At 41.7% G+C, this 72,089-nt stretch overlaps 2 protein-coding genes and 1 non-coding gene across 3 annotated transcripts; all 3 read left to right on the top strand.

The window, feature by feature from the left end:
• The first annotated feature begins 22,933 nt into the window (after positions 1-22,933).
• scn4ab (sodium channel, voltage-gated, type IV, alpha, b) lies at positions 22,934-57,730 on the top strand. Its single transcript, XM_024011897.3, has 26 exons — positions 22,934-23,098; positions 28,925-29,111; positions 29,329-29,466; positions 29,796-29,914; positions 32,019-32,108; positions 32,249-32,377; positions 34,110-34,201; positions 34,586-34,870; positions 38,101-38,164; positions 38,348-38,489; positions 38,701-38,886; positions 40,163-40,256; positions 40,682-40,920; positions 41,126-41,299; positions 44,586-44,942; positions 45,746-46,207; positions 49,452-49,569; positions 50,136-50,290; positions 50,387-50,560; positions 50,735-50,857; positions 51,131-51,412; positions 51,676-51,729; positions 51,831-51,968; positions 52,117-52,221; positions 52,577-52,847; positions 52,980-57,730. The coding sequence occupies exons 1-26, from the start codon at positions 23,001-23,003 to the stop codon at positions 54,248-54,250; spliced, it is 5,547 nt and encodes a 1,848-aa protein (XP_023867665.1). The 5' UTR covers positions 22,934-23,000; the 3' UTR covers positions 54,251-57,730.
• On the top strand, positions 47,142-47,196 carry LOC111982189 (U7 small nuclear RNA). Its single transcript, XR_002879700.1, has one exon. It is a non-coding gene; the product is annotated as a U7 small nuclear RNA (small nuclear RNA).
• Positions 57,731-66,706: 8,976 nt separating the features above from the next.
• gh1 (growth hormone 1) lies at positions 66,707-70,850 on the top strand. Its single transcript, XM_024010963.2, has 6 exons — positions 66,707-66,764; positions 67,220-67,359; positions 67,496-67,612; positions 68,334-68,489; positions 69,534-69,680; positions 70,303-70,850. Exons 1-6 carry the CDS (start codon positions 66,755-66,757, stop codon positions 70,363-70,365), a joined length of 633 nt encoding a protein of 210 aa, XP_023866731.2. The 5' UTR covers positions 66,707-66,754; the 3' UTR covers positions 70,366-70,850.
• Positions 70,851-72,089: the final 1,239 nt, after the last annotated feature.

The raw sequence follows: 72,089 nt of genomic DNA, 5'->3' as shown, positions 1-72,089 counted from the left end.
GTGTAACAACACCTGCACAGGATCGGTACATCCGAACATCACACCTGCAGGACAGGTACAGGATGGCAACAACAACTGCCCGAGTTACACCAGGAACACAATCCCTCCATCAGTGCTCAGACTTTAGGCCTGTTGTACGGCAGGTCCTCACCAGACATCACCAGCAACAAAGTCGCATATGGGAACAAACCCACCGTCACTGGACCAGACAGGACTGGAAAAAAGTGCTCTTCACTGACGAGTTGCGGTTTTGTCTCACCAGGGTGATGGTCGGATTTGTGTTTATCGTCGAAGGAATGAGCGTTACACCGAGGCCTGTACTCTGGAGCGGGATTGATTTGGAGGTGGAGGGTCCATCATGGTCTGGAGCGGTGTGTCACAGCATCATCGGAATGAGCTTGTTGTCATTGCAGGCAATCTCAACGCTGTGCGTTACAGGGAAGACATTCTCCTCCCTCGTGTGGTACCCTTCCTGCAGGCTCATCCTGACATGACCCTGCAGCATGACAATGCTACCAGCCATACTGCTCATTCTGTGCGTTATTTCCTGCAAGACAGGAATGTCAGTGTTCTGCCATGGTCAGCGAAGAGCCCGGATCTCAATCCCATTGAGTACGTCTGGGACCTGTTGGATCGGAGGGCTAGGGCTAGGGCCATTCCCCCCAGAAATGTCGGGGAACTTGCAGGGGCCTTGGTGGAAGAGTGGGGTAACATCTCACAGCAAGAACGGGCAAATCTGGTGCAGTCCATGAGGAGGAGATGCACTGCAGTACTTAATGCAGCTGGTGGCCACACCAGATACTGACTGTTACTTTTGATTTTGACCCCCCCTTTGTTCAGGGACACATTATTCCATTTATGTTAATAACATGTCTGTGGAACGTGTTCAGTTTATGTCTCAGTTGTTGAATCTTATGTTCATACAAAAATTAAAGCATGTTAATTTTGCTGAAAATAAACGCAGTTGACAGTGAGAGGACGTTTCTTTTTTTTGCTGAGTTTACATGGGCCTGTATCCAACACGATGCCAGACGTTACTCTTCGGAACATGATGCCTGCAGCAGCTTAGTGCAACCAGAGAGAGGCAGAGAGTCAGCAGACCCACACACCCACCCACACACCCACACACCCACGCAGTCTGTCTTTTCAGGAGCAAGTGTCAATGCAGGAACGCTCCAGGCCTTCTGAGAATATGTGTGCTCACTATGTTACAGAGACAGAGACAGAGTGAGAAACAGAGAATTACATTACAAGACACTGAGATCCAGAGAACATTTGACCTTCTAAGACTTTCAGTTGGAAGAGAAAACAAGATGAGGCATCCTGTTTTGATTATATGCATGATACATGGGTCATAAATGGGTTATACATGTTATCCAAGTGAATGAATTAATTCAGTCCATTTACAATGCACTCTATTCTCTCATTTTACTTTTCTCATTCCTGTTTTTATCCACCACAAGAAAAATGATAATGGGATGAATACTGGCACAGTACTGACACAGTACAGATTAGGGTAAATATGAACGGTCATGACCCATTACTAAATGGAATAAAAATGTGTAATTGCCGTTTATAYATTTGGGCTGCTTTCTTTCATAAGGTTCTTTGTTCTGTCTTGATCTTTTTGTGAGAGACTGGATATGTTCTCACTGGAATGTTGGTAGATTATATTACTGGAGTTGTACTGACCAAGGGAATCGTTGTTGATTATTGACAAACCAGAAGGATTTATGAAGGATCCATGGACTTACAGTTCCATGTTGACTACTTTCTAGAACCGCGTTTTTATTTAAGCCAAAGAACAGATCCACAAATAGACTCCTTATAAATTAACTCTCTCCAAATAGATATTGTGTTTAGATTTGTGGTTTAGGATGATTGTGTCCTATTTTTGGGATCGCTTGGTGAACATGGCTATGTTACAATGTGACTTTGTCTTGTTGTGAGATTAAATACTATGTTTGGATAGAAAAAGACTGCGTCTTCAAACTACTCATTTACCATGATACCTGTAGCTATTTTGAAAAACATGCCTGTGCAATTCTCAAAAAAAGGACCTGTTTAATTAATCAAGACTTTGATGACTGTCGCGTAGAGTAGGCCAGAAGTCTAAACTGAAAAGCCTAGCCTCTATCAAATAAACGATGGCAGAGACGCAAAAGTACTTCTGTGCAAGGGTGTTAATTTCCATTTTTTATTTATTTATATTTTTTATTTAACCTTAATTTAACTAGGCAAGTCAGTTAAGAACAAATTCTTATTTACAATGACAGCCTACCAAAAGGCAAAAGGCCTCCTGCGGGGACGGGGGCCTGGGATTAAAATAAATAAATAAATACAATATAAATACAGGACCAAACACACATCACAACAAGAGAGACAACACACCACTACATAAAGAGACACATAAGACAACAACATAGCAAGGCAGCAACACATGACAACACAGCATGGTAGCAACACAACAACATGGTAGCAGCACAAAACATGGAACAAACATTAATGGGCACGGACAACAGCACAAAGGTCAAGAAGGTAGGGACAACAATACATCACATAAAGCAGCCACAACTGTCAGTAGGAGTATCCATGATTGAGTCTTTGAATGAAGAKATTGGGGATAAAACTGTCCAGCTTGAGTGTTTGTTGCAGCTCGTTCCAGTCGCTAGCTGCAGAGAACTKAATAGAGGAGCAACCCAGGGATGTGTGTGCTTTGGGGATCTTTAACAGAATGTGACTGGCAGAACGGGTGTTGTATGTGGAGGATGAGGGCTGCAGTAGATGTCTCAGATAGGGGGGAGTGAGGCCTAACAGGGTTTTATAAATAAACATCGACCAGTGGGTCTTGCGACGGGTTTACTGAGATGACCAGTTAACAGAGGAGTATAGAGTGCAGTGATGTGTCCTTTATGGTGCATCGGTGGCAAATTTGATGGCTGAATGGTGAAGAACGTCTAGCCGCTCGAGAGCACCCTTACCTGCCGATCTATAAATTATGTCTCAGTAATCTAGCATGGGTAGGATGGTCATCTGAATCAGGGTTAGTTTGGCACCTCCCGTCAGAACGTCCCAAGCACTTTAATTAATTAAGCAATTACCAACGCCGCTTCCCATTCATTTCAATTGAAGGAAAGCGGTGAGAAGCGGAGAGGGCRGGGGACCTTTGGGCGGTGTGAAGGTGGCGTGGGAAACGATGAAAAATATAAACTTTTCCCAACTTTATGCAAATCACCAGCGGCGACCGCTGGGCGAAGACCAATCATACCGAGTGGTTCCCATGATGAATTTGACACTATGAGACCCAAGGCTGGAGACTTTCTTCAGCAAAGATGGCTGACAAAAATACTAGGATGGAAGCAAATGTAAGTGATTATAACGTCATAACGAATCATGCAAACAAAATGTACAGTTGACAGAAATATGTTAGTTAATGTAGAGACAAACGATTATGCATMTTTTTTTATCATAAAGTTGATTTACGAAAATTGCGATTTATCAAGCTAGCTGACAAGTTAACATTARCGTATACTCACGTAAACYCGTACATCGCATTGGACCGTACAATTGCCCTTATTTTAGCGCACCAAAAATGTAATACTTCCAGATCAACTGTAATGTCAATACCATTGTAAAGCACAAATTTCTCCCCTTTCCAACAAAATCAATTACATGACCTAAAMACTGCCCGTTTCTGCATAATTCAAGCAGGMAATGAGCCCCGTCGGGTCTTTTTAAAAATGGCGGGTGGGGAAGTGAAACTAATGCGTGATAGTGAGAAGGACAGATGTCGTGTGGGAAAATTGCTTTTTTTCACTCGATCTGTCCAACTTATCACCTTATCACCTCTAAAATGTAAATAAAACACTATAAAGAGTTTATATAATGTGTCATTACATACCTATTTGAAGGTTTGTGTTGAATTTGAATCGGGTTTTTAGGGCGGTGCTAAAGTGATCTTAGAAGTAAACAGCGGCTTTGAGAATGATGATCGCGTGCAATGATGACGAAAAAAATGACTAGGTATCCCCCCCTTCCCCCGTCACTGTCCATTTCTTGTTTTTAAACGATGAGAGAAGTGCTACACCTGGTGGAAAGAGATTGTAAGACAGAAATAGTTGCTTTATGCGTGCTGTATGTTACGACATGACACGTCAAGATGTAACAAAGGGTCAGTTTTTTCAACTTTTCTCCAATACTATAAAGCCATTACCATGTCGATCAACGCTTGAATAGAAACCTAGTTCACACCCCCGATTTTGAAGTCAACACAGTCGCTACAGTCCCATTAGTTTTCTTTGTAGCCTCGTTAGGCACATTTGTACGGTTAGGCACATTTGTACGGAATGGGGTGAGTTTACGTTAGCTAGCTGGTTAGCTTTATGGGTGTTGTGACATGAGTATGAAATTGTAATTCTGGTTGTTTAATGTTTTAGGGACTTCAACAACCAGAAAACCATGCTGCTGTCTTGTGAAACATTGTATGTAAAGAATCTAGCTAGCTAAACCATTTACTGTAAATTGAATGTACAATTTTGTAAGCTTGCCTTGCTGATATTTGCCATGCAATGCAGATAGATGAAATAATGTAGCTAGTTAGCTATGTTCTTGCTTATTGTACAGTGGAGGATAAAAATACCTATATGCCTATGGATGTGTAGCGAGCAATCTAGCCGATCTGTGTATGGACCCAAACGTTTGGTATACATATTAGTTCAGAACCTAGCTATGAACCTCAGCTATCATAGCCAGTTGTATCAACTTCAAAACAGTCTGAATGACATTAATGAAGCCTATGGATTGAGTAGAATATAATATAACTTTGTGCCAAGGATGCAAGTCGTATATAGATGTAGTTATTACCATRCATGAGATCCCCACATTGTAGCCTGTACATTTAATATATCCACTGATCATGTACTCTACCTTGGCAAATAAAGGTGCAGCTCAGGTATGAATGTCTTTGAGATTATTTTTCAGTCATATCCAATACCAGGAGTATCAAATTCCAGTCTTTGAATGATGCTGTGTCTGCATGTGCAGTATGTAATACAATTATACACTTCAACAGTGTTTACCAATCTTGGTCCGGGGACATCAATGGTTACACATTGTAACTAATAGAATAGAAACAGGATTTAAATAGGAGCAGGGAAGGCAGCATATGATTAATGAATCTCAGGGAAACCSAAATATTCTCTCAGTTCATCACACCGACACAGTGAAGACTTTTAGGCCTACACTATGTGGATCYGCTTTCAAAGTTATACATGCCTTCTCAAAATGAATAGCAGTTTACGAAATCTCGGTAATATTTGTGTAATTTAGGATGCAGTGACTGACTGCATGTACTATTTTATATAGGTTGGAGTGCAGGTAGCCTATATGCATGCATGTGTAGTGTATAAGAGTATATTACCTCAAGTGCCAGGCACTCAAATTTCCATTAAATATATATAACAACATGTTAAATGTTATAAAAAATAGCTTTAGAAAGAATACCACTTGAAAATTGGCATTGACAATCTATCTAGGCCACTCTAGAGAAAAACAGGCCAGTGAGAGTGGTAGGCAGCAGCATATTCAACACCTGTATTGTTTTTTAAGGATGTTTAAATGACGACCTGTCGATAGCCATATAAATAGATAGTCTTGAATGTTCTCGTGCATCCCACAACGTTTTGGAACAGTGCGCGAAAATACTCCTCAAGTAATGACTGCGTTACTATGTTATTATTCCTGTATTAAATGTTGTTGTCATGTCCTCAATTGTCATGGATAGGCTAATGTTTATCACTAAAGCGTGAGAAACGAGCCGCTGTCAAAGTGTGAAAAGTTTGGACTACTGCAAGGGATGATCCTACCTGAGAGGACTCTCTCAGGTTTCAATCAAGACACCCATGCGTCAGCAACAGCTGCCCTGCAGCGTGGACGGTCTCTGAGAAGGAGGAAAGGTCATCAGCGAAGGCTTGAAAGAGGACTTGCCACGGGGTTACTTGGCTTTTGTGGAAATATATTTTTTACAGGACAAGGTAAACTAGCTTGGGTAAACAGAAACACAGAGTTGTATGTAATCTTTTAGCACTGCGGTGGTCTTTTGCTGAGGGTCCACTGAGCGGGTCGTTTGCTGGGAGGAAAAGTGTTGTTTAACTTTTTGAAGTCAGTCTGTCAGTTGAGGCTTTGAACTTCACATAATCTTCGTGCTRTGTTTACAGTGTGGTGCGATCATGACAACATGGCCAGTGGCTTTACAAGATTGAATTTATTCTTGCCAAGTAAATAATTGAATCACTGACATCTTGAAGTTATTTTTATAGCCTAKCTATAGAAACAAGTGTCGTGCATYGGCTATTGCCGGATTCATACGTAGCCTAGCCTACACCTGTCTCACCCAAGTAGGCTACAGTCGATTCGTTTACTAGTCTTGTGATCCAGTTCTCTGATATCATGACTGAAATTATGTATATTAAATATGTATATTATTAAGCTTCCTAAAGACGTTCATAGGTCATTCATTTTGTTTTAACCTCAGACCGGAGGAGAAGGAGACGTGTCCGCCTCTATGTGTGTGCGTCTGTCTGTCCGTCCGTCCGTTCGTCTGTCTGTCTGTCTGTCTGTGTTCTCAGATTTAAAGGGAGAGGAGCGCACTAAAAGCACAGTACTGTACACTGTATCTCATCTCACTGGAGGATCTCACTGTGTGTGTTTGTGTGATTGGAAGGGAATTCCCTTTGGTGATGATATCCTGACAACCTGTATTGTATCTATCTCCATCTTACTAGTGCTATTTGCATCAGGGGAAATGCCTCTCAGCTGGCTTTGGCTGCCAGGCAWTCTGTGGTATGGTTTTGTGTTGGGGCCCACCGTGCTGACGTGCTGGTGCATCATGTTGGTGTCAGATGGAGGCACATATTMGACTGTGTTTGTGTGTGAGTGCTGTGCAGTACTTCTGTTACAGGCAGAAGATGTGTGTGGTGGTTTGAGTGATTTTGACAGCAATAGCTTAGAGCARTGGTTCCCAAACTTTTTATAGTCCCGTACCCCTTCAAACATTCAACCTCCACCTGCGTACCCCCTCTAGCAACAGGGTCAGCGCACTCTCAAATGTTGTTTTTTTGCCATCATTGTAAGCCTGCCACACACACACTATACGATACATTTATTAAACATAAGAATTRGTGCATTTTTGTGACAAAGAGCTCTTATAGGACCAGGAGAGAGTCTCAGTCTTAAATCATCTTTCACACACAGTCTGTGCCTGTATTTAGTTTTCATGCTAGTGAGTGCCCGAGAATCCACTCTCACATAGGTACGTGGTTGCAAAGGGCTTCAGTGTCTTAACAGTGCGATTTGCCAAGGCAGGATACTCTGGCAGTGGCTTTTGATTAAATAAAATGTTCACAGAACTGCTTTTTGCAATTCCGATGAGGCTCTYGTGTTCAGATATCGGTAAGTGGACTGGAGGCAGGGCATGAAAGGGAAAACGAATCCAGTTGTTTGTGTCATCCGTTTCGGGAAAGTACCTGCTTAATTGTGCACCCAACTCACTCAGGTGCTTCGCTATATCACATTTGACATTGTCTGTAAGCTTGAGTTCATTTGCACACAAAAAAATCATACAATGATGGAAAGACCTGTGTGTTGTCCTTGTTAATGCAGACAGAGAAGAGCTCCAACTTCTTAATCATAGCCTAAATTTTGTCCCGCAAATTGAATATAGTTGCGGAGAGTCCCTGTAATCCTATATTCAGATCATTCAGGTGAGGAAAAACATCACTCAATTAAAAAAAATGTGTCAATACTTTGCCCTTTGATAACCAGCGTTACATGGTCGCTGCCCATATCATTGCATAGTGCAGAAAATACACGAGAGTTYAGGGGCCTCGCTTTAACAAAGATAACCATTTTCACTGTTGTGTCCAAAACGTCTTTCAATTTGTCAGGCATTCCCTTGGCAGCAAGAGCCTCTCGGTTGATGCTGCAGTCTACCCAAATGGCGTCGGGAGCAACTTCTTGCACGCGCGTTACCACTCCACTATGTCTCCCTGTCATGGCTTTTGCACCATCAGTGCAGATACCAACATGAGCAGCAGCTACGTTTGGCTATATATGGACCGTTAGTGGAATTCCCGCTAGAGAGTAACGGTTAATGTGATTGGATGTTAATTATTTGACTAGGCTACCTGTATTTGGCATTGTGTTGTTATTTTGCTGAACACTAGATGGTTTAATTTAATTTTTGGCAGTGAAAAGAGGCTACTCAGGCGAGAAAAAAAACTCACCCAAATGTATAGCCCCGTTGGAAAATATACATGGACTGTTTGAAAATGTGAATCATATTTTTATTTAGCGTACCCCCGATGGCATTGCGTACCCCAGTTTGGGAATTACCTGGCTTAGAGGGATAACAGCAAGTGAAATTGAGAGTGATTCTTCGCCAGTGAAACAGGTTTGAAGAGTTACAGGTGAAAGTTAAGTGTATGGGGCTAGTCTCCGTGTGTGTGTGTGTGTGTGTGTGTGTGTGTGTGTGTGTGTGTGTGTGTGTGTGTGGTGTGTGTGTGTGTGTGTGTGTGTGTGTGTGTGTGTGTGTGTGTGTGTGTGTGTGTGTGTGTGTGTGTGTGTGTGTGTGTGTGTGTGTGTGTGTGTGTGTGTGTGTGTGTGTGTGTGTGTGTGTGCGTGTGCTCAGCGTGTGTGTGTGTGTGTCTGTCTGACAGTTATTCAAAGATGAAAATACACAAAATGTTTGCGTGCGGTATGAGTGAGTATGACAGTGTCAGAAGGTGGAATGGGTGAGTAAGATCTTCTCAGAAGTCTCTGGTGCTTGGCAGGATGCCCCCACAAACATGCGATGGAGAGGAGGAGCTGTTGCGGGGGGGGCCTAGATGGCACCTGCACCTGTCTCCCCCAGCTTGGCTCCTGTCTCACCTGCCCCTCTAGACCCAGTTGTCTTATTTACAGAGATGATGGCTTCATTTCCAGCCGCAAGGGGGGGGGTTAAGAGATGCTGCATGCATGTGTTTAAGCTTGGACCGCTGCTCCGCCAGCCCTCTATACCAAACCATGCAAATCGGAACCGCTGGCATCCAAGACAGACGAAGGCATGTCTCCGGGGGCCTTGCGCCGCTCCCCGAGTGCCCTCATTGGACATGTAGATCAGGTTGTAACTTTTTCTCTGTGTTATTAACTGTCAGCACTATCCCCTCCGTTGAAGTCACATTGCTGGTGGAGAGGCCTCGGTCCTTGTCCTACGGCCTTGACTCCCATGTTGTGCCGTCCGCCCGTTCGCCTTCCCTCGAGGGGACGATGTTGGCAAAAACACGTTGTTCAGTCATTTGGCCGCTCTTGTATGGCGGTCACTGGCGGAGACAAGAGGATCCTTTGTGAATTTATGTAGTTTTTGGTCAATTTGTAAGGGGAAACTATTTGGCACTTGTAGAGTCAAGGAGAGCCAACACACAAATATAAATGGACAATGTTCTCAGTGTTAGAAGGGGTACATTTTGTTCTCTGGTGATCGTGGCCCGTGTGTGACATTTAAAGAAGGCCATCTGACTTGTGCTGGGAAGGGATATTTGGGTGTTGGGGATAGCCTGGTGTGTTTCTACGGTTCCTGTAGCTGTTGGTCTCTGTTGTGGGGTGAAGGAGAAAAGATACTTAAGCAATTCACGCTTTCATGCCAATACAAACCAATACTGTGCTGGATTGATTCTATTTTCTTTCACATCGTCCTTTCCAGTATGGTTCCAGCAATTATGGTCGATCCGTGACCAGGCTGGTGCAGTACAGCTCGGTTTGGCTTGGTCTGGCTCAGCTCAGTCGTGGGTACAGGGTGTGTCCCCTGGGTGGAGGATGATGGTCAGAGGGGGTCATGGGAGAGGCAGGCGGGCGCCATGCAGAGTGGCAGACACCTCATGTACACTTGGACCCAGAGGGTGTGAGAGAAAGAAAAAGGGGAATCTGAGAATTGCTTTACCAACTGAGGACGAGGTCTAAACCTCACACCTACTGTACTGTGTACCTGGTTATGAATGGCTCTTACTTCAATATCATCTGCACTACACACACATCATGGAGCTACTTTGCATACTCAACCACGTGCTATTCTCATTATTCTTTTTGATATGTGTATGTTCTGTTTATGACTGTGATACCTGTTTGAGGTTTATGTTATTACACATTTTTACAGGCTTTAGATTTGCTGGAACCAGGCTGGAAAGGCAAATGTGAAAATATAATATCTGAGCCAGCACAGAGCAGTTCAGGTCGTACAATACAGTACAGTAAAACATCGTTGAAGAGGCCAGAGGGAACTTAAAATCCCTGGTGAGCAAGGGTTTGAGAACGGTACGCAGCTGCCTTCGTGTCCTCTGGAGCTGGTTGTTCAGCTACAGCTCGTCTAGATGAACACATTCTGTTAGGTGAGGAGGCTGAGTGGGCTTGACTCAGAGACGGGCAGCCCTATACGCTCACTACGCAAGTTGCGTAGGGCCACGCAAATTACGCAATTGCCCTGCCTCATCCTCGTGTCAAAGCGGGTGTAAATTTTTTCAACTTCGATGAGAGGATGAAGCGGAACTGTCCTTCTGGTCACGAAAAGAGAAAGAAAAACACCATGAGTGAATTGCGGGAACAGCAATCAGAAACTTGTGTTCTCTCCTCTACAAGTTTGATGTCAGCAAATAACAGTAACGTTAAGTTGATGTGCTAGCTTGCAGTACATCTCTCTCTAGTCTGTCTTGCTAACCTAGCTGGGCAGTGCATCTCTTGGTCTGTCTGTGTCTTGCTTGCTTTTGCTTTCTTGCCAGCCACTTCCAGGGCTGTGTACTGTGACTTTGTGTCTGACAAAAGTGAGATTGAAATACAACTATTTATTACGTTTGATAAACTGCAGCTCKGAAAAGATAACCGCGTCTCGCGTGAACATACGTTCATATGCACTTGCACGAAATGAAACTCGCGCTGTCCAGCAGCAATCTCTGTGGGGACCAGTCCAGACAATATATGGGCGTTTTTGGCACTCCTCATTGGCGTACATAATTTTAAAACAAGACAATGATTATCTAGTCTCTCGGTCAAGGTTTAGTTACAACTCTGGACTAATGCAAGATGGAAAGCAATGGATTGACATTGACTCTTGATTTATATATTGAATTTAAAACGTTGATTAGCTGGGCATACTGGGCAATATGGATGCACGTCTCTCAGTAAATAATAACCATCAAGTATTCAGCCAGGCCATAGTATAAATAATATGTTATATTTGGAAATGTATAAAAGGAAATCTGGGGGAGCCAGTTTGAATGGGCCTGATGCAGCTGATAAAATTAATAATAGTATTATCTATAATTTACAGGTGCTATGCTTAAGTTTGTCAGTAGAGGAGATGCTGGATCATCAGCCAGTACTAACACAGACTCAGTTGATCCACATCCAGCCTCAGCCAGTACTAACACAGACTCAGTACAGCCGGTTTCAGCAAATATTAACACAGACCCAGTACAGCTGGCTTCAGCAAATACTAACACAGACCCAATACAGCCGTCTTCAGCAAGTACTAACACAGACCCAGGTGAAGTACAGGCAGCCTCAGCCAGTACTAACACAACCAGAGGTGTACAGCCAGCATCAGATACTAGCAGCTCAGACCTTAATAGAACAGTTGCTGCTCCACCAAATGACCCAGCAGATTGGCCCCCAGTCCTAACAGACTTCATGAGGACTGAGTTAGTGCGCAGAGGTCCATTCAAACCAGGACTGGATTTTTCTTACCCTAAAGACAAGTCTAGAAGAGGTTTCCATTCAGGCTTATTACAGAGACRGCTGTCAAATGGGGAAAAKATTACCAGGASCTGGCTTTCATACTCAATYAAAAACAACACWGTGTATTGTTTTTGCTGTAAGCTCTTTTCTACAAAAGACTACAAAATAATAAAGGAAGGCGTGAATGACTGGTCAAATATCAACGCCATTCTGAAACACCGCGAGGGTAGTCCTGAACACACAAACAATATGATTAAGTGGAGAGAACTAGATCTGCGCCTAAGTAGGGGACAGACTCTTCACCAGATGCAAAAGGCAATTTTGGAGGCTGAAAGAAAGGGATTGCGGGATGTCCTTTCACGTTTAATAAGTATCACCCAGTCTCTGGCTGAAAGAAACCTAGCATTCAGGGGTTCATCAGACAAACTCTTCCAACCAGATAATGGAAACTTCTTAAAAGAGGTTGAATTACTTGCAAAATTTGACCCCGTTATGGAAAAACATCTCAGCAAAATGAAAGACGGAAAGACACATACATGCTCATTACCTTGGGAAGTGCACACAGAATGAGCTGATACAGATTGTGAATGACAAGATTCTGGAAGCAATAGTGACTCAAGTAAGAGACTCAAAGTACTTCTCCATTATCTTGGACTGTACACCTGACATTAGTCACCAGGAGCAAATGTCCATTATTCTGAGAAGCGTGGCTTTAAAGGGAAAGCCAGAGATCAACGAGCACTTCCTCAGCTTTGTGAATGTTGACGTTACAACAGACTTGAATCTGTCCACTGTCATAAGCTGAACGAGCTGAAGATTCCATTTGAAGATTGCAGAGGGCAAGCTTATGATAATGGGGCCAACATGAAGGGCAAGTACCAAGGAGTACAAGCCAGACTGCTCAATAAAAATCCCAGAGCTGTGTTCATCCCATGTGGAGCACATACTCTAAACCTTGTCATTGCAGATGCTGCCGAATCTTCAAAAGATGCAGTTGGGTTTTTTGGACATGTGCAAAAGCTCTTCACCTTCTTTTCAGCTGGCACACAAAGCTGGAGTGTTTTGAAGAAACACGTGAACACAACCGTGAAGTCATGGAGTGACACAAGATGAGAGAGTAGACTCCAAAGTGTTCAGGAATCAGGCTTCTGAGGTTCGGGAGGCATTACTGCAAGCCAGACAGACGATCAACGATCATTTGGCCAAAGTGGAGGCACAAGCATTGCAGAGGAAGTTGGGTCCTACCACTTCTTGACTTGCTGTGTCGTATGGTGTGAGATACTGACAACGACAAACAAGCTGAGCAAGCTCCTCCAATCCGACTCCATGCAGTTGGATATAGCAGTGCATTTAATCTCAAACGCGAAGGCCTCCCTCACTACATACCGGGAAACTGGATTCTCTGAGGCCCAGACAACAGCCAAAAGCATTTGTGAAGAAATGAATGTGGAGGCTGTTCTGAAAGAGAAGAGACTGAGAAACAGCAAGAGGCATTTCAGCTATGAGGCTCCTGATGAACCAGTGACTAATGTACTGAAAAACCTTGAAGTCAACTACTTCAACATTGTGGTCGACTCTGCTGTGACATCCATGGATGAGAGATTTGAAACACTCAACCAGGTGAAAACCAAGGCTCACTGCATGGAAGTTGAAAACACTTTAACCTTCAGAGATGACTGTGACATCAGTGGAATGGATTTGGCACACGAGATTCAGAATTGACCTGATCTGCCATCAGATAAGATGACTGCCTTTGAGCTCGTTTCCTTTCTCTGTGAGAAAAACCTGGAGGAACTCTATCCTAACCTTTGGATAGCCCTAAGAATTGCAGTCACCCTACCAGTAACAGTAGCTCATCAAAAGCTACCTGAGGTCTCCCATGTCACAGGAATGTTTGAGTGGTCTGGCCATCATGGGCATAAATCATGACGTGGGGAAACACATGTTCTATGATGAAGTCGATGATGATTTTGCCTCAAGAAATATATACACCTGTTCTGAAAGGCCAGATCTGCAACACCACTCAGCAAGGGGCACCACCAAGCAAGCGTCACCATGAAGACCAAGGAGCTCTCCAAACAGGTCAGGGACAAAGTTGTGGGAAAGTACAGATCAGAGTTGGGTTATAAAAAAATATCCGGAACATTGAACATCCCACGGAGCACCATTTAAATCCATTATTAAGAAATGGAAAGAATATGGCACCACAACAAACCTGCCAAGAGAGAGCCGCCCACCAAAACTCACAGACCAGGCAAGGAGGGCATTAATCAGAAAGGCAACAACGAGACCTAAGATAACCCTGAAGGAGCTGCAAAGCTCCACAGCAGAGATTGGAGTATCTGCCCATAGGACCACTTTAAGCCTTACACTCCACAGAGCTGAGCTTTACGGAAGAGTGGCCAGAAAAAAGCCATTGCTTAAAGACAAAAATAAGCAAACACGTTTGCTCAAAAGGCATGTGGGAGACTCCCCAAACATATGGAAGAAGGTACTCTGGTCAGATGAGACTAAAATTGAGCGTTTTGGCCATCAAGGAAAACGCTATGTCTGGCACAAACCCAACACCTCTCATCACCCCGAGAACCTCGTCCCCACAGTGAAGCATGGTGGTGGCAACATCATGCTGTGGGGATGTTTTTCATCGGCAGGGACTGGGAAACTGGTCAGAATTGAATGAATGATGGATGGCGCTAAATACAGGGAAATTCTTGAGGGAAACCTGTTTCAGTCTTCCAGAGATTTGAGACTGGGACGGAGGTTCACCTTCCAGCAGGACAATGACCCTAAGCATACTGCTAAAGCAACACTCGAGTGGTTTAAGGGGAAACATTTAAATGTCTTGGAATGGCCGAGTCAAAGCCCAGACCAATCCAATTGAGAATCTGTGGTATGACTTAAAGATTGCTTTACACAAGCAGGAACCCATCCAACTTGAAGGAGCTGGAGCAGTTTTGCTTTGAAGAATGGGCAAACATCCCAGTGACTAGATGTGCCAAGCTTATAGAGACATATCCCAAGAGACTTGCAGCTGTAATTGCTGCAAAAGGTGGCTCTACAAAGTATTGACTTCAGGGGGGGTGAATAGTTATGCACGCTGAAGTTTTCTGTTTTTGTCTTATTTCTTGTTTGTTTCACAAGAAAAAATATTTTGCATTTTCAAAGTGGTAGGCATGTTGTGCAAATCAATTGATACAAACCCCCCCAAAAAATCTATTTTAATTCCAGGTTGTAAGGCAGAAAAATAGGAAAAATGCCAATGGGGGTGAATACTTTCGCAAGACACTGTATTTAGCAAATGTGCCCACTCTGGTCTTGACACTCTGGTCTTGACACACACGCTCTAGCCAACAGCTTGCAGATACAGTGCGGGTAGGCTACGTACATTATGAGATTATTATGGATAAGAGCAATATTATTTTTATTTGTCAAATGGCAGCCAAGCTCATCACTTTGCACATTCACAACACTGTGAAGTTCATCATAACTTATTTCATCTGTGAGTTGTAGTGGGAGGACCACACAACATATCATCGTCATTTCTCACATAATTAATTTTACCGAAACAAAAAGATCCCACCATGTCAAAGGAACAAATGGTCTGTCGACATTTATAAAATTGTACCGGCATTTCATATTTCCATCAGCCCGGTCATTACTTTTTTCACGTGTCAGGTAATTAATCCGCATGAAATGGTTGGATGGAAACAAAGTTTCTGTTTAGAATAAATCTTTTGTGTATTTGGAGGAATATATGGAGAGCTTGCAAGCGTTTGGCAAACACGGAACCCAAACCGGCTGCGCGCGTGCGCCATCGAGCATACATTTATTTTGTCCCCCCACACCAAACGCGATCACGACACGCAGGTTAAAATATCAAAACAAACTCTGAACCAATTACATTAATTTGGGGACAGGTCGGAAAGCATTAAGCATTAATGGCAATTTACCTAGCTAGCTTGCACTTGCTAGCTAATTTGTCTTATTTAGCTAGCTTACTGTTGCTAGCTAATTTGTCCTGGGATATAAACATTGAGTTGTTATTTTACTTGAAATGCCCAAGGTCCTCTACTCCGACAATTAATCCACACATAAAACGGTCAACCAAATCGTTTCTAGTCATCTCTCATCCAGGCTTTTTCTTCTCTTGACTTTATATTGCGATTGGCAACTTCCATAAATTAGGTGCATTACCGCCACTGACCTCGTTCGTTTTCAGTCACCCACGTGGGTATAACCAATGAGGAGATGTCACGTGGGTGCTTGCTTCTGCAAACCAATGAGGAGATGGGAGAGGCAGGACTTGCAGCGCGATCTGTGTCAGAAATATAACTATTTTAGCCCTTGGCAACGCAGACGCTTGTTGGTGCGCACGAGCAGTGTGGGTGCAATAATTGAATAACATAGATTTTTAAATATATTTTGCAACACTCGTGCACGCAACGTTAGTGGTGTCATCAGCCTATAAGGGTGTAAACATCTCCCTTCATACAAGCGCATACCTAGAGTGCTGGGCTGGCTCAAGCATAAATACCACCCTGTAGAACACAAAGTCTAGGCTTTCTGCAAGGTGCCTGTTCTTCCTGTTATAGCGTATGCTGATGGCCCCATATAACTGATGCTGACTGACAGAGACATTTTTGCACTGTTCGTCTTATTGCCTGTTGCTCGGCTGTTACATACAGTATCAAATGTTGTCGTATCCAATAGTGCCCGGTTTGGATTACTTCAGTTTCGTCTACAGGGTTGGAACCAGAATTATATATTTTTTTCGTTACGCTGTTTCGACCAGTAAAGTAAAGTTCTGAACTGGTTCGGGGGAAAAAATGGTTTATATCGTTCCTTTCTGTTCCTTTTTAAACCTTTTTTTACATTTAGCTTGATATTTAATTACTTCACCAATCAGTGCAGATAGAGCAGCTTGCTATGGAGCTTGCGAGCTATAGTTGTTTACATGCTTTGGAAAGACAAGTGTAGGGCAGAGATGCGACTGAACTTTTGTGGGTCGGAAGAAAGATAGAGAGGTTGGAAGTGGAGGCTTGGCTTGAAGTACTGGGCATCTTGTTATGACATGTATTATCTGAAATAGGCCCACAGATTTATACCTAAGTAGGAGCGGCTTCTATGAATGAACTTTGAGTGTCTTGGAACTTCCGAGATTTGGCTTAACGTCGGACCAGAGATAGCAAGCAGTGCGGCACTTAAAATATATATTTTTGTACTTTTTTGTACTTAATGAATCCAATTTGACACGTGATAACTATAGTGTCCTTAACTAGCATTGAAAAAGTGAATCCAAAATCTCAATCACACTTGGAATGTCAGTAGACTGCAGTAGCCTATGCTTCGGAGGGCAGGGGCAGGTAGCCTACACAATCACACACACTGCCAAAGATGTTCAGCTTGTAGGCAGACACTGGAATACGTTTCTGAGTGATCAGCATGTTTCTGAGTGACCAGCAAGGCTACCACAGCATTCTGCAGCGATACGCCATCCCATCATGTTTGGGCTTAGTGGGACTATCATTTGTTTTTCAACAGGACAATGACCCAACACACCTCCAGGCTGTGTAAGGGCTATTTTACCAAGAAGGAGAGTGATGGAGTGCTGCATCAGATGACCTGGCCTCCACAATCCCCCGACTTAAAACTAAATTGAGATGGCTTGGGATGAGTTGGACCGCAGAGTGAAGGAAAAGCAACCAACAAGTGCTCAGCATATGTGGGAACTCTTTCAAGACTGTTGGAAAAGCATTCCAGGTGAAGCTGGTTGAGAGAATGCCAAGAGTGTGCAAAGCTGTCATCAAGGCAAAGGGTGGCTATTTGAAGAATCTCAAATATAAATATATTTAGATTTGTTTAACCTCTACGGGACGGTTGTTGCTAACATGCGCTAATGTGACTAGAATGGCGACATAGACATGTCTTATATGGGCAGAAAGCTTAAATTCTCGTTAATCCAACTGCAGTGTCCAATTAACAGTAGCTATTATAGAGAATAATTCCATGCTACTGTTTGAGGAGAGTGCACAACAACAAAAAACTTTTATCACGGCAACTGGTTTGATACATTCACCTCTGAAGGTAAATAATGTACTTACATTCAGTAATCTTGCTCTGATCTGTCATTCTGGAGGTCCCAGAGATAAAATGTAGCATAGTTTTGTTTGATAAAATAAATKTTTATGTTCAAATGTAGGAACTGGGGTCTACAGTTTTACCCCACTGCTGTCTATGGCTCCACACACGCCCGGCCATCTAGATGTGTGAAAGTTAGTGTATAAGCTAATGATCCATCATGTATTCCTGGGGGWGTGTAAACTTACATTTTTTATTACCATAGCATAGCATTACCATAGCATGTTCTCTATAGTTATGTACTTGAAAATGTATCATTTGACGAATTCGGCACATTTGGGCAAACTCCTGGCAGACTTGATACAAACTATTGTGCAGTAATGTAATAATTCTTCACTGGATCAGTCTGAAACTTTGCAGAAACACTGCTGCCATCTTGTGGCAAACATCTAAATTACAACTAGACTCCTATCTGAAAGTACTGAAAGTACTTCTCTTGCATTTCAAAGATGATGGGGGGGGAAAACATACGCATGTTTTTTGTTTTTATTGTCTTTTACCAGATCTAATGTGTTATATTCTCCTACATTAATTTCACATTTCCACAAACTTCAACGTGTTTCCTTTCAAATGGTATCAATAATATGCATATCCTTGCTTCAGGTCCTGAGATACAGGCAGTTAGATTTGGGTATGTCATTTTAGGTGAAATTTGAAAAAAGGGTAGGATCCTTTTAACAACTTTTTTGGTTACTATATGATTCCATGTGTGTTATTTCATAGATTTGATGTCTTCAATTTTATTCCGCAATGTAGAAAATAGTAAAAGATAATGAAAAACCCTTGAATGAGTAGGTGTTCTAAAACTTTTGACCGTTAGTGTATATACAGTGGGGAGAACAAGTATTTTATACACTGCTGATTTTGCAGGTTTTCCTACTTACAAAGCATGTAGAGGTCTGTAATTCTTATCATAGGTACACTTCAACTGTGAGAGACGGAATCTAAAACAAAAATCCAGAAAATCACATTGTATGATTTTTAAGTAATTAATTTGCATTTTATTGCATGAGATAAGTATTTGATACATCAGAAAAGCAGAACTTAATATTTGGTACAGCAACCTTTGTTTGCAATTACAGAGATCATACGTTTCCTGTAGTTCTTGACCAGGTTTGCACACACTGCAGCAGGGAAAAACTGTTCAACTATTGTCTTTATCTCTCTTTGAGTCAACTACTCACCACCATTTATGCACTGCAGTGCTAGCTAGCTGTATCTTATGCATTCAGTATTTGACAGGATGGTCCTCCCCTTCCTCCTCTGGGGAGCCTCCACTGATCCCAAACCACACCCAAATACCCTCACACCTATCAGACTCCTCCCCTACTAGATGCGTGTGCAATCATAGAACTACAATTGCTAAAACATGGCAACTTGTATTTCATTTACATCTCATCATGTAAATGAGAACTTGTTCTCAACTTGCCTACCTGGTTAAATAAAGGTGAAAGAAAAAAGAAAATAATAACCTTCATAATATTGAGTTGCACACCCTCCCCTCCGCTTTTGCCCTCAGAACAGCCTCAATTCGTCGGGGCATGGACTCCACAAGGTGTTGAAAGCGTTCCACAGGGATGCTGGCCCATGCTGACTCCAATGCTTCCCACAGTCAAGTTGGCTGGATGTCCTTTGGGTGGTGGACTATTCTTGATGCACACGGGACACTTAGCAGCATTGCAGTTCTTGACACAAACCGGTGCACCTGGCACCTACTACCATACCCCATTCAAAGGCACTTAAATATTTTGTCTTGCCCATTCACTCACTGAATGGCACATATACACAACCCATGTCTTGAGATTTAAAAACCTTCTTTAACCTGTCTCCTCCCCTTCATCTACACTGATTGAAATGGATTTGTGACATCAATAAGGGATCATAGCTTTCACCTGGATTCAGTATATGTCATGGAAAGAGCAGGTGTTCTTAAGGTTTTGTAAATTCATTGTATAATAACAGTTCAATTAGCACAAAGTCCGTGTGTAACTCAGACTTCTGCGTAAATCATGCAATGATGTCAAATAGACTTTCTCCAAAATTCGAGTTACCTTCACAGATCTTGTGTTACGATTTGGCCTTAAGAGATCTATCCTGCCCATATTTGTATTACACCCATCCTGTCCATGATGTGATGCTGGCCTCCTTTGAGTTTCACAACATTTGGTCAGTGAACATGTGTGAACCATTGTCTGATGCAGTGCCAACGTCTTCCATCCACACAGCCTCCAGCCCCCTCATCTCTGAAGATGACTCATCTCAGATGAATACCACCTGCAGTATGCTGTCAGATCTATAGCGTCAGGACATTCAATGGCAAACATTTCATCTTAGAAGCTGTTTAATCAGATGTAGGCCATGTAATCTATGTCTTGGAGATACTACTACTGTTGTGCCAGAATATCTCCAAGATACAGGTTCCATGGCCTACATCTGATTAAACAGCTTCTAAGATGAAATGTTCGCCATGATGAGTGGGGAAAAAAGGCACCAGAGAGAGAAAGAGAGAGAGAAAGCAAAAACATGAATTGGGCTGTAGATAGCAATAACAATTGTATTTTGTATTAATGGTTCTTATTTTACATTGACCAATGGATGGAATTATATTTTATTGAAATGTATTTAAACAGGGAAATCCCATTGAGATAAAAGCCTCTTTTACTGGGGAGCCCTGCACACAATCATACAAATTCGCAATATTTACAATTGCAATGCGATAAAAACATACAATATTTACAAGCAATTTAAGAAAAGTAACTAACAAAACTATGATGACACAGCGCGGGGTGGAGACAATCACAAAGACAGGTGAAACAGATCAGGGTGTGACAAAAACATGATCATGAAAAACAAAAGACATTTCCTCAGTAAAAAAGTTATCAACCAGCCATCTGAACTGACCTAAAGTGTAAGGGCACCGGGCGAGACCCAGATGCAGACATGGGAGGCTGATGGTTTGAGTCTCTGATATTTATTAGTATCCAAGGGGCAGGCAAGAGAATGGTCGTGGACAGGCAAAAAGATCAAGCGGTCAGAGTCCAGGAGGTACAGAGTGACAGGCAGGCTCGAGGTCAGGGCAGGCGGTATGATCAGGCAGGCAGGTTCAGAGTCAGGGAAGGCAAGGGTCAAAACCGGGGGGACTGGCAAAAGAGAGAATAGAAAAAGCAGACGCACGGGAAAAACACGCTGGTTGACTTGACAAGACGAACTGGCAACAGACAAACAGGGAACACAGGGATAAATACACCGGGGATAATAAGCGGATGGGGTGGAGACAATCACAAGGACAGGTGAAACAGATCAGGGCGTGACACTAAAGGCACCAAAACATGAAACTTTAGAGACTTCTGGAGATCATTACACAAGTAAGATGCAACAAAAACTAAACACAGATCTACTGTACCTAACTCAGTGAAGACCGAAGGAATCTCCAGAGTTAACCATCCCTGTGATCGGGTCTGGTGACTCGTATGTCTGTAATTTAACAATGAAGTCAGGTATGGCAGAAGTTTGCACAAGAGGGCTTTATAAACAAAAATAGAACAGTCCATTTATCTACGAGACTTAAGAGAGGGCCAGACTTTCTGATACAGAATGAGGTGATGTGTACTGAACCCATAATAAAGCTTAGTGCGCCATGATAAACTGCGTCTAATGGTTTCATATAAACGATGTCACCACAGTCTGAAGCCGGAATGAATGTTGACTGAATTATTTGTTTTCTGCTATTTAAAGGCATGCCCTATTCCTGTAAAGGAAGCCCATTTTAATTCTTAACTTCTTAACTAACAATAACAATGTGTTCGATAACCAGGGTTCCCCTTTCCAGTAGCATGCTGAGGAGAATAAGGAATGTTCTGAATGGTTTACTGATTAGGCAGTGTCCAGTCAGTTCTGGGAAGTCTCAGGCCTCTCAATATTTCTGGATTTTTTTCCCTCTGTCCATGCATCCATAATGAGTCAGGAACTTGACCAGTGGCATTGGGGGATTAAGGAATGCTTGGATCTATCCCAGAAAGCCACAACAAAGAGGCCGCTAAAGAAAGGACACTATTGATGTTCTGTTGCAGAGGGACAGAATTTTTTTATTGAGGTTTTCTGCAAAGACTCGGGGCTTTGGATTTAACCTCACACAATTGCTATCTTCCTAACATGCTTACTGGTAAATATATTCGGGGAGATAATCAAATGATCAGTCTGTAGTCTAAAGATTATACATAAAAACAAATATTAGAAAAATGTTGTAGAACAAGTACATCTTCAGCCATTATAGCTATGCAAACTGCATAAAATAATTAGCTGTCTGACTTAACTCATCGAGGCAATCCCTCATGTCCAATAGTGTTGCAATTCCGATCTCTAATCCTCCTGTGATCCAAAGCTGAGCCTGGCGCAGGGCAGGCTTTTACACTGAGCACAGCCCTTGTGTGGATGAAATCACATCCTTGTGAAGTCGATAGGGAGTATTAGGGACAGTCCATCTAAGAACAAAATCACTGTCCTCGAGTTGTGGACAACATGGGACAGTCTGACAGCTCTGTAATTAGGTTTCATACGGTCATCTCGAAGTGCTGCGGTCGTGAACATGTAGTTATCCTTGAAATAGATAAGACTGAGATTTCCTACACATTTTGTTGCCATGTCAAATAAGTCTTGCAGCTGCAATTAACAGTAATAGTAATTGTAGTAATAAACATTAAAGACAACTTAACTAGCCATAACATAGGAAGCTTTCTGCAACAATTCACTATTTACATTCTAGATTGTGTCTGCTCAGTGACTTGAATGTATCCCAGTGATCCATTGGCCTTAATTTCTCTAAGAACAATCCATCATGAAGTGGCTCCATTCAGTAGAACAATGTCCTTGTGCCCCTGCTATGACCCATCCATGGGTAAAACGGGTAGAGAACTTGGACTATGGGGGCGGACGTGCAACAAGAAAAATGGGAACTTTGTTCGACCCACATGAGGCTGGAGGTGGAACGTTCCTCTTAATCCAGCAGTTTAAAAGGGACTGCCAGCAAAGGGGTTCCTTCAGAACTGCTCTGTGTGTTAAAGAAAGACACAACCGTAGTGTGAAAGGATAGCGGAGGACTCCTCATGCCGACCCGAAAGATAACACTGCTGGAAGCCTGGGAGAGGCACAGGACCTTTCGGAGGAAGAAAGCTAAAGACCTGAAAATATGTCCTTGTCTACTGTAAGTGGATATACACATTTCAGGAGGGTGGTGATCGGGGTTCACAGTCTCACTGTTAAGTTGCGAGTTAGAAGTTCTCTGTTTGTCCTTAAAGATGTGATGGTAGTCAGCGCTCAATTATCAACATGGTTGGTACGCTCAGAAAATAACTTTAATAAAATGGAACATAATTCAATTGCTCATAATATCCTAAATTGAATGGACCACATTGGTGGTTGTATGCAAGAGGGAATGGGTTTGATTGTTTCAGCCAGAGTCGCCAGGTTTTGTTGTGCTAAGTAACATTTTATCTACATAGATACTATTGTGATTATTTTATCCAGGATTTTGTCAATACTTATCTTTAACACGTTATTTTGCAACTATTGCAACTGGAAGTTTTGAGAAATTATATGATACAAATGTGTATTTCCTGGTATTATCAACTGGAACATAGCTTATTGTTTTTTAAATTTGTTGTTCAGTAACCCAGGGTTACTGTGTGTGTGTGCGTGCATCAGTGCCAATTTTAGCATGTACAATCTTGGTGGGGCAAAATAATTAATTGAACTGTGATGCATGCCAGCAAAGCCACTACACAACACAACACTAAACAACACATCACTATAACAGTGACAAACTGTGCCCACAAACTGTTAGGGTCTACATAAAGCTGTCCTAACAGCATTCCCAGCATCTTACCACTGCTACACTTGGCGATCAGCGGAGCCTTGTCTGGCAGCAAAACAGTTCATTCAGCCTTATTTACTGCCATTTAAAAAAACAAAGCTGGTTTGGCTGACTTGTTTAATAACCAAATGTAGCTTCTAATGACAATTGAGATGTACAAACTATGGCATAAGGGGATGACAAGCGGATAAGAGGCAATCCGTCATTTCGATTAAGACATTAATGAGCGAGCTAGGACGGACATAGTCAATATAACTATTTGTTTAGCACTTTTGAAATGTACAGTGACAGAATTCAGAACATGGGCCGTTCTTACAGTGTTCTCCCTGTACACCAAGTCAGAACTGTAGGATAAATAAAGGGGGCATATAAGCAGACAATGAAAGCTCTTACAATATTTGATGATTACATTTTTCTAAAACAGGTTATAGGCTACATATGCACCACCAAGGCAGAACTGTAGGAGAAATGAAGAATGGTAAATAGACCAAACTATTAGGGTGAGGCACATGGGCTACTAACATCTTACTGCAAAACAGACACTTAGTATTACTTTCTTAACTACAGTATACATATCTCCCTGGCATATTACATAGTTTATGCAGCTGCATCTCTCTGGCATATTACAGTACATAATTTATGCAGCAGCATACAATACATTATTGGACTCACCTTCTTGTGCTGTGCTCACTTGAATCTATAAAGATGCCGGATTTGGATGACCGTTCAAAACGTATTTTCCCAGTCGGAGCTTGTTTATTCTCGACTTTTCATTTGTCTTGAACTCACTGAAGTCAAGTTTTCACAGTTAACAGTTGTTTTGAGCACACAAATCATGCTTCATTGACAGCACGATCAATGTTAAATGTTTATAATTTTAAACTTGGAAAAGAGCCCCTTAATACCAGATTTAGGACCACACAGCCACTCCAGTGAATGGCAGGCTAGTGATTGTTTTGCAATACTTGCAGAGTTAGCTACTGTCACTGACCCCTTCCAAACCACTCACTGTTGAATTTGCGATTTCCAACTTGTTGTGTAATGTTTATGTCCAATGGCCGATGAGCACCGATACATTTTATCTATAATTTCTCTTTATTATTTATCTTCATATGACAAGGATTAAAAAGGATTTGCCAGTAGATTGTCGACTTGATTCATGATGATGACTTCTAGCTAAGATTTTGAAAGTATGATGTTGACATGATCAGTCCAGTCAAAGCTACTGTTAGGGTTGCACATTTTGGGGAATATTCAGAGGTGGAAACTTTACGTTGGAATTAACGGGAATATATGGGAATTAACAAAAATATATGCAAATTAATATTAATACCATTTAAATGTACATCTTTTTTTGCATTGGATATATTTACCATATCATGTGGAGACAGAAGCATAAACTTTTTACCTTATCATAAGTAGACATAATGGCAAATTATTAAATCCTCCCAATAGAAATTTTAGAAATCAATTTAGTTACGAATTTAACTTCAATTAAATGAGTTGACTCTTCACATGGGATGGTTTCAGTGAACGACAAAAGAAAGGGAAAATGGAATGATCCCCAATGATCCATTGCATCTCCCAAAAACATTTTCAACATACATCTGTAAAATTATGTCTTCCTCTCAGGCTTCCATGTCTTCTCCCTGGACCTCCTCGATGTCCACCTCTTGAACATCAAACTCTGAGGCCTCATCTTCACTGTCACTTTCCAACCCTGTTGAGGATGGCTTGTTGTCAACCTCAAAAATACTAAAATTTGCCCGGATGGCCACCAATCTTTCAACCCTTGTATTGGTCATCCTGTTGGGTGCTTTGGGGTGTGTGTTCCCAAACAAGGACCAGTTGCGCTCTGAGGCGGCTGATGTTGGTGGGATTTGGAGGATGGTGGAGGCAACAGGGGAAAGAGCCTCAGATCCACAAAGTCCCTTCCACCAGATGGCTGATGATATATGTTGGCACGACTGTGAAATTGCATCTCCATCCCAAAGCACTTGCTTGGAAGTGTACCTCGCCAGACTGTCAAGAACCTTGCCCTCATCCAGGCCAAGGTGGCGAGACACGGTAGTGATGAGACCATAGGCCTTGTTGATCTCTGCATCAGACAGGATGCTCTTGCCAACATACTTAGGGACCAACATGTACGCTGCGGCGTGTATGGGCTTCAGGCAGAAGTCTTCACGCTTTTTGATGTATTTCAGAACTGCAGTTTCCTCTGCTTGGAGCCACAGTGAAGTGGGCAGGGCTGTATGGATTTCTTCTCTTACATCTGCAAGCAGAGTCTGAACATCAGAATGGATGGCATTGTCTCCCTCAATCAGTGCAATGGCTACTGCTGTAGGTTTCAGGAGTTGCAGGCTGCTTACCACTCTCTCCCAAAATACATCATCCAGGAGGATCCTTTTGATGGGGCTGTCCATATCGGCAGACTGTGATATGGCCATTTCTTGGAGAGACTCCTTCCCCACCAGGAGACTGTCAAACATGATGACAAGACCACCCCAATGGGTGTTGCTGGGCAGCTTCAATGTGTTGCTCTTATTCTTCTCACTTTGCTTGGTGAGGTAGATTGCTGCTATTACTTGACGATCCTTCACACACCTAACTATTTCCTTGGCTCTCTTGTAGAGTGTATCCATTTTTGTAGTGCCATGTCCTTGAGGAGCAGATTCAATGCATGAGCAGCACAGCCAATGGGTGTGATGTGAGGGTAGGACTCCTCCACTTTAGACCAAGCAGCCTTCATGTTCGCAGCATTGTCAGTCACCAGTGCAAATACCTTCTGTGGTCCAAGGTCATTGATGGCTGCCTTCAGCTCATCTGTAATGTAGAGACCAGTGTGTCTGTTGTCCCTGTGTCTGTGCTCTTGTAGAATACTGTTTGAGGGGTGGAGATGATGTAGTTAATTATTCCTTGCCCATGAACATTCGACCACCCATCAGAGATGATTGCAATACAGTCTGCTTTCACTATGCTTTGCTTGACCTTTACTTGAACTCTGTTGAACTCTGCATCCAGCAAATGAGTAGATAAAGCATGTCTGGTTGGAGGGGTGTATGCTGGGCGAAGAACATTAAGAAATCTCTTCTAATACACATTGCCTGTGAGCATCAGAGGTGAACCAGTTGCATATACAGCTCGAGCAAGACATTCATCAGCATTTCTCTGACTACGTTCCTCCATTGAGTCAAAAAAACTTCTGATTCCAGGAGGACCATGAGCTGTTGCTATCGATAAGGTGTCTGATTCATCATTTTCACCTCTAAAATAAGTAGAGGGACTTTTGTCCGAGGTTGCTTGTTGTGAGCGCTGAGGAAACTTTACGCACTTGGCCAGAGGATTCTGCATCTTTGTTGCATTCTTCACATGTGATTTGGCACTGTATGTGAAAATTGTAACATCTGCTTCTAACTCACACCCTCAAACACCTAGATCCCCTGAACGCAGCTCACTCCCCAGATCCCAATCACCTGAATTCTAATCACCTGTTCACACACCTGTATGTCATGACCACACACTATTTAGTTCAGTTCTTTGCACCCCATCACTGTGAGGTATTTGTTTTGTGACACACGTCTTTCAGAGCTCTGTTTTTCCCGTGATTTACTCTCGCGTATGATAGTTTTTGCCTGCCTCAGTAACGACGCCTTTTGCCTATTCCCTGCCTGTACTGTAGCCGGATTTCCTGTTATCTACCTATTGCCTGATCTCCCGGACTACGTTACTAGCCTTCTCCCTGCCTGTACTGTTGCCCTTTTGGACCCCCTGTGCATGACCTTCTGCCTGTCACTGGACCCAGCTACCTGCCTCCTCCTGTGGTCCTTTGCAATAAACACCTGCTGTGCCCTGCGCTTGAAACCAGCACTCTGTCTCCCCTCGTGTTCATTACACAAATGTACACAGCTTTTCCTTTCTACAGTAGCTGCAGTGAAATGTCTCCACACATCAGATATGGCACTTTCCCATAAAGACTAGGAAAAAATTAGTAAAAAATAAATAAATACAATTCCATGTACAGATAAGTAGTTATGCAGCTAGATTAAACAACTCCTTTGTAAGATATGTTTTAAAATGAAACATGTATGGAAACAGTTTAATTAACACTCCTCAGTTAGCAGGCTCAAGCGAGATAAAACCCACATGGTAGCAAAAACTAACTAGATGAAATTGTTAACAAGTTGGAAATGATTTAAACACACTTTGTTGTAAGCTACTATTTACTACTTAACACAAAATCATGTATGTCATATAAAATATATTCACCCCACCCAGTATTGTAATCAAAACTTACCAGAAAGCATGTAGTCCTTGGCTCAGACAGTGTACTAGCGTGGGCTAAATAGCATCTCCTTAGTGTGCAAGATCTTGAGAATCAGCTGTACATGTGATGGAAGAGTGCACCGCACATGTGATGGATCAATGCACTGTGCATGCAGAGGGTTGCAGTTCCATTGAATTGGGGATAGCAACAATACCTAGAATTGCCTTATGTGTATCCAACAAAAAAGGTTCATTGTTATATGCAAACTTTTTTGATGAATTTAAGCAAAATTCCCCAAATTCCCGGGCTTAACATCCCATGGAAATTTACCGGAAAGTTTCCGACCCTTTGCAACTCTAGCTACTGTACATATAATGCTATTTGATGTAATTTTATCCGTGGCCAATGAGCTTGAGCATTCTTGGATGGGCACTTCTAATGTAACTATATGGCAGCACCCAAGGGGCTTGAACTTTTTAGGTCTACGCTTAGCTACGCTTAGACTTTGGCGGTGAAGTAGTATCCCCAGCCACAGTGCCTTGGTTTTTCTCAAAATAGTTTTATTTAGAAGTCGTATTGTCAATGGAAAGGAGTTTCCATTGACAAAAGGGGAAGAGGATTCTGTGAAGTGGTTTCATGGCTTGTTGTAAAAGTGCAGATGAATGCATGAAAAGGACCCACATGTCTGAGTTCACATTTCAGCTGAAGCTGCTGCACAGTGTCCTCACCCAATCATTTCTCTGTGTAATTGTCCCTCTCCATAAAATTCCCTTATGAAACAATATGCCAAAACATGTTGTTTTAAATAATGCATTTTAAAGATGTATTTTTTTAAACTTCCATTTTCGTGTCTAAATCTTTTCATCTTCCTGATCCATCCCTCCAACTCACAGCCCACTGCTGAGAGACCCCAGTGTGGTTGCATCTCTCACCCAGCAGAATGCCAAGATGGTCGCCCTGCTCCCTCCCACAGGCACCGAAGTGTTCCGCCACTTCACCCTTGAGTCGCTGGCGGAGATTGATAGGCGGATGGCCGAGGAAGCAAAGGAGCAGAAGAGACAAAAGACCCTGAACATTGAGGTACATTTAACATTTTAGTCATTTAGCAGACACTTATCCAGATTCCAGAGTGACTTTACAATCAGTGGATTCAAATAAGGTAGTTCAAATGATCACATATCACAGTCAAGCCATTGCAAGTAAAACGTTCTTTTAAAATAGCTGCTATCCGCAAAATCAGTGCTAGTAAGAAATGGTAACGTGTTAGTAATCATATTTTTTTTAACCTTCTTCGGAGGTGGCAGAGCAGGACCTGCCAAAGCCAGCCGTCTACCTGGAGGCCGGCAAGATCCTGCCGTTCATCTACGGAGACCCGCCACCTGAGCTGTTCAACACGCCCCTGGAGGAACTGGATCCTTTCTACAAATCACACAAAGTGAGCACTGCAGCCCCTGTCCCTTAGTAGCCTGAGGACTGAGTGTCCACAGAACCAGACATTATCACAAAGTTATTTCCTGTACAATAAGCTCAAATTAGATGTGTATTTTGACAGACTTACACATTCCAAATAATATTATTATATTGTTATTATTCAGAGGGTAAATGCTCTCTGATTACAACAATAACTGATGTATCGAAATACATGACTCATGCAAACTCTTTTTTGCTAATATCCTTGAGACAAACATGAATACATTCAATTAAAGTAAAGATAATATTGGACTTCAAATACTTCTTCACTAATCTTTACTTCTTGTTTTTCAGACCTTTATTGTCATCACCAAAGGGAACACAATCTTCAGATTCAATGCTGAGCCTGCCTGCTACATTCTGACTCCCTTCAGTATTCTCAGGAGAGGATCCATCAAAATTCTCATGCATTCATATCTTTTCAATACAAGTACCTCACGGATCAACATGATAAATAAATATAACTTAGCATCCTGCTGCATGTTCAGAGTCAAAGAAGTGTGCTAGTATAGTGTGTGCGTGCGTGTGCATGTGTGCATGTGTGCTAAGGTGAGGAGAATCAGAGCAGGTGGTCAGTCCAGTTCAAGTGTTCAGCAGTCTGATGGCCTGTAGATAGAAACTGTATCTGAGCCTGTTGGTATCAGACCTCATGCTCTGATACCATGTGCCCGACAGTAAGGGAGTGAACAGCTCGTGGCTGGGGTGTGCGGGGTCCTTGATGACGCTGCTGGAGTTCCTCATTACCGTTTCAAGTAGGTGTCCTGGATGGGTGGGAGCACTAGGCCATCTTCACTATTCGATGTCAGGCCTTGCACTCATGGATGGAGAGAATCCTGTATCAGGCTGTGATGCAACCGGTCAGGATGCTCTCGATGGTGCAGCAGTAGTATTTGAAGAGGACATTGGCATTGCGAATTGGTGTTGTGCAAAGCCACACAGTCGTGTGTGAACAGGGAGTACTGTAGAGGGCTGAGAACACACCCCTGTGGGTGGAGGAGGGGTTGTTGACAAAAAAATTGACTAAAGAATCTCAAATTTGGACTCCATTGGTGTCCTTTAGTAGTGGTTTCTTTGCAGCAATAAGACCATGAAGGCCTGATTCACACAGTCTCCTCTGAACAGTTGATGTTGAGATGTGTCTGTTACTTGAACTCTGTGAAGCATTTATTTGGGCTGCAATTTCTGAGGCTGGTAACTCTAATGAACTTATCCTCTGCAGCAAAGGTAACTCTGGGTCTTCCATTCCTGTGGCGGTCCTGATGAGAGCCAGTTTCATCATAGCACTTGATGGTTTTTGCGATTGCACTTTGCATGTTCCGGATTGACTGACCTTCATGTCTTAAAGTAATGATGGACTGTCATTTATCTTTGCTTATTTGAGCTGTTCTTGCCATAATAAGGACATGGTCTTTTACCAAATAGGGCTATCTTCTGAAACCCCCCCCCAACCTTGTCACAACACAAGGAAAGAAATTCCACAAATGTACTTTTAAGAAGGCACACCTGTTAATTGAACTGCATTCCAGGTGACTACCTCATGATGCTGGTTGAGAGAATGCCAAGAGTGTGCAAAGCTGTCATCGAGGCAAAGGGTAGCTATTTGAAGAATCTCAAATTGATTTGTTTAAGACTTTTTTGTTTACCACATGATTCCATGTGTTATTTCATAGTTTTGAAGTCTTCGCTATTATCCTACAATGTAGAAAATAGCCTAAATAAATAAAGAAACACTGAGTGAATAGGTATTATAAAACTTTTGACCAGTAGTGTACTTATTTCAAAATTTAAGGGCTTAGTTGTCTGATGTTGGTGGGGCATATTAACCTGTTTTAAGGATACTCCTGAATCACTATGATCTATGAACGTTTTTCTTGAGTGTACTTTTAACAGAGCTGAGATTTACTTCAAAGTGCATTCACCCTATTGCTTACGCATATTAAGTTCTTTCTGATCTACATAAGTGCATAGAGAGGAGGGTTTAGGGTTTCTTCTGGACATTCCCTAGAGATATCCCTTATTGAGACAGTGGCTAGGGTGTTCATCATTGGTGCTGGTGGGTTTGAGACCCGCTAGGCGAGTCACCCTACTCACACATCCTTAGCTATATTTGGTAATGTCATTATTTGGCAACAGTTACAACATACAACATTGATCTAATTAAAATGGGTTTTAGCATCAGAAACTCCAGGTTGGGTGAACAGGAGCTCGAGATGTTTTCAATTTCGGTACACCATGAATTGTTGATGAGTAAACATACCTCTCCCCCTACTCTTATCAGAAGCCGCCGTTCGATCCATATGGAAAATGGTAATGATTTTTTAAATGTGATTTTATTATTATTAAAGATTTTTATTATCAAGTATGTTGCCCATTAGCCACTACTGATTACTATATTCATATGAATCAGAAGATATAAATAAAATAAAATGTTCTTTAAAAAATGGACTAATTAAATTGGTTCATATAATTAGATTTGAATACCATTGTAACTCCATGTTATTTCCTTAATGTGGGTACTTTGTTTAGCATGCTCATCATGTTGACAGTCATGTCCAACTGTGCGTTTATGACGATGAGTGACCCTCCGGCATGGAGTAAAACTGTTGAGTAAGTTTCAAACCTACATAGGAGATTATTAATGCTTTGTGAAAACTATAACATTATTGAGAGTGATTTTGACCACCACAAAATTTCACCTAAAGCTATTTTATAAAGCTTCTCTCTCTCCCCCTCTTTTTGTATTGCAGATATGTTTTCACTGGTATCTATACCGTTGAGGCAACAATTAAAGTGTTGTCCAGTGGCTTCTGTGTTGGAGATTTCACATACTTTCGAGATCCATGGAACTGGCTGGATTTCATTTTGATCAGCATGACGTGAGTACTGGGAGAGTGATTGCTGTCAGTTGTCAGCCCAGTAACATTAGACACAGGGACAGGTATTTAGAGTGTGTGTCTATTCGTGTGTTTCTTTGTGTGTCTGTGTGCATGAGTGAAGAAGTAAGGTCAAAGGTCAGGAAGGTCAAAGGACATCGCTTAATGAGTTTGACCCTGGCCATGTCTGCTCCTTACCTCTCCTTCCCCCAGGCCCCAGCACCCCATGTACTCTCGCTCTAAACCCTCTGTCTACTACATCAAATACGATGATTACTTCCTCATCCACGTCCACGACCTGGTCAAATCCACCTAGAATACAACTTTACCCGGTGAAAAACACCTAGAAAGAACTTGTCCCCTCTGCCTCCGATCCTCACACCTGTACACTCACCTTAGGTTGAGTCCTATTTCAACTCAGGCAATTCAGGAAATTAGGTGAAATTCAGTATTCACCAATGTCGAAATATTGGGAAAAGTTTAATTCATGAATGGAATGTCAATCCATTTCCCGAATTGACTGGATTGAAATGGAACTCTCTGCAACCATGACACTTCCCTGTCATTATTGTGGGCATGTTCCCTGCACCGTGTCTTGTCCAAGGTCAGAAGTTTGCTAAAAGTGTGAACTCTGTGACTCAGATTGACTAGTCTTTAGTAAACATAGCAAAGCTTGCATTTATTTCCTTTTCTTTTAAGCAGCTATGTTTTATTTTGTTTGGCTAAGGAGTACTAATGGTAAATCGCTCTGGGTAAGAGCATCTGCTAAATGACTAAAATATAACATATATCTCTCCATCCCTCTCTCTCACTCTTCCTCTCTCCATAATTCCCTTCTACACTACCTGCCTCGCTTTATCATGGAGCCTCATTGAATGAAAATATTTGTACACTTGCAAAGGAAGGTCACACACCACACTCCGGGTCTATTTCTAGGTGTTCACCTCCTTCCCCGTCTTTCTTTGTCCCAGTACCAAGTGACTAAAGGTCTGTGGTGCTCCAAATTGCTGCACTCTGACTTATGAGTGGCAGACAGAGTACTGTATATGAGGGGCAGATACTGTACTGTATATGGCCTTGGAGCCCCGATGAAAAGTAACACCATAAAGTTCATCCGGCTARTTTCAGCCATGTACGGCAGGTAGCCTAGCGGTTAGAGTGTTGGGCCAGTAACCGAAAGGCTGCTGGATCCAATCCCCATGCTGAAAAGGTAAAAATCAGGTTGTTCCGCCCCTGAACAAGGCAGTTAACCCACTGTTCCTGGTAGGMTGTCCATATAAGTGGGTTAAGGATCCTACTATCAAAATATGAAACAGATTGTTCCTTTCAAATGTATTTTTGTAAGTGTCATCCTTCTTCAAACAGTGAAACTTTTGCGTGTGAGTCACATCCACATCATGACGTATGCCACTTCATAACTAAATCTCCACATATGGTGTCTTACTGGTCCAGTCACACTCTTGCCTTCTGCCGTCGGCTTACAAATAACACTGCCATTTGGCTCTAGAAGTCGATAGTTGCCCTGAGCTAAATATATCCTCCGCTAAACCATATATTTTACCATAGCAACCCTCTGATCCTCCATGTTAGAATAACAACTGAGCCAATGGTATTGAATTAAGTGTAGATGATTAAAAGTCCATGAAACGGAACAGATTTTTGTTCAACTAACGCATCAACTGTCAACTCCTCCATTCTAATGTGCGGTTGTGTTGTTATGTTTTGTGCTCGGCAGGTACCTCACAGAGTTTGTTGACCTGGGCAACGTGTCTGTCTTCAGGATGTTCCGTGTACTCCGAGCCCTTAAATTAATCACTCTAATTCCCGGTACGTGTCACATAAGAAGGTCCAAATCCCACTGGGGTGTCTTTGTTTACTGCACCACTTGCTTTTGAACACCTGCTTTGGGTCCAGTGTAGCTCAGATGGTAAGTGTACGGTGCAAGCAACCAGAGGGTTGTTTTGGTTTGTATTACAGCCCTCTACTGTAAGTCACCTTGGATAAAAGCCTCTGGTAAATGGCATCTGTTATTATATTATAAGCACAATGCCCTGCAAGGTACACAATCAAAAAAAAGGTTGTTAATTACGACATACAGAGAACAAGGATATCAAGCACACTCAAATATTCTCAACGTCGTGTTATTCATTCTTCAACAAATAGTTTACAGGTCACAGATTATTTGAATGTTTATTTTGTATTTATTTTAAGGTCTGAAGACCATTGTGGGGACTCTGATCATGTCAGTGAAGAAGCTGGCTGATGTGATGATCCTAACAGTGTTCTGCCTGGCTGTGTTCGCTATGATCGGCCTGCAAATGTTCATGGGAACCCTGAAGCAGAAGTGTGTTCACTGGCCCCCTGGTGAATGGCATTTCAACTCCACCTACATGGGCAACATCACTATGGCTAATGGTTTTAATGACGTTATGGGCTACAATGGCGCAAGCACCGGCAACAGCACCTGGGACTTCAAGGCATACATCAACGATAAAGGTATTGACAGGCTTTTGATGGCACATTGATTTGTGGAAGGGGAGTTGATAATGGCCTAATGAACCATTCTATTATATTAATTGGGAATTTATCATGGCACTTACAGTATGTATATAATTGGTGGATTGGGATAGAAAACTCTCTAAAGTTTCCAAAACTGTTAAAATAATGTCTGTGAGTATAACAGAACTGATATGGCAGGCGAAAACCTGAGGAAAATCCATCCAGGAAGTGGGATTTTTTTGATGTGGGTAGTTTTCAATTGAATGCCTAGAGTATCTAATGGGTTAGTCTTTAGACATTGTTTCAGGCTTGTTTTCTGAAAAATGAAGAAGAATGAGACCTTTCTCTCAGTGGACTGTAGAATCATGCAGTGCTGGTTTGTGCTTAGTGCGCGCCCTTCGTTGTTTTTCCTTTCTATTGAATACGCTATTGTCCGGTTGAAATATTATTGATTATTTAGACAATTGACAACCTGAGGATTAATTATAAACATTGTTTGACATGTTTTGACGAACTTTACCGGTACTAGTAGGATGTATTCGTCTGCATGTTTTGACCGCCTTTGAGCCAGTGGATTACTGAACAAAACGCGCCAACAAAACAGAGTTTTTGGGATATAAAGAGGGACTTTATCGAACAAAACAAACATGTATTGTGTAGCTGGGACTCTTGTGACTGCAACCAGATAAAGATCTTCAAAGGTAAGTGATTCATTTTATCGCTATTTCTGACTTTCGTGACTCCTCTACCTGGTTGGAAAATGTTTGTATGCTTTTGTAAGCATGGCGCTGTCCTCAGATAATCACATGGATAATCAGCCTTTTTGAAATCTGACAAAGTGGCTGGATTAACAAGAAGTTAATCTTTAAGCCGATGTATAACACTTGTATTTTTATGAATGTTTATTATGACTATTTCTGTATTTTGAATTTGTCGCTCTGCAATTTCACCGAATGTTGTCGAGGTGTCTGCCTACGCCAGAAAGGTTAAATTTATTAGTTGGGATTTTGTCACAGTACTATATGATATTACTGTATATAATAACTATATAAATATGTAAAAAACATACATTTATATAAGTACACTGCCTTCGGAAAGTATTCAGACCCCTTGACTTTTTCTACATTTTGTTACCTAAAATGTATTAAATAAATACAAATTTTTCAGAAATCTACACACAATAACCCATAATGTAGTGTGTGCGTAACTGGCTGCAAGGAAGTCAGGCGCAGGTGAGCATAATTGGGTAGCAAACGGAGCCCTTTAATAAGGTAAACAAACACACGGCACTAAGAAAACGAAACAAATACGGGTTGACATAACCCGGCGCAAACCAGTCTGACGTGCACATACACGTAACAACAAACAATTCCACACACAGACATGGGGGGAACAGAGGGTAATATACATTCAGTCTGATGAGGGAATGTGAACCAGGTGTGCGGAAAAACAAAACAAAAGGAAAATGAAAGGTGGAGCGGCGATGGCTAGAAGACCGGTGACGTCGACCGCCGAACGCCGCCCGAACAAGGAGAGGGACCGACCTCGGTGGAAGTCGTGACACATAATGACAAAGCGAAAACAGGTTTCTTGACATTTTTGGAAAAAACAGACATACCTTATTTACATAAGTATTCAGACCCTTTGCTATGAGACTTGAAATTGAGCTCAGGTGTATCCTGTTTCCATTGATCATCCTTGAGATGGTTTTACAACTTGATTGGAGTCCACCTGTGGTAAATTCAATTGATTGAACGTGATTTGGAAAGGCACTCATCTGTCTATGTAAGGTTCCACAATTGACAGTGCATGTCAGAGCAAAAACCAAGCAATGAGGTCGAAGGAGTTGTCCTTAGAGCTCCGAGACAGGATTGTATCGAGGCACAGATCTGGGGAAGGGTAGCAAAACATTTCTGCAGCATTGAAGGTCCCCAAGAACAGTGGCCTTCATCATTCTTAAATGGAAGAAGTTTGGAATCACCAAGACTCTTCCTAGAGCTGGCCGCCCGGCCAAATTGAGCAATCAGGTGAGAAGGGCCCTGGTCAGGGAGGTGATCAAGAATTTGATGATCACTCACACAGAGCTCCAGAGTTCCACTGTGGAGATGGGAGAACCTTCAAGAAAGACAACCATCTCTGCAGCACTCCACCAATCAGGCTATTATGGTAGAGTGGCCAGACAGAAACCACTCCTCAGTAGAAGGCACATGACAGCCCGCTTGTAGTTTGCCAAAGGGCACCTAAAGACTCTCAGACCATGAGAAACAAGATGTTCTGGTCTGATGAAACCAAGATTAAACTCTTTGGCCTGAATGCCAAGCGTCACACCTGGCACCGTCCCTAAGATGAAGCATGGTGGTGGCAGCATCATGTTGTGGGGGTGTTTATCAGTGGCAGGGACTGGGAGACTAGTCAGGATTGAGGCAAATATGAACGGAGCAAAGTACAGAGAGATCCTTAATGAAAACCTGCTCCAGAGCGCTCAGAACCCCAGACTGTGGCGAAGGTTCACCTTCCAACAGGACAATGACCATAAGCACACAGCTAAGACAATGCAGGAGTGGGTTTGGGACAAGTCTCTGAATGTCCTTGAGTGGCCCAGCCAGAGCCCGGACTTGAACATGATCGAACATCTCTGGAGAGATCTGAAAATAGATGTGCAGCTCCCCATCCAACCTGACAGAGCTTGAGAGGATCTTTCTTTTTTAATTTAATTTATTCATTTAACCTTTATTTAACTAGGCAAGCCAGTTTAAGAACAAATTCTTATTTACAATGACGGCCAAACCCGGACGATGCTGGGCCATTTGTGCGCCGCCCTATGGTACTCCCAATCACGGCCGGATGTGATGCAGATCTGTAGAGAAGAATGGGAGAAACTCCCCAAATACAGGTGTACCAAGCTTGTGGCGTCATAGACTCAAGGCTGTAATTGCTGCTAAAGGGGCTTCAATAAAGTAAAGTGTCTGAATACTTATGTAACTGTCATATTTATGTTTTTTTTAAATTATAATTAGCCAAAGAAAAATCTAAAAACCTGTTTTGCTTTGTCATTATGGGGCAGTGTGTGTAGATTGATGAGGGAAAAACACTATTTAATGCATTTTAGAATAAGGCGGTAAAGTAATAAAATGTGGAAAAAGTGAAAGAGGCTGAATATTTTCGAATGCACTGTATATCAAATTGATGCCCTCTCTAATGGAGGTCCCTTCTCTGTTTTCCTCCAGCGAACCATTACTTCCTTCCTGGAATGTTAGACCCTCTTCTTTGTGGAAACGCTTCTGATGCTGGGTAGGTTTTTTGGGATATCAGAGTTGAGCATATGGGTAGCTTTATAATCGTACCTTTTCTCTGTTGATAATGCAATATATGGTGCAAAGAATTTCAACATAGTTCAAATACAACATGTCTTTGAATGCTGAAGACCATAAGTCCTATTCAATTTGTTGTGCCACTTCATTGGCATTTTGACAGAATATGTCCTGAAGGATACACGTGTATGAAGGCCGGAGGGAATCCCAACTATGGATACACAAACTACGACAGTTTTGGATGGGCCTACCTTGCCCTAATTCAGCTCATGACACAGGACTTCTGGGAAAATCTACTCCAGCTGGTGCGTTTACATCATGTGCTTCGATGACAACGACATAGAGATGTATTTGCTCCTGATATTTCCTGAAATCTACATCTGTAACATCAGCCGGTAGACCAGGTTTGAATTTGAGAGATTGCAATCTTATGTCTCATCAGGGATATTGATACATAATATCAGAATATCGGTTTACTGGTGAGTTAACTGGCCGTTTTTCCCCTCTTACCCATAGACTCTTCGCTCAGCCGGGAAAACCTACATGATTTTCTTTGTGGTGGTGATCTTCCTGTGCTCGTTCTACCTGATCAACCTGATCCTAGCTGTGGTGGCCATAGCGCATGCTGAGCAGAACGAGGCCACCATGGCCGAGGCCAAGGAGAAGGAGGAGGAGTACGCCATGATCATGGTGCAGCTGAAGGTACGGAGAGAAGCGGAGGTCAAAGAGGTGTGATCAACTTACTATGTATGTGAAGCGCTTTGAGCATCCAGGAAGAAAGGCCCTATATATAAATCCAATCAAACAATGAATTGCTCTCTTTGATCAGATGATGGCTGAAAGAGTAAGATTTAGTTAGTCGATTCAACTCTAGATTAAAATGTCTGACGAACTGGATGAATACAAAAAATACCTAGTAATCATTCTAAGTGTTCATTTGCAGATTACTTCTCATGTTGGCCGTTCTCGTCCTTAGTTTGCTTGATTCTGGTCAATGATTGACTGATTATTTGACTGACAGGCATCATGAACACCATGAGCACACTGAAATTGCTGGCAGTCAGACGTCACCGTCCAGTAGAACATCTAAGAAAGAGAAAGATGAAAAGGCAGATTAAGAGGTTGCTGATGATGAGGTGTGTACTTCCTCCAGCCTTGATAAGGACGGCGAGGCTTTAAAGGACTCCAATGGAGGCATCATGGTCAGAGCCAATGCAGATAAGGTCCTGGCAGACCAGGAGGTGAGCCGCATGGCTCAGATGGGTTGCTGTGCTCTTGATCTTATGACCTTTTTCACACTAATGTGCCGACCTGAAACAAACTGTGCTGGCTCGGATATTGTTTATTCATATTGTTTATTCCTTTTCAGGATAGTTTCAGCAACTATGATGAATGCATAACCAATGAATACATAACCTACTCAGTACAGCTTGGATTGGTTAGGCTCGGTTTGGCTCTGAAAAAGTGGGTTGCTGGCCTCCTGAGTGGCACAGCGGTCTAAGGCACTGCATCGCAGTGCTAGAAGCATCACTACAGACCCGTGTTCGATACCGGGCTGTATCACAACTGGCCGTGTCCTATAGGGCGGCCCAGTGTCGTCTGGGTTAGGGGAGGGTTTGGCCAGGAGGGCTTTACTTGGCTCATTGCGCTCTAGTGACTCCTTGTGGCAAGCTGGGCGACTGCAGGCTGATCTCAGTCATCAAGTAAACAGTCTTTCCTCTGACATATTGGTGTGGCTGGCTTCCAGGTTAAGCGGTCGAGTGTTAAGAAGCGCGGTTTGGCGGGTCATGTTTCAGAGGACGCATGACTTGACCTTTGCCTCCCGAGCCCGTTGGGGAGTTTGCAGCGATGAGACAAGATTGAAATTGTGGAGAAAATAAGGGGGTTAAACAAACAATTTTTTTTAAAGTGTGTTGCTATGCGCCTGGTGATGTTTGTCTTGTTTCTCTTTGTTCTACTGTCTGCTGTTGTGTTGAAGAGGGCCAGTGTACCCAAGGGGAGTAAGGACCAGCTGGAAGGAGCAGGCCTTCAGAAGAAGACACCCAGTGTCTACAGCCAAGATGCCATGGACGGTAACTGTCACAAATCGCAATGGATCTGTATACGAGAAATGAAATGTCCTAAGGAATCCATGTGTGGGACTGGAATGTGATGTTTAGGACTGTTATCGCGATATCCACCCATACCTGTGTTCTAATTGGCTACTGTGTTAGAGCAAGGGCTTCTTTTATATCCTTTTATGAGTTATGCAGTTTCATCATCAACGTTTCCCATCGAATGCACTGATGACCCATTGTTTCAGCTGCTTCAGCTATAAGACCTACAACCCACAGCCTTACACGTTTAAACTTTAGGTGCTGCAAACAATAAATAAAGGTTGAAAACAAATCATGAACCCATAAAAAATCCTTATCATGAACAAAATGTACAAAATAACAAAAACTCACAAAATGTACTCTGATGTTAACACCCTCCTCCTTTACCCTCATTCCAACAGATTTGGAGAAGGAACTGAGGCCTTGTCCGCCTTGCTGGTACAAGTGTTCAGACGTCTTCCTGAAATGGAACTGCTGTGTGCCCTGGGTGACTTTCAAGAAGTGGATGTACTTCATAGTGATGGACCCATTCATGGACTTGTTCATCACCATCTGCACTGTACTCAACATCATGTTCTTGGCCATGGAGCACTACCCCATGACACCACAGTTTGAAGAAGTGCTGAGTGTGGGGAACTTGGTGAGTTACCTTCCTTAATGATGCTCTTCCACTTTACCTCTTCTCTTGCCATGATAGGGGTACCTTAGAAATCTCTCTCTCAAAATGATCATGTTAAAAACACAGGTTTACAGTGCAAGCAGAAACCATGAGAATCGACATATCTACACATGGCACAGTTTTCAAAATAATTCACTAGGCCAACCCCCTCTCATCTCTTTTACAGGTCTTCACGGGAATCTTCACAGCAGAGATGGTGCTGAAGCTCATCGCCATGGATCCGTACTACTACTTCCAGGTCGGGGGGAACATCTTCGACAGCATCATTGTGACAATCAGCCTGATGGAGCTGTGTCTGGCCGACGTCGAGGGTCTTTACGTGCTTCGCTCCTTCCGTCTGGTGAGGGTCCCTCCACCCACAATTTAGATCTAACTCTCTCAGTGTAACTGTGCAGTGAGAATCAATCATGATCGGTCAATACATTTTCATAAACTAGTTACAAGAGTAGGGTTGAAAACTACTGGGTAATTTACCAAAGTTACCGGAATCTTCTGTAATTTGCGTAATTAGCAGGTCATCTATGGCAATCTGTGGTAACTTCGGTCATTTATACTTGAATAACTTGTATATTATGTATTCATATTATTGATGTTGTATATCTGTGTCCATATTGTCCTTGAGTTTTTAGTGGATAGACTATATGGTTTAATAGAAAATAGCCTAATGAAAGAAGCATCTAATCAACAATGGCATTATTTTTTATCAACTCTGCAACTCTTCCAACTATTGACTTTTTTTCACAACTGCCATCAGTTTAACTCTACAACATTTACGATAAAGACATTGTAAAACACTATGTATTGACATGGTCAAATAAATAGGTGTGAAAATATTTTTTAAACAAACAGTTGAAGTCGGAAATGTATTTACAATTAGGTTGGAGTCATTAAAACTTGTTTTTCAACCACTCCACAAATGTCTTGTTAGCAAACTATAGTTTTGGCAAGTCGGTTAGGACATCTACTTTGTGCATGACACAAGTAATTTGTCCAACAATTGTTTACAGACAGATTATTTCACTTAAAATTCACTGTATCACAATTCCAGTTGATCAGAAGTTTACATACACTATGTTGACTGTGCCTTTAAACAGCTTGAAAAATTCCAGAAAATGATGTCATGGCTTTAGAAGCTTCTGATAGGCTAATTTACATAATTTGAGTCAATTGGAGGTGTACCTTTGGATGTTTTATCAAGGCCTACCTTCAAACTCAGTGCCTCTTTGCTTGACATCATGGGAAAATCAAAAGAAATCAACCAAGACCTCCAAATGCCTGAAGGTACCACGTTCATCTGTACAAACAATAGTACTCAAGTATAAACACCATGGGACCACACAGCCATCATACCGCTCAGGAAGGAGACGCGTTCTGGCTCCTAGAGATGAACGTACTTCGGTGCAAAAAGTGCAAATCAATCCCAGAACAACAGCAAAGGACCCTGTGAAGATGCTCGAGGAATCAGGTACAAAAGTATCTATATCCACAGTAAAACGAGTCCTTTAATCGACATAACCTGAAAGGCCGCTCAGCAAGGAAGAAGCCCCTGCTCCAAAACCTCCATAAAAAAGCCAGACTACGGTTTGCAACTGCACATGGGGACAAAGATCGTACGTTTTGGAGAAATGTCCTCTGGTCTGATGAAACAAAAATAGAACTGTTTGGCCATAAGGACCATCATTATGTTTGGAGGGAAAAGGGGGAGGCTTGCAAGCCGAAGAACACCATCCCAACTGTGAAGGACGGGGGTGGCAGCATCATGTTGTGGTGGTGCTTTGCTGCAGGAGGGACTGGTGCACGTCACAAAATAGATGGCATCATGAGGCAGGAAAATTATGTGGATATATTGAAGCAACATCTCAAGACATCAGTCAGGAAGTTAAAGCTTGGTCGCAAATGGGTCTTCCAAATGGACAATGACCCCAAGCATACTTCCAAAGTTGTGGCAAAATGGCTTAAGGACAACAAAGTCAARGTATTGGAGTGGCCATCACAAAGCCCTGACCTCAATCCTATAGAAAATTTGTGKKCAGAACTGAAAAAGCGTGTGCGAGCAAGGAGGCCTACAAACCTGACTYAGTTACACCAGCTCTGTCAGGAGSAATGGGCCAAAATTCACCCAACTTATTGTGGGAAGCTTGTGGAAGGCTACCTGAAACGTTTGACCCAAGTTAAACAATTGAAAGGCAATGCTACCAAATACTAATTGAGTGTATGTAAACGTCTGACCCACTGGGAATGTGATGAAAGAAATAAAAGCTTAAATAAATCATTCTCTCTACTATTATTCTGACATTTCACATTCTTAAAATACTGACCTAAGACAGGGAATTTTTACTCTGATTAAATGTCAGGAATTGTGAAAAACTGAGTTTAAATGTATTTGGCTAAGGTGTATGTAAATTTCCGACTTCAACTGTATGTCATGCTGTGAAACCCTCATATTAAACATCAGTTGTATTCACTAAGTTGATGGTTTATATTTAGGATAATATTTTGCAGCTTTGTCATTCCATTTTTTATAATAAAATAATTTTATTTGATTATTTTATAAATACCAAAAATATATAAATGCAACATGCAACAATTTCAACGATTTTACTGAGTGACAGTTCATATAAGGAAATCAGTCCATTGAAATAAATAAATGAGGCCCAAAAGGGCTTTATTACAGACAGAAATTCCTCCTCAGTTTCATCAGCTCTTCGGGTGGCCTCAGACCATCTCGCAGGTGAAGAAGCAGCATGTGGAGGTCCTGGGCTTGCGTGGTTACACATGGTCTGTGGTTGTGAGGCTGGTTGGACATACTGCTAAATTCTCTAAAATGACATCGGAGGTGGTTTATGGTAGAGAAATTAACATTAAATTCTCTGGCAACAGCTCTGGTGGACATTCCTGCAGTCAATATGCCAATTGCATGCTCTGTGAAAACTTGAGACATCTGTGGCGTTGTGTGACAAAACTGCACATTTTAGAGTGGCCTTTTATTTACCCCAGCACAAGGTGCACCTGTGTAATTATCATGCTGTTTAATCAGCTTCTTGATATGCCACACCTGCCAGGTGGATGGATTATCTTGGCAAAGGAGTAGTACTTTCTAAAAGGGATGTAAACCGGTTTGGGCACAAAATCTGAGCGAAATAAGCTTTTTGTGCGTATGGAACATTTCTGGAATCTTATTTAACCTCATGAAACATGGGACCAGCACTACATGATGCGTTTATATTTTTGTTCATTAAATCGTTTTTGACATGTGATAAAGCCACACAGAGGGCCATATACAATTCCGGACACCTGTGATAATCTCAAGTACCCCAAAAGATGATTAGATTTTAGATCAAATAGATCTCATTAGATATTTTAAAAATTCACTAGAAAGTTACATAAATATTGGTAGTTTACTTGTAAACTTTCAAAGTTACGAGTAATATACCCTCCCTTTGCAACCCTGTGCAAGATTAACATCACATTAGGCACAAGTAAAGTGATACTAACTCTGCAAACCTATTTATTGGGCCAGTGTCCAGGACACAGCTCAATGGAAAATCAAGTTTTGTTTACATTTTTTAAAGCTGGGAAACCAGCCCTATGTAACCTAATAATGTCTCTGGTTGTTTTGGGGGCAGATGCGTGTTTTCAAGCTGACCAAATCCTGGCCCACACTCAACATGACAATCAAGATCATCGGTAATTCAGTGGGCACCCTGGTTAACATCACTCTGGTCCTGGCCATCATCGTCTTCATGTTTGCCGTGGGGGGCATGCAGCTCTTCGGCAAGAGCTACAAAGAGTGTGTCTGCAAGATCTCCTTGGACTGCATGCTGCCCCGCTGGCACATGCATGACTTCTTCCACTCTTTTCTCATCATCTTCCGGGTGCTGTGCGGAGAGTGGATCGAGACCATGTGGGATTGCATGGAGGTGGCCGGACAGGGCGTTAGTCTCGTCTTCATCATGATGGCCATGGTCATCTGTAAACTAGTGGTGAGTGATGCATTGAACCATGGGATGTGGGCACTGGATGGTGGTCATTGAAGTATTTTGGTGTTTAGTTAGTTAATGGATTACTCCAAAGGTGTAATACACGTAACATGGAAGATCAGGGAGCGTGTTCGGTGGAGCGCTCCATGCATACAGTGCACATACCACCGATGCAGCTCTTATGTTGCTGTTAGATAATGAGTAGATTATGCCAGATCCACATTCTTTTGATGGATACCAGGCGGTCCTTCACTGTAAACAAAACTGGTTGTGTTTCCTCTTTGGTTATTCATGGGATGAAGAGAGGAAATAGCTATGCCAGTTTACCAAAAACCTGACAACAAACAATGTGCCAAAGACAAGTATGGCTTTCTGTCTGAACTCCCGGGAGAATCCCATTGACTAGTAGTGGCATCGAATAGGACACACACCATTCACTCAATGGAGAGGCTATTATTAGTTCCATGATATGGGCCAGCAGTTCTGACCTTGGGGTGTTTGGGGATCCACTGGGGCAGGTGGCATAGAGAAAATAGCAGAGGGCTTACAGGGATCATGGAGGGGGCAGCCTTAAGTCTACTGATGATGTAGCAGGCGTTTGAGGTCACACAAATCCAATACCACTGTTAGATACTATTGAGAGGTAAAGTTACACGCTTACTGTCTAACTGTTAGAAAACTTTTGACAATATTAACCAGAAGAAATTGACAAAATAATAATTTCACTTCCCTGGTTCAAGAACTTCGGGGACAATAATAACAAATACTATGTGCTAAAAATCCAGTTGTTCTAACTATCCATCCAGGTGTTGAACCTCTTCTTGACCTTTCTGCTGAGCTCGTTCAGCCATTACAACCTGGCGGCTCCAGAGGAGGACGGGGAGATGAACAACCTGCAGATCGCCACCAGCAGGATCACCAGGGGCATCGACTGGGCCAAGGCATACGTCATAAAACAGTTCTGCATTATCATAGGCAACCAGCCTAAGGAGGATGGAGAACGGGCTGACGGTAATGGGGGTAGTAATGGGGATTTGGACGGCTTCCCAAAGGACAGGTTGGCTTTGAAAAATGTTTATTCCAGTGACAACCCAAAGGCTGATTTGGAGCTCAAAATGCTGGACGATGTTAATCCAAGTGGATTTCTTACAAATGCGAATTTGACCCTGGATGTACCTTTTGCCAAAATGGAGTCTGATGATGATGAGGATGACGGCTCTGAAGAGAAAGGAGAAGGCGCAAATGAGGATGCTAAAGAGGATACTGAGGTAAGACCTTTGCATTATTAATGAGTAGAACATGACACAGACATCTGTCCCCACTGGGCACACACTGGTTGAATCGTCATAGTTTCCATGTCAGTTCAATGAAATGACGTTGAACCAACGTGGAATAGATTCTGAATTGACGTCCGTGCCCAGCGGGTTATATTTTGAGCATTCATTACAAACAATATAGAGTAATCAAGACTAAGGCTTCATACTGACAAGAGAAATAACCGATATACAAGCACATACACTTAATATATTGTTATCATTTGCAATATTATTAGTACTAGTATTATTCTATTCAGTATCAGTGTTATTGTAATACTGATAAGATAAAGAACATTTTCTTTTGGTACATTTTATGGGGTTTCTTATAGTCATGGCCAAATAACTTAAGCAAACTACAGTATTTTAATTCCGCTGTGGCAATCAAAATAAGTCTGTCTGCTGCTGACATGCAGGGTAGACTACCCACATGAAAAAATCCTACAATTTACTACACAATACTACAGTACTTAGTATAGAATTCTGTAGTAATATGTATTATACTGTGGAATACTATACACACTGTATAGTATTCACACTGGAATACTATACACACTGTAGTATCCCTTGATCATGTGTAGTACTTACTATAGAATGTTTTACCATACTGTAGAATACTATAGTAAATACTACAATATTATCCACCAAAAAGCACTATAGTAAATACTACAGTAATGTCCACAAAAACACTATAGTTCGCAAAAAAAAAACATATTTTTTAAACTATTGTAAATACTACAGTGTTTCATTTACATATCCCAATTTGTGCCAAGTGAGAAACCTACATGCCAAGTATAGATCATATATTGTGTTCCCTCCTCTAGAAAAGAGGAGAAGCTCTGAACTATCCGTTCAGACCCCAGTCCTACCGACCTACCTACAGGTTATGGAAAATTTGCACTTTTAGTATTTCTCCAGTAGGTTTCCTCAAGGAGAAAGCCTTCAATTCTATGTCAAAGATAGTACAACTAAAACACTACAGTAAATACTACAGTATACTACAATCTGCAAAAACACTACATTAATTACTATGCACTACAGTTTTCTTTAACTATATTAATTATACTACAGATAACTGTATATACTACAGTAAATACTATAGTATTCACTGTATTGTTTTTGCAGACTTTAGTCGGGGCTCCCGAGTGGTGCAGCAGTCTAAGGCACTGCATCTCAGGGCAAGAGGTGTCACTAGAGTCCCTGGTTCAAATCCAGGCTGTATCACATCTGGCTGTGATTGGGAGTCCCATAGGGCAGTGCACAATTGTCCTCAGGCTTTGGTCGGTGTAGGTGTAACCGATGTGAAATGGCTAACTAGTTAGCAGGTTTCGTTTCAATCGGTGACGTCACTCGCTCTGAGACCTTGAAGTAGTTGCTCCCCTTGCTCKGCAAGGGCTGCGGCTTTTGTGGAGCGATGGGTAACGATGCTTCGAGGGTGGCTGTTGTCGATGTGTGTGAAGGGTCCCTGGTTCAGGGCGAGGAGAGGGATGGAAGCTATACTGTTACATTGATGCTGCAGTAGGTTAAAATACCTGCGCCTGTCTCCCGAATCATTCATACCAACGTGACACCTCATGAAGCTGGTTGAGAGAATGTCAAGAGTGTGCAAAGCTGTCAAGGGTGGCTACTTTGAAGAAACTTTTCACACTTTTTTGGTCACTACATGATTCCATGTGTGTTATTTCATAATTTTGATGTTTTCCCTATTATTCTGCAATGTAGAAAATAGTAAAAATAAAGAAAAACCCTTAAAAGTATAAGTAACCTTATAAGTAGGTGTGTTCAAACTTTTGACTGGTACTGTATATACAGTATATATATTTAGCTTTCAAAGATTTTGATGGGTACCCCGACACAGTAGGAGTACGAGTGGCCTGAAGTGTTTCCTTTAGGAGTGTGTGTGTGAGTATGCAGGTAGCTGTGTGTCGCAGGTATGCAGCATCAATGTAACAGTAGGGCATTGTAACAATAATCGACTGGACACTGGTAAACCAAGGGCACACTTAATCAATTACTAATCGCTTTAAAAACTTTAAACAAAGCACACCTGCTAATCGATATGCATTCCAGGTGACTACCTCATGTCACGGATCCCTCCGGGAACTTTCATTACGCACACCTGGCCCCTATTCCATTTAGCAATTATGTTAGCGCAGCTGAAAACTGTTGTGCTGATTAAAGAAGCAATAGAACTGGCCTTCTTTAGGCTAGGTGAGTTTCTGGAGCATCAGCATTTGTGGGTTCGATTACAGACTCAAAATGGCTAGAAACAAAGCCCTTTCTTCTGAAACTCATCAATATATTCTCGTTCTGAGAAATGTAGGCTATTCCATGCAAGAAATGGCCAAGAAACTGAAGATCTCGTACAACTCTGTGTACTACTCCCTTCACAAAACAGAGCAAACTGGCTCTAACCAGAATAGAAAGAGGAGCGGGAGGCCCCGGTGCACAACTGAGCAAGAAGACAAGTACACTAGAGTGTCTAGTTTGAGAAATAGACGCCTCACAAGTCCTCAACTGGCAGCTTCATTAAATAGTACCTTGCAAAACACCAGTTTCAACGTCAACAGTGAAGAGGCGACTCTTATTTCAAAATATGAATAAGACAGAACATCTTGTCAAATTATCAGACAGTGCATATTGACAGTATAAATAAACAAAGCCAGTCTTTTTTTCCTAATAACTCGCAGTTAACATATAACATTATTGAATTACAATTTATATTTACGTTCTTCTGTGCAGGGGTTAAATAATTTTTTGGAGCTGACATGTTTACAAACTTTAAAGAGACTGTAGGGCGACAGTTGCTATGTCCTACTTCTTTCCCTTTTGTTTACTCATTAATATAATGTGACAAGCGGCACTGTATGTGAATGAGATACCATATGAATCTGTGACTGGGCAAAGAGTTATAGGCACATAGGTAACTTAAATCATTCCTCCTCTTATTAACCTATATAATTTTGTGCTGTGTCCCACGGAATATCTGCTCAAAACAGTGACTAAATAAAGGTCATAGTAAATTGATGTTATGACATTTCATGTCTCTCAATCCAACCCAGATTAAACTCTGAGTTCAAGATACAATTTAATTAAAGGGATAGTTCACTTTTTTTTTGTGTGTGTGTTTTTTAGCTATACAATTAGCTACAAATGGGATATCCCAGATGATCTAATACATATGTCTCTCTCACTACAGCTAAGGAAATCTATTGCACAGGACAATGCCTCTTTGATCTGCAGGACAGCGGACAATCCCCCTGAAGTGGAGAAAGAAGAGGCAAACCCCACCAGCCCTGAGAACTGCTGGACTGAGAGTAAGAGGATCCCCCTCTTACAGGCTTGATGCTACCATGGGAGTCGATATCCACTGAACAAAAAAATAAATGCAACATGTCAAGTGTTGGTCCCCATGTTCCATGAGCTGAAATAAAAGATCCCAGAAATATAACTCCGTAAAATCTTTGAAATTGTTATATGTTACATTTCTATTTGTGTTCAGTATACTGTAGTAAACCTACATCAGCCTCCAATGCTTTACTTAGTTGTTCAGGAGGAGAGAGGGAGAGAGAGCAGGGCTCGCTTGCTTAGTGTAGTTTTGATTGAGTCATGTCGCATTTCCCTGGCTGATAAGACAATGACTATACTGCCTATTTAAGTGGAGGTTCCCTGTATGGTTCAAATGGTAGAATACACTTTAAGTGAACATGAATTCATTAGCACCCCTCTCGTCTCCATGAATGAGCCTTATTTTTTTCACCTGCCTTGATTGTACTTCTGAAATGCCTGGCTTGACAAATGTGGATAGTACTGGTAGATGGGGTGCGAGGGTTGTTTTGCCTAATCTTACTCGTATGCTCTCCTTCCTCAAATCTCGTGATAGAATGCATTGGACGATGCCCTTGCCTTGATTTTGACATCACCACGGGCAAAGGAAAAACTTGGTGGAACTTCAGGAAGACATGCTTCCTCATTGTGGAGCACAACTACTTTCAGTCCTTTATCATCTTCATGATCCTGATGAGTAGTGGAGCTTTGGTGAGATGGAGTGATGCCTTCTTTCAGTGCAATGCGAATACCAACATACGGTGTTTTGAAACAACTGTCCATGATATTTTGCTCAATTCTTCACAGGCTTTTGAAGACATACACATTGAACAGCGCAGGACCATAAAAGTCATCCTGGAATATGCTGATCAATTCTTCACCTACGTGTTCATTATTGAGATGCTCTTGAAGTGGGTGGCTTACGGATTCCAGGCCTACTTCACAAACGCATGGTGCTGGCTGGACTTCCTCATTGTGGATGTAAGTCAAAGTAATAACTCAAGCCCATCTGGGTAGTGCATCATCGTCATAATGAGCTATATTTTATATTTTTAACATTTATAAGTAATATTTAATCAATATAAATGATCAATATTTCAGTTCCTTTGAGAAAGCTAATCTTCACATGTTGTCATCACATCCCAAATCTCCTAGGTGTCTATGATTAGTTTAACGGCTAACTTTCTGGGCTACGCTGAACTTGGGCCAATCAAATCTCTTCGAAAGTTACGGGCTTTGCGGCCCCTCCGCGCCCTGTCCAGATTTGAGGGAATGAGGGTGAGTGAGTAGTCTTTTACAAGTCGAGAAAACTGAAATAAGAGAGGTGGTGTATTTGATTAGTCTCAAACATGTAGATCTGTGGCCTTAGAAATTAAATGCATTTGTTGATACATTTTCGAGAATTGATCAACAACGCAAAGAGTATTTCACTCCAATGAGTCTCAGCAGTTCAACATGAATCCCTTTTAACATACTGTACAAACTCTGCTTTTACTAGGGATTTGATTGGCAGGTTCTCTCAAATTTGGGCACATGATTTCCTTTCCACAGGTGGTGGTGAACGCTCTGGTGGGGGCCATTCCTTCCATCGGCAACGTGCTTCTAGTGTGCGTCACCTTCTGGCTCATCTTCAGCATCATTGGAGTCAACCTGTTTGCTGGGAAGTACTACTACTGCTTCAACACCACGTCTGAGGAGCTGTTCTCTGCCGAAGTTGTGAACAACAAGACCGAATGCATCCAACTAATAGAGGATAATAGCGACGTGCGCTGGATGACCTCAAAGATCAACTTTGACAACGTGGCCATAGGCTACCTTTCCCTCCTGCAAGTAGTGAGTTTCAAAACAGGTTGCTTACTAATCATATGGCCTACTACTCAATCGAATGCATTTATAAAGCCCTTCTTACACCAGCTGATGTCACAAAGTGCTGTACAGAAACCTAGCCTAAAACCCCAAACAGCAAGCAATGCAGGTGTAGAAGCACTGTTGTATAGTTGAAGTTGTTTAAAGTGGTAATACAGGTGTTGGCCTGTGTTACATGTAGCCTACTGTTTCTTACAGAATATATTTGTTTCTCTTTTTTTTTCTCTCAGGCAACATTTAAAGGATGGCTGGATATAATGTATGGCGCTGTGGATTCACGTATGGTAAGACAATTCCTTCTTAATACTGTAATAATAATTATACACTTTGAAATTAGTATGAAAACAACCTAATTTCTTCCGATTTTATCCTCTCTGTCAACAAGGTGGGAGAGCAACCCATGTATGAGGATAATGTTTACATGTACATCTACTTTGTCATGTTCGTCATCTTTGGGTCCTTCTCCACCCTGAATCTCTTCATTGGTGTCATTATCGACAACTTCAACCAACAAAAAAAGAAGATAAGTAGCCTTCCTACAGCATAATATCACGAAATAGCAAACACAGCATGCAAGCCTTTCTAAAACATTATCACAACAATACTATACACACATAAATGACAAGTATTTCAGATGACATGCACATGAAAATAACTGTATGTCTCTATACTTTGKAGGGAGAAATATTTTCATGACAGAGGAACAGAATAAGTACTACAATGCCATGAAAAAGCTTGGTTCCGAGAAGCTACAGAAACCCATTCCGAGACCCAAGGTAAGCACCTGCTTGAGTTACTGGCAAATTGCCTAAAGATGTAGAACAAAAGAGTGTGTATTCCATACCATCTACTGTAGATGCTATACCAGCCCTTACACATCAGTTCTTAGTTCAAATACAAGTGTATCATCACCAATGTTTAAGAAGAACATTTTAAGTTAAATACGGTACCACTCAATGAGAAGGTATTGGCCAGGCTTTATCACGATCTGCTCTTGTCTGCTTCTGTTCCTCCCTTATGAGTATAGAGACATACTGTTATTTTCATGTGCATGTCATTGACCTAACATACCTCTAATTCACTCTGTTTCGTCCTATCCTTCTCTTGGTCTCTATTGATTGGCGGCTGAAGAACAAATTCGCAGGCATTATTTATGACCTGATCACCCAACAATTCTTCGAGATCTTCATTTTTGTGCTGATCTGCCTCAGCATGGTAACGATGATGGTGGACACAGATGACCAGAGCGAGGAGAAGGATAAAATCCTCTTCTTCATCAACCTGGTGTTTATCTTCATCTTCATCGCAGAGTGTATCCTCAAGTTGATCGGACTGCGGCAATATTATTTTACCGTCGGATGGAATATTTTAGATTTTGTCGTCGTCATTCTCTCCATCCTTGGTGAATATGAAGAAATTACTGTATTCATTAGTCATGCAGCTACAGAATTCTTTATTTTTGTTGACATGAAACATGATTGAAGAGCATAGTATTAAGAATGAAAACTAAAAAAAAAATTTTTTTCCATTCCAGGTTTACTGCTGGCAGACCTCATAGAGAAGTATTTTGTCTCACCTAACCTTTTCCGTGTCGTAAGACTGGCCAGGATTGGTCGAGTTCTGAGACTTATCCGAGGAGCTAAAGGCATCCGGACACTGTTGTTTGCCCTGAGGATGTCACTTCCAGCTATCTTCAACATTGGGCTCCTGCTCTTCCTCGTCATGTTTATCTTCTCCATTTTTGGAATGTCCAACTTTGCGTATGTCAAGAAGGAGGCCGGAATAGACGATATGATCAATTTTGAAACTTTTGGCAACAGTATCATTTGTCTGTTCATGCTCACAACCTCAGCCGGTTGGGATAGTATCCTCTCACCCATCCTGAATAGTGCACCCCCGGACTGTGACCCAGACATGGAAAATCCAGGCACAGATGTAAGAGGCAACTGCAGCCTTGGTTGGGGAATTTGTTTTATCTGCAGCTACATCATCGTGTGTTTCTTTCTTGTGGTCAACATGTACATTGCCATTATCCTTGAGAACTTCAATGTTGCCATAGAGGAGAGCGGCAACCCGCTGTGTGAGGAAGACTTTGAGATGTTCTATGAGACCTGGGAGAAGTTCGACCCTGACGCGTCACAATTCATCGCCTACGACATTTTGTCGGAGTTCTGTGACACGCTTAAAGACCCGCTCAGGATCCCCAAACCCAATGCAATCAAGCTGATCACCATGGACCTTCCCATTGTCCCTGGGGATAAGATCCACTGTCTGGACATCCTGCTGGCGCTGACCACAGAGGTGCTGGGAGAATCAGGGGGGATGGATGCCATGAAGGAGAGCATGGAGGAGAAGTTCATGGCCAACAACCCCTTTAAAGTGTCATACAAGCCAATCACCACCACCCTGAGGCGAAAGCAGGAGGAGGTAGCAGCTGTTGTTATTCAGAGAGCCTGTCGTAAGCATCTCCTGAGAAGTTCGATGAAACTTGCTTCCTACAAGTACCACGAGAAGAAAGAGTTAACCAAGGAGGACGAAGCGCCGCCAGAGCAGGAGGGAATGATTGCCATCAGGATGAGCAAACTGTACGGAAGCCAACAATCACTCGGAGTGGATGAAACCGTTGTAGATATGGATTCTTATGTAAATCGGGAGAGAAAAGAACTGACAGAGACACAACCGCCTGTGGAGACGACTAAAACGCCGCCGCCTGTGGAGCTTCAGAACGAGATCATCTCGCACTCTGCCCCCTTTGTCATCCCGGCCTCAACCCGTAACTCACAGCTGAAAGAGTTCCATGTTTGAATAGCTAGTGCAGCCAAGGGATAAACACTTCATCATCATGGTCTCCTGCCTTTACATTTACATTTACATTTAAGTCATTTAGCAGACGCTCTTATCCAGAGCGACTTACAAATTGGTGCATTCACCTTATGATATCCAGTGGAACAACCACTTTACAATAGTGCATCTAACTCTTTTAAGGGGGGGGGGGGTTAGAAGGATTACTTTATCCTATCCTAGGTATTCCTTAAAGAGGTGGGGTTTCAGGTGTCTCCGGAAGGTGGTGATTGACTCCGCTGACGATTTGACGATGAGACCGCTTCTTCATCTCCAAAGTCCAACTTTGGTATGTTTGGCTTGGGTCAGAGTCTGAGTTTCTTGCTAACTAAGTTAACTAAGTCTTTGAGGGACACGTTGAGCCCACCCCACTGAATCCAAGAGATTGCATAGAGATGATGATATAACGAATATAGCAGTCAATGTTAATTGATGTTGATGATAACCTGGAATGTATTGACTGAGAAATCATAGCTATTGTTGGCAAGACAATCACCATAGCCTGAGTTGAAAGTTTGGGCCATTTTATGGATGCAAGCCCAGTTGTGGTAGCATACCCCTTGTAATATATAGTTGAGATCAACTGAGAATTAAATAACCTAAGAGATAGGTAGCAATGTATAAGATAATAATAAGCGAATTAAACTCCATCTCACAAGTGAGTAGGAACCTGACTCCTATGGATTTACTCTTAACACAAAACATACCTTTCAGTACCCTGAAAGTAATTTAATAAATAGGTTAATTTTCGTATTTTTTATGCCATTTTTATTCAGCTGTTCGTTGGGTTGGCAGGTAGCCTAGTGGTTAGAGCATTGAGCCAGTAACCGAAAGATTGCTAGATTGAATCCCCGAGCTGACAAGGTAAAAATCTGTCATTCTGCCCCTGAACAAGGCAGTTAAACCACTGTTCCCCAGTAGGCTGTCATTGTAAATAAGAATTTGTTCTTAACTGACTTGCCTAGTTAAATAAATACAAATATTCTACTGCACTTGCAGTATTAATTTGGGGGAAAAAGGCAAGCAATATTCTCATCTGTATCTTCAAAGTTTAAATAAGACTCCAAATACAGGATTCTCAAGAAGTATTATAGTTTTTTCATATGGAATCTGACTTTTGGTACATGTGCCATTTTAATCAAATCAAATCAAATGTATTTATATAGCCCTTCTTACATCAGCTGATATCTCAAAGTGCTGTACAGAAACCCAGCCTTAAACCCCCAACCAGCAAGCAATGCAGGTGTAGAAGCACGGTGGCTAGGAAAAACTCCCTAAAAAGGCCAAAACCTAGGAAGAAACCTAGAGAGGAACCAGGCTATGARGGATGGCCAGTCCTCTTCTGGCTGTGCCGGGTGGAGATTATAACAGAACATGGCCAAGATGTTCAAATGTTCATAAATGACCAGCATGGTCAAATAATAATCATCACAGTAGTTGTCGAAGACATGAATAACAATTATTTTTAGCTAGCAAATATAGCTAGCACGCATAACTTAATCAAGCTAACGAAAATACACATTCTCAGGTAGATTCTGTCAAAGTTACGTCATTTTACAAAGTAACTAGCTAGCTACAGTTAATAGTTAAATTAGCTAGCTAATGATTGTAGCTAGCTAACGTTATATCTGTCACTGACTTAGTACTCACTAAAACATTTATGAATAAACTTTTATGACTTCCCTATAATTTTCCAAATACCAGTACAAGAACGTCAAATAAAAATGTAAAATATATTTTTTATTGAATACAATTGTATTTTGAAGTTATTATTTGTCTGGAGTTTGGTTTGACGTGTTTGGCCAACACTTTGTGTTCATTTTAAGGTATTAAAGCAAATACTAACACTGGGATTTAGAGTATATACAAAGTATTTTATCATTTTTTTACCCGAAATATATTTAATAATAAATATGACCTGTGCCTTTAACATCTGAAAATGAGAAAACACTTTAATGAAAAAACAGGTTTAGAAAACAGATTGAGAAGTGATTTGCATTTGCAATAAGGATCGGACCCTTTTTCTAAATTTTCGCCTAAAATGACATACCTAAATCTAACTGCCTGTAGCGCAGGACCTGAAGCTGCGCCACACACCTATCCCGTAGAAGTTAACTAATTCTGCTGAATAACAATTAATTTGTACAATTTTCATAAGGTCAGTTCTCTTTTATTGTTAAATTTCTTAATTTTCTGTATATTTTCCTTTGATTTTATTTTTAAGGAAAATAACTTTCCTTTTTAGTTTCTCATTGTAGTAACACAAGTAACCTTCTGTAGTAACACAAGTACTACTAACAGTGTTCGGTTTTTAATCTGCAATTATTTGTGCTATTAAGCAGTATGATAAAATAGAAATTAATAACGACATATTTCCACAATAGGTGCACATGCTGAAAATGTACTGGTCCGTTTATTGGAACATGGGGCTTGTAACACCAGAGTTGTTGTTTTTGATTTTCACAAGGGGCACTCACTATATGTGTTAACTGAGTCACTTTGGTTAAAAGCTTCAGCTAAATGACCATACAAGTCTTAACACAGAAATGTCTTAATCATGGGAATACAGTAGGAAAGCACGTTGAAACGTTGTTTGTACTGGAGAATGAAGCCTTGTCAGGAACGCGGTTTATTCATTAAAAAAAATGTGATGTTAACGACTTTTTAATTATACTTAAATATCAATCTCATCTAAATGTGTGTACAGTATCTTACACAATCTCTGTCTAGAGAGGCACATTTTACAATTGATACTAATACACTCCGATAAGCACAATCAAGCACACTGCGATTTCTTTGGAAACTTGTATGAGAAACGCGTGGATTAATTACACATGCATGGAACCACCTTGAAACAATGCGTGGAGGACAACTTAGATAACATAAGTACATGTTCTATTTATTTCAGGGATTCAATCATTCTAACCAGTTTTTACTTCATTTGAATTAAGGACAAATACTAAGCTAGCAACTGCATATTTTTGTACAAGAGCTTCCATGTTTATTAAACCAAGTGTGCCTATTTGTAAGTGGTACCTACAACAGCAGTTCCATCCAAAGGGAGACTGGTTTGCCTGTAAATGATGTTCTACGCACTGTGTGAACATTCAAGCAGAGGACCTTGGAATTGTGAAATGTAAATAACATTTCATGTCATGCACCATTGTTTACAAAACTAATACTGTGTGAAAGTAGAGAAGGACGGTTATATTGCATTTTTTACTGAGGCTGAATGCGTGATGTCAGCGTGGCCTGTAAACGTTGTATGTTCACTGCTCAACTGTGGAGGATTTTGGAGATTGTATTACTTTGTATTATGGATATGAAGAGCGTTTCATTCATGTAATGATAGACTATACATGCAAATACACCGCAGTACATATTATGCTGTACAATTTTACTTTCTAACAATTCTAATACATTTCAAATAAAAAAAGAAAGATGGGTCTGGGTGCTCTGCCAGTTGTATTGTACTTCAAAAAATATTTCGGAGGGATCTTTATGATGTCTTTGTTTACACACATACTGGATATGCCATCTGCTGGAGAGCCTTGCATGTCACAGCTTGTCTGCCAGACATGAGTAGCGTTCAGTTATCTCACCTTTACCAGTCACGACATCTCTGTTCCCAGTTATGATCAGTAGCAATTCCCAGATGTGACGTTTTTCCTCTGGAGTACAAGAATACATGTAATCCCTTAAGCATTTGTGAATTCTGAGATGTAGATTTTGTTCATTTCTCTATTTCCTGTGGGACGGTGCATAACCAGCAGTCTGATATCTATTTAAACCTATAGTGTTAGGACTTAGTTCGCGGCCCATAAATACTCTCTCACCTTATTATCGTGCCTCAAAGATATCGATTAGATAGTTCTCACAGCCATACCGTAGCTTTATCTGTGATGTAAAATACTTACAGTATACAGGATATCATGCACTAAATGTTGTAAAATTCCCTCATGCTACTGTCGGTAAGACCTGAATACAGTATGGTAAATAGCTAAACAACTTCTTTGTTCAATGATGAATGTATAATTACACTCAAGAGAAAACAGGATTTGTAATTAAACAGTGGTAAAACATAGGAATAGGGCCTCTGGCTGGAAGTGTCTGCCAGACTATTCCTCTCCAAGTTCCAAGCATACGGCACAAGTCAGGGGTCATCGGTGTGTAACGACCTTAAGACAGCGAGGATCTGTGTGTTCTACATGTCTCTCTTTAGTTTGCAGGACCAGGAGTGGGACCACGGCTATAATGTTACACCCATTCACTTCTCACACTGACTGACCGATCCCTGTTACACATGCCAAGCTTGGCCCTATGACCGACCAGGAAGTCAAGGAGATTAGCTACAGATGTTAGCTACATGCTTGTGATGAACAGAGGGAAGGGGCTTGGGTGTGGTGACCATAATAAGCTAAATAGAGGCTCACTCAAATGGTATCACATGACAATTGGCAGCTAATATAACTTACTATCTGATAGTGTCATAAATGTGTTCCAAAATACAAAAAAAGGTTGCCATTATCATGTTATAATTTAATGTACGGCATCTCTATTACAATATATGTCATGTATAACTGCTCTATAACGGGTTAGAGAAAGCTATTTCAGTGTAACTGTTTTGTTTGTGTAGCCTATATGTTTTACCTTCATAGTCACTGAGCTGTGAGGCTTTTCCTTAAGCTCACTTAGGACAAGGTTTAGTTTCAAGATATATTAGTGGTATGTACAGAATAAAACGGGCATGTGACATGAATAAGGAATGACAAAAGACAAGAATACGAACATAAAGTAAATAGCATGGCCTTGGAGTGGCATGGATTTTGCAGAATATAGTGAGACGAGAAGCACTGGCAGGGCTTGTCCTGTCAACACGTGGAATCTCTTCCGAACAAGAGTCCGAGCGGCTTCCTGAGAGTCACAACATGAGAGGAGACGGGTGTTTTGACGGAAGACTGGGGTGGGGTGGGGCAGACCAGGGGGAAGAAAACTAGGGTAGAGAGAGAGAGAGAGAGAGAGAGAGAGAGAGAGAGAGAGAGAGAGAGAGAGAGAGATTAGTGAGGAGGGGTGAGAGGGTATGCCCAGTCCTAGATCTCCAATGGCAATCAGGGTCAGAAGTCAACCAGCTAGTGCTTTCCAGTTGAAAAAGGTTCCTAGAGGTTTCTAAAGGGTCTTAAAAGAACCCATCTCTAAAGGTTCAAACCGGAGCCTTTTAGTGATGGGAGGGGTACAATTTTTTACCTTTTTAATAATTTATTGTAGAGGTGGCAGCCTATCAGATTGGAGGCGTGGCTTATTTGAGGCATGGCTTTCAGATAGTTATTTTTCGTCACCCGTTAGTGTAAATGTCATTCCTGTTCATCATATTAACTTTGTACAGTGCACATTTAAATGTCCCTTGAATATTTATGCATATTACATATTCTAATATAATATTAATAATATTAACATTGATGATTATATACAGTAATAAAGTGGTAACTATTCCAACTTTGGAATTTGCATAGGCTATAGATGAACTCATTGAAGCTACAAAACTGTCAGTGCTCAACCTTAACATGTGATGACAATACAACAGAACAGATGAACAGTAATGACATTTATTCTAAAGGGTGGCCCTACTAAGCCACTGCCCCACTCCGGGTTTCCTCCAGGAACCCGCTGCTACATTGAACCATTAAAAAGGTTCCTCCCAAGAATCCCCAGACTTAACAAAGGCGCAAATATGAACCCATTACTCTCCAGGTTTTCTCGAGTCACCACTTATTCTAGTGTAGGGGACAGATGTTACAAATGTGACCAAAAAAATGTAAGCTACTTCAAAAGTGTCACGCAAAATGTTTTATCTTAAGGTAACACAAGTAACAACTCACACTTACGTTAATCTCATTAATCATCTCTGTATAGCCTAGGCCTATTTGTGGCAGCTTTGCGTGTGTATGGTCCACCGGGAGGAGATGAAACCCTTCCAGAAGTGATGGCAAAAAAAGTGTTGTTTGTTGATAGACAACTAACACCAGCCGCCGTTTTCCTCATTCCAACATCAACCACAAATTGTCATGTTATATATATTTTTTGACACCAGGAGCAGCAGGAGCGGAAGTAACAGTCTCAAATGTTAATAAGAGAGATACTTGGTAGTTGACTAAAATAGTTATTGGAGTCACATCTACAAAGGGACACGAAACAGCCCTCTTACATTCACTTTGCACTTTCAGGAGAAGGTGGGCAGATGGGTGGGTGAGGGTGCATGTTATAGAGACATGTAATAGAGTCTCTGCCGCCTTTTCACGCCCCCCTTTCCTATTCATAGAATGCATTAGAAAAAACGCGCCCCGTGGCGTGGTGAGGGAAACATAACCATTCATTAACGTGGAATGACACTGAACTCCGCCCGCTGCTTTGCTGTTCACCCGTTGTCCTTTCCCAATCCCCATTAGCTGCTAAGGAAATGCATGGGTGATTAGCTAGCTAGCTACCTACTCTACCGCGTGACTGACTTACTCCCAGCTCCACTAACAGGGGCGTCACCAGAGTTTCATAACATTCGGGGCTCAGCCTTTGCATGCATATCATTGTATTTGCGGGTTCGAGGAAAATTGCCTTTTCTAAAAATAATTTCATGCAATTCTAAATAATTCTACATTAATTCTACATGACTGGAGACATTACAAGATTGTTTTAAATACCACACAAATGATCAAACTGACAGGCCACTCTGACACTGTCATACTGAGATCAACAAAACGAACGACCATGTCTTAAATGCAACCAATAGCATATAGGCCAATGAAAAGAACAGAGACACAGATCTTACAATTGTGGTCCACCAACTTTCCAGTGGCACTCACTCATCCACACAGTTTTTTTTCCCGCAATTGTGTTTTGAAATATTGCGAAAGGCCTTTTAACTGCTGCCTTCTGTCACATTGACAGCCACGACTCAACAATCAGCCGTTTTGATATTTCCCGTGGGCTGTCCAGTTGCCGGCTTCCCGACAATAGGCTTACATGCGCTGATGATGTGACAAAACACAATCAACAGCAATATTTTTTTTTAAAGAAGCTATTGATCATCTGTGGCTAAATTATGCTCTCTGGTGTGGTATTTTCAATGATTTCATTTATTTCTGTACAAACAGGAGTAATTATATAATTAGGCACATTTATTTAAATGTATCTGCAGCACCTCCAGCACCCACTTCCCACTGATATTTGGTTCTTCCATGCTCTGTGCTCTACCCAAGGCAAAATAATCAACACTTAGTATTAATCCAATGGATTGTGGTCAGTAGGCTGTGTGACTAAAATGCATCAGAAAAGTATTGGAAAGTTCAGGAAAACATTAGGGAAGCTCATCGGGTAGGCTATATAGGCCTAATTGTGTGTGTAGAGAAGATCTGCATTGCTTTCAGTTCGCTCGATGAATGATCATGAGCACTCAGCCAAACTTAGCTAACAAATGACCATCTAGTTGACCACACACGGCAATTGCTTTACATTTAATCATAACGGTTGGATGACTTTGGGAGTTTCACGTAACCATGGTTCTATGAACTAAGCAACGCATCCAGTGTATATATTAGTTTTCAGCAGCAGCAGCGCAAAAGATTCAGGGTTGACCCAGAATCATTCAGGGCTAATGCCCCGCAAGCCCGGTCGTGATGACGTCCCTGTCCATCAACCAACCAACCATAAACAACATGTTGATTGATCAGATAACAGAGTATGGGGACAGGAGACGTCGCTGGGTGTCACAGCACGTTTACAGGACCCTGCAGAACACTCTGGAAGACATTGGACACGTGCCAGCAAATACCGAAGCCTGGTAGTCTTCCCACACTTAAATACGCCCCTGAACGGTATCCTCTCGTAAGATGCCGAGGGTGATAGTGAGCACAGAGCAGCGTAAGCACATTCTCTGACCGGAGTGTCTATATAGATCTTGTCATTTGAAATGACCCACTGCTTGTCTTGCTGCTCCTCAGAGCTCTGTGTCTGGATGTCGATAGGGGATTCTATAGTATCACATCCTCATATTCTATTCTGCTGAAAGATCTTAATCAAAGTTCAAGACGGACAGTGGTGATGGAAGTCCTGGTGGTTTTGAAGAATCAAAATTAGGCCACACAAGTTCACAGAACGGGACCGCCGAGTGCTGAAGCGCATAGCGCATAAATATCATCTGTCCTCGGTTGTAACACTCACTACCCAGTTCCAAACTGCCTCTGAAAGCAACGTCAGCACAATAACTGTTCATCGGGAGCTTCATGAAATGGATTTCCATGCCCGAGCAGCCACACACAAGCCTGAAATCACCATGAGTGTTAGCTGCCAAGCGTTAGCTGGAATGGTGCAAAGCTAGCCGCCATTGGGACTCTGGAGCGGTGGAAACACGTTCTATGGAATGATGAATCATGCTTCACCATCTGGCAGTCCGCCGGACTAATCTGGGTTTGGAGAATACTACCTGCCCCAATGCATAGTGCCATCTGTAAAGTTTGGTGGAGGAGGAATAATGGTCTGGGGCTGTTTTTCATGGTTCAGGCTAGGCCCCTTAGTTTCAATGAAGGGAAATCTTAACGCTACAATGACATTCTAGATGATTCTGTGCTTCCAACTTTGTGACAACAGTTTGTGGAAGGCCCTTTCCTGTTTCAGCATGACAATGCCCCTGTGCACAAAGCAAGGTCTTTACAGAAAGGGTTTGTCGAGATAGGTGTGAAAGAACTTGACTGGCCTGTACAGACACCTGTCCTCAACACCATCGAAAAACTTTGGGATTAATTGGAATGCCGACGGCGAGCCAAGCCTAATCGCCCAACATCAGTTCCCAACCTCACTAATGCTCTTGTGGCTGAATGGAAGCAAGTCCCCGAAGCAATGTTCCAACATCAAAAATGGAAAGCCTTTCCAGAAGAGTGGAGGCTGTTGTAGGAGCAAAGTGGGGACCAACTCCATATTAATGCCCATCATTTTGGAATGAGATTTTTGACGTGTATCCAAATACTGCACAACTGTAACATGTCAAGAACAGAAACTGCGAATCAATATCAGGAGCTGACATTTGATTTACATAAGAGTATTCGCAAGGTAAAACCTTGCCCCTCTGACCATGCACTTATCATCTCTCTTTCTCTCTCCCTCTCATAAAGTTGAATCAATTGCCACCTGGGGGCCAATGATAGAACTGCAAGTCCTGTCAAACTGAAGACACCTCTGACAGGTTAACTTGGTGATAACGCTCTCAGAGACACTTCTCTCCTGACACACACTCAACACACCTTGTAGAAATAACAATATATTGAGCCACTGCAAGTTAAAACAGTATTCTGCGCAATGGATTTGACAAAATGTCCACATGAATGGTCAAGGGAGGAAGATACAATCTGTGAACGGCAAGATCTAAAGAAAGGGAAAATGTTGCACAATTTTCCATTAGGACAAATCTCAAATGTTGACCATTGCTTTTGCTATTCCTTCATGTAGCTCCTGCTATAGTCTCTGGCACAGGGGACTGAATAGCATAGAAGGCATGAAGACATCTTGGCCTGGGACCAAACACTGCGAGACTCCAGGGGCCAGGGACGGTCACTCTTTGCCAGGGGATGGGAGGGTGGGGAAGCATTGGTGTTTGCTATGGGGGCCATGGACTTTTCCGCTCCAAGTCATTGTCAGGGTTTCAGGTTCAAGTTTTGGATGTGCATATCATCTTTGATTGCGTCTGGGTCTCACAGGCTTGTTTGACACAGAGTGGTGGAGGGTCGTGTACCTCGCCTTGGGGAGATGCCATTTGCCATTTCATTGGAATTGAGCAGCTGAGGCTGAACTGAGTGATATAATCACCCACTGGCACCTAGCTGCAGTTTCATTCCTTAAAACAGTGTAGAGGTAGCTCACGTCTATCCCCTTGATGTAAATCCAAGCACTATATCTAGGTAAGTGTAACAAGACAACCCACTGGGCACAGACGCCAAAACAACGTCTTGTCCACGTTGGTTCAACGTAATTTCATTTCACCGGAGAGGTATTATAGTACGCCATTACACTTCCTACCTATAAGGTCAGTGTGATGTGGCACAGAGGCCCAGGCAGAGTTGGAGTGAGTTGCAACCCCATCACAACGGTTATATGTGGCAACCCCATAAGCACATGCAGCTGTACGTAGACATACTCCACTCTGTGTAGCTGTTCTTAGTAAACCCTGGGCTCGTTTATTTACATTCTGTCCTATACTCTTACATTTGATGGTCTCTGTCTTCCTCCAAGTTACCTCTCCCATAAATCGTGTGCGCTCTTAAAGGGGCACACACTCATTTAACATGAACCTCACACACTCAGTCATGACACACGTGTTCAAAGGATTTGGCAAGTTAAGCCAAGGGAGCCCCGATGCAGCTGTAGAGTGTAATACCTCCCTACATGTTGTGTTATAGACTTACATTATTCATGTGTGTATTGCTCAAAACAGTGTCGCCCAATACCTACGCAGGAAATGTTCTGTAATGTAGAGGATCTTTCGTCTGTAGCGTGATAATAATGTTCAAGGATAATTTTCAGTTCATTTGTAAATTGGCTAATCCAGATCGGTTGAAACATGCTAAAACATAAATGGGTGCGAGGCCATACAGTCGATTGAGTAAGATAGCATACGGAGAGAGTTGGTGAGACTCCCCACGCAGAAAGAACACTTGATTTCACATGTGGAAAATAAATAACGTGTTTTTGGAACACTTCACATGTGACAACATGTCCTCACATGTGCAGTTTCATGTTATCACCTGTTGCTTTACATGTTGTCACGTGGTATCCCATTAACTTCACATGAGGTCACGTGATCCCATGAAAACATGTGTTTTTGAAACACTTCACATGTGAAATTCATTTGGATTTTCCACAAGGGTCAATAAGGGTAACAAGGAAAGATAAGTTTAGGAACCACTGACGCAGTATATGACTAAACATAAACAACAACTGAACTGTTTGAGTGATTTCTGACATTTTGCTACAGACAATACGTATCCTACAATGGGCCCAGATGATGAGATGTTGGTCGATGGAACAAAATCTTTATCGACCACCTGCTGTACATACAGTATTTTTGATCTGCTGTACTCTCAAAACAAGTCATCCCTACATCCAATCAGAGAGTGTGGCCGAAACGAACCATTGTAATAGTGCCCTTTTGAAAGCCAGCTACCACATATTCAACAAGGTAACGAGGTCAGTAAATGCACTTGCTGCCGCCCTTCTAACGTGATGCGGGTTAGCAGATCGATTTCTGTTTTCGCCAGGAAAGGATTAGRACAGCGCTGGGCCTAGCCTGACATTCAGCACGTCTCCGTGTCCTGAACGCTGAATATGGACCTACAACTTAGGTTGAACATGTTCACACCGGAACAGTCTACTCCCCCCGTACGCCACACTGACATGATCTCATTACTGTCATGACTATTGACCAGGTAACCTTTATAGGTGTCGTGACACCTTACACCTACATGTGTATCGTAAACAATACAGCAAGGTGGTGCGGCACAAACAGAGTGTAGGCTTTGGGCTGGTAACATTGTGTCGTCGAGCACACATGCTGCTAGGCTGAAAGCATTCATGTGTTATCCTCTGAGATGTGTACTTCTTTAACAGCATATAGATTTTCCCCCCCCGAAATCAATCAATCAATCAATCAATCAACGAATGAAGTAGGGCCTAGACACTTGCTCCAATAGATACTTTTACTAGGCTTATTGACAGTGTTTCGATTCGTCAGGTATAACAAAGGCTCTCACACGAAAAGAAAAAGGATTGGGTGTTTCACAGACTGGTATTGATCAAGTGACTCTTTATGTTGTGTGTGTCAATGGTAACAAGACCCTGTCTGAATTGAAACAAAAAAACGATACATTCTAACATGTGCGTCTCGAGTCCTTCTCTGTGTGTCTACTTTGAGGACTTTGACTAAGTGTTAATGCCATAGGGCATTCAATTTGACATTAAACAATGAAATATTGGTGCTAATAAAGAAGCAATATAATACATTTCTTGTCATACTGCCTGTTATCTACAGAACCCCAGCGGAATGGCAGAATAACCAGTGTTGTGTGTGTGTAACTTGTGTCCGTTCACTATGTCCTAGACAACAGAGGTTTGTGTTGTATGTGTTTTGACCCTAATTCGTTCAGTCATCAAGTAAGTTGTTTTTTAGGACACCTCCCCTCTTCCCAAACTCATGGGAAAATGTATGATTGATTTTGACGCATTATAGTGATTGTTCCACAATCACATACAAAAACAGGTCCTATCAGTGAAAGATGGTAAATGGATGAAAATCTCGTGTTTTCTCCCGTTGATACATTAAAACATGGATTCCTCATCTATAAAAACAGTGGTCCCAAACAAACGGCAACATACTCAACCGACCACCGCACTTTCAAGTTAAGTAACCATCCTTGGCAATTAAGAGTAAAAATGGGACAAGGTAAGCCTGCTTTTTCTGTCTATTTATTTTTTTCCGTCGAAAGTCAGTGTACCATTTAGTACAATGTAACTTACACATTTAATCACTGAGGCAGGGGTCAACAGGGCAGAGAAAAGTGAACAAGTATTCTACTGCTATGAGGTTATAATCTTTTGACACAGAACCACTTGCTTTAACAACCTAACTATGTGATCCATAACATTTACATTTGAGTCACTCTTATCCAGAGCGACTTACATGAGCAATTGGGGTTAAGTGCCTTGCTCAAGGGCACATCAGATTTTTCACCTAGTCAGCTCAGGGATTGAAACCAGTAACCTTTCAGTTACTGACCCAACGCTCTTAACCGCTAGGCTATTGGTGTACAAAGGCTGAAAATATCTTACTAATGTATCTCAACATAATTCGACTTACTCGTTTTATACATTTCTTGTTTTATTTAATCTCTCTTTTAGTGTTTCTGCTGTTGCCAGTCTTACTGGTCAGTTGTTTTCTGAGTCAAGGGGCAGCGATGGAAAACCAACGGCTCTTCAACATCGCGGTCAACCGGGTGCAACATCTCCACCTAATGGCTCAGAAAATGTTCAATGACTTTGTAAGACAGCTTTTGAATCTTCTTTTGACATATCAAATAGTGTATCAATGATTGTTCTTCTTCTTGTAGACAGTATCCTCTTCACACAACCCTTGTGGCTAAAAAATCTCCCTCCCTTCTTTGTGATTTTGTGCAGGAAGTTACCCTGTTGCCTGATGAACGCAGACAGCTGAACAAGATATTCCTGCTGGACTTCTGTAACTCCGACTCCATCGTGAGCCCAATCGACAAGCACGAGACTCAGAAGAGTTCAGTAAGTAACCTGGCTGAGACAATTACGCATGTTATGCCCTTTAAAACCATATCAAGTGTAAAATCGTGACCGTTCCACTCTGCTATTCACCTTAAATATGAACTCCTCCATGATGCATGATTCCAAAATAAATAACAGGGCATCTCAATTTGAACAATCAATAGAACTTAGTCATTAGTTATTGGGCAAGCAGACCACCAATTATATAAACTCTAATTTATATATTTTTTTATTTTAATTGTTTTTAACCTTTATTTAACTAGGCAAGTCAGTTAAGAACAAATTCTCATTTACAATGACAAGCAGAGGCAGCATCATGCATGGCTCTCGAGTGGCGCAGCAGTCTAAGGCACTACATCTCAGTGCCAGAGGCGTCACTGCAGACCCTGGTTCGATTCCAGACTGTATTACAAACGGCTGTGATTGTTAGTCCCATAGGGCGGCACACAATTGTCCTTGGTTAGGGTTTGGCCGGGGTTGCTATACCTCAGTGCCTTCAACTAAGGTAGGTAAAACAACCACATATCACAATCATTGCAAGTAAAACCATCACTCTCTAATCGGTGGTTTGTCTACGTCTACATTCTCAGTTTTGTGCTTTTCTGTACAGGAAACCAGCTCCAAAAGTATTTCACTCAATCATGTAAATAGGGCATCTCAAGCTGTACAATACAACTTCATTTTCCAATAATCTGTGGTTTCTCTGCATCTTCACACACAGGTCCTGAAGCTGCTCCACATCTCTTACCGTCTGATTGAATCCTGGGAGTACCCTAGCCAGACCTTGACCATCTCCAACAGCCTCATAGTCAGAAACTCCAACCAGATCTCTGAGAAGCTCAGCGACCTCAAAGTGGGCATCAACCTGCTCATCACGGTAAAGAAAGGAGGGAGAACAATGACCATTTGTGGTGTCACACTTTGTGCACTGTAAACCCCAAGGCATTTTTAACTCAAATACTTCTAGTAAGTTGAACTCAAAGTCAATGAAAAGTCCTTATTGCTTAAAATGTTTTTGTGGTACTGGCTCAAAACTAAATGAGAAGTCACATCAATGCAATTTTTTAAAGTTATAACAAATTAACTTTTTACCCAGCATGTTCTACTGCAGGTAGATATTTTTGGAATTGTTTTTAACAATCTGTGTTTTTGCATGTACAGAACATGGAGTGATTGATTCATCTTATGCTACACAAAGATATATAACATACATTTTTCAACATTTTCACAAAGATGAATAAGTTACCAGAATTTTGCAAACCCGACTTGCAGGCCTGATGTGGCCTGTAAACTATGAGTTTCAGGCCACTGTATTAGGGTAAAGCTACACCTCAAAATAAGGTCTTATGAGATAAGTAATGTATTGTTATAAAGAGTTGAATTATAATGATAATATTTGCCTAGGAATTCACTTGAAGGCCACAGGACTGAAAATGAATGACAACAACCATGTCTCTGTCACTAACATATACAGTCATGGGTAACTTCACAGACACTTCACAGGGTGACTCTATAGGTTTGAGTAATGACTATAAAATCACTTTAAGTAACTGCAGTCAGATTCTGTATATTAAGTGCAACAGGTTTCCTAAAAGGTTTGGAGTAATGACAGCACATTGGGGTTTACAGTGACATGAAAGGGAAAGACCTCTATGCTTTCCTAGTTAGAAAGCATAGTGTAGGACCACGTATGCCTCTTCTCAGCAGATCTTTCTGTTACACTGTGATGGGGTAACTGACCTCATCTATCATCACTAATAGTGACTATATCAGTGACACCACATTCAATAACTGAATGTCGGCCCATTCAAGGACATTTATGCATGTGTCCTTTGCTATGTGTGCTTTCGGAAAGGCCCAATAAACGAATATTGATATGCACACATCCACCCCACCATGCATCTCTCTCTGTCTCCCACAGGGGAGCCAGGATGGCGTGCTGAGCCTGGATGACAATGACTCTCAGCAGCTGCCCCCCTACGGGAACTACTACCAGAACCTGGGGGGCGACGGAAACGTCAGGAGGAACTACGAGTTGTTGGCCTGCTTCAAGAAGGACATGCACAAGGTGCGAAACCATGTTGCCTTCAATTTCATGTGCCTTCCTGTATTTTCTACAGTGTGTTGTTTTTCTGTGTCCACTATTGCAAAGTATTGTTAGGTTATTTTTTTTCASAGTAAATAACTCACGGACACTAGAGAAGCTTTAACCAAGTTTAATTCTTCCCAGAGGTTCTTACCACAGCTGTAATCAAGCAAAACATTTCTCACTCCACAGTCATATACATCCTACTTAAAACACTCCTCCTTCTTCAAGCCTTACAGTTTATTGGTCCACAGGAAGCTAATAAAGAGGGTAACAGGATAACAAACCTTTATTACTGCCTTTAGAGAATCTGTCCTCCCCTCCTGACCTCAACCCCTCATCTAATCCACAGATGTCCATTGGTTTTTCTTCAGAGAACCATTCACTTCTGACATGACCCAGTTTCTTTCATTTCCTATCATTCATTTACTATCTCACTGATCAAAGTTTAGCTGATTCCAACAGTATCTTTGGGTCTTTAACCCATATATTATTACTGTTATTGTTCATTGATCAAGACTGTTCCCGAGAAAGGTCTAGTGACCTAGAACACTCACATTAAAATGTGTCAACTATAACCCATTCTTCTTTTTTTCCCCCCGAGGTCGAGACCTACCTGACCGTCGCCAAGTGCAGGAAGTCACTGGAGGCCAACTGCACTCTGTAGACGTGGGCTGGAGAGGCAGCCAGCAAGAGCCTGTCTCCAGGGTCCGGTTTCCCAGATACAGATTAGGCCTTGCCCTGCACTGAAGAGCATTTTCAATTGAGATTCTCCATTAAACATGCTTTTTAGTCTAGAGTAGATTTATTTTGGATCTGGTAGAGCCTGACTCCAGGGGTTCACAGGCATTTGCATTTTGTTCTCTGAATTCAACAACAGCACTTTCTGTATTGAATCTATTACTCTGAGCTACCATTGATTAGTACATTTATAGAAAAGGTTATTAAATGCCTTATTTAGATATATGATTCATGGTGGTGCTACTGTTTATGCATACATTAATATTTAGGGGTGAAATGGGAACTTGTAGAGCTCCAAGCTTTTGGATAATATATTTTAGAGTAATTTCCTTTAAGTATTTTCATTCCTTAATCATATTGTTTGAAACTAATAGTGATTCGTTTTTTTCAATAAAGCTGTTGTTCTCTGCAGCACATGATCTCTTGGCTACTAATTATTATCTTTCAAATCAACATTTTTTTCAAGTTCCTAGCCCCAACATTCCTACGGTGTCCCTTGGACAACTTAGGGCTGGATTCAAACCTTATCGCAGACGCTCCATTGAAATGTAAAGGCAATGTTCCTGCGTTCGCGGAGACTGCATTCACTGCAAACACTGCATATGTCGGCTCAATCGGAAATTACCTTAAAACTTCTTATGGCTGCAAGGCAAAGTGTTGAGTAGCCAGTGAAATCGTGCCCATTTCAAACGGCCTCCTACTCAAATCTTGCTCGTACAATAWGAATATTATTATTCTTTTTGGATAGAAAACACTTTCTAGTTTCTAAAAGAGTTGGAATTATTTCTCTGAGTGAAACAGAAGTCCTTCTGCAGCACTTTTCCTGACCAGGAAGTGAAATGTCAGAAATCGATGCTCTTTTCAACTTGATGCCTATACATKRTCTTGACACTTAGGAGTCTGCTGACACTCTATACGCCTTCCTATTGGTGTAAAGAGGATGTCAGAGAAGAAATTTTTGTGCTCATCTTGTCCTGTGGTGGAAAAAAAACTATTTCTTTGACGTGAGCGTCCACTTCCGGTACTCTGAAGGAAGTGGGATTGACTTCTGTTTTGCCTTCGTAACGAACGGCTAACATCTCCGGCTCTAWTTTTTTTTGATACATGTGACCATATCATCGTAATGTATGTTTTTTCAATATAGTTTAATCAGATTATTGAAACTTTATTCGGGAGTTTTGCCGTGTTCCGTCCTCTGACTGTGTTTACGTTGGAGAAATTTATGCCACTCGGCTCGTGCCAATGCTAATTGAAGAGGGAAATTTGCCATTCTGAATCGAAACAACGACTCATCTGGACAGAGGACACCTTCTTCAACCTTCTGATGAAAGATCAGCCAAAGTAAGACTCATTTTATGATGCTATTTCATATATCTGTCGTGCATGTGAACGGGTCGTGGGCGCCCAAATGTGTCTCTCTATTGTGGCTACGCTAATATAGCGATACATTTTGTTTTCGCTGTAAAACATTTTATAAATCGGAAATATTGTTTGGAATCACAAGTTGCCTATCTTTCAATTGCTGCAAACTATATATTTTTCGGAAATGTTTTATGATGAGTAATTAGCTATTTGACGTTGGTGTCTGTAAATATTATGGCTGCTTTCGGTGCACTTTCTGAGTGTAGCTGAAATGTAAAATATGATTTA

The sequence above is a fragment of the Salvelinus sp. IW2-2015 genome, linkage group LG20, assembly GCF_002910315.2.
Source record: "Salvelinus sp. IW2-2015 linkage group LG20, ASM291031v2, whole genome shotgun sequence".
NCBI lineage: Eukaryota > Metazoa > Chordata > Actinopteri > Salmoniformes > Salmonidae > Salvelinus > Salvelinus sp. IW2-2015.
Note: the sequence above shows the minus strand (reverse complement) of the source record. Positions and strands in the feature narration are given on the sequence as shown.

What these genes read in the sequence shown, in the direction of transcription:
- gh1 (XM_024010963.2), top strand. An exon ending in GCATCAACCTGCTCATCACG is followed by an intron (nt 68,490 to 69,533) that starts GTAAAGAAAGGA and finishes TGTCTCCCACAG; the next exon opens with GGGAGCCAGGATGGCGTGCT. An exon ending in TCAAGAAGGACATGCACAAG is followed by an intron (nt 69,681 to 70,302) that starts GTGCGAAACCAT and finishes TTTCCCCCCGAG; the next exon opens with GTCGAGACCTACCTGACCGT.